Source organism: Hyperoodon ampullatus, assembly GCF_949752795.1.
Source record: "Hyperoodon ampullatus genome assembly, chromosome: 15".
NCBI lineage: Eukaryota > Metazoa > Chordata > Mammalia > Artiodactyla > Ziphiidae > Hyperoodon > Hyperoodon ampullatus.
The window spans coordinates 20476670-20542080 of record NC_136928.1 but is presented as its reverse complement, the minus strand read 5'-3'; the positions used below and the strand labels follow the sequence as shown (position 1 = coordinate 20542080).

The 65411-nt window shown below is 40.9% G+C and overlaps 2 protein-coding genes across 2 annotated transcripts in view; both read right to left on the bottom strand.

The window, feature by feature from the left end:
• Positions 1 to 6941: 6941 nt before the first annotated feature.
• Positions 6942 to 39056, bottom strand: IL18R1 (interleukin 18 receptor 1; the record flags this gene model as incomplete). The annotated part of the gene is made up of 10 exons (XM_079720779.1): positions 6942 to 7297; positions 9312 to 9470; positions 12252 to 12413; positions 14455 to 14594; positions 17743 to 17863; positions 22072 to 22134; positions 28619 to 28769; positions 31490 to 31655; positions 34807 to 35050; positions 38999 to 39056. The coding sequence occupies 10 exons, from the start codon at positions 39054 to 39056 to the stop codon at positions 6942 to 6944; spliced, it is 1620 nt and encodes a 539-aa protein (XP_079576905.1).
• Positions 39057 to 52875: 13819 nt separating this feature from the next.
• IL1RL1 (interleukin 1 receptor like 1) overlaps positions 52876 to 65411 on the bottom strand; it is a gene marked incomplete at both ends in the record, with an annotated part of 13753 nt that continues 1217 nt past the window's right edge. The window contains 9 exon segments of the mRNA XM_079720604.1: positions 52876 to 52919; positions 52922 to 53260; positions 56138 to 56305; positions 57308 to 57454; positions 60850 to 60995; positions 61089 to 61230; positions 63008 to 63079; positions 64425 to 64587; positions 64684 to 64858. Of these exon segments, the coding sequence (XP_079576730.1) occupies positions 52876 to 52919; positions 52922 to 53260; positions 56138 to 56305; positions 57308 to 57454; positions 60850 to 60995; positions 61089 to 61230; positions 63008 to 63079; positions 64425 to 64587; positions 64684 to 64858 (1396 nt within the window).

Here is a 65411-nt window from a genome sequence, read left to right as displayed (position 1 = left end):
GCTTCAGAAGAAAACTGGGATGACTAGTGTTGACTACAACAAAGAAGTCAAGTGAGGTTTAAGAGTTTCCATTAGAGCTGGGGATCCAGAGCCTGCAGATGTCCTGGACTGCAGAGTATGGGAGATATTGCAGCAAATGGACCAGGGATTAATGAGAAAGCAAAGCATAGCCTGCCTTTCTAAGAACCTTGACTTTGAACAAAGTTTTAGATATAATCTGTTGACTTCCTAACAATGAAAGGTGTGATTTACCCCCCAACACCACCACTACCATAAACACATGTTCCCTCCTATCCTGTCTCCAAATATAGTTATACCATAATTTTAGTTAAATAAATGTTGAATATTTACACCATTGTTACAGGTAAATACTATTTATGGCTGAGCCATATAATGCTATTTGACTACATCTCTTTTCATATACCAACTTTTGTTTCACTAGAAGCTAATAATTATTTTTCTTCATTTGATTAAATTTCTCTATATTTATCATAACTCATTCCTCAACTTTCCACTAGAAATGTAAATGACCTCTCAATGCATTAACCACACTGGGAAATCTGTCTTCTTCCTGAAAACGGTCTATCTGGAACTTGCTCTCAATTGCCATCCTGGGATTTCCATTTACCGTCAGCCTGGAGACACTTTTTACCACTCTCCTAAGTTGGATCCCTTATTTCTGAGCCTTCTTAGAGGATGTTCTCTTTTTTGGAGAAGCACCTCTTCCAGTAGACCTCAGACACAAGGTACATGGGAAGTAAATATCTTGAGGGCTTATATGTCTGAAAATCTCTATTTTGTCCTCATATTGGAGAATAATTGTTTGAGTATAAGACTGCAGGGAGCACATCACTTTTCCTTCCAAGTTTGGTAGTGATTCTCTATTTGTTGTGCTGGGAAATTGGTAGCCCTTTCAATCTAGAAACTCATGTCCTTCAATTTTGAGATATTTCAACTGCCTTAGTGTATATATATATAAAAACAAATTAGAAGATCACCAAAGAGAAGACACCATTTTAATAGCAAAATAGCCCAAACTGAACATGAAATATCCAAAATCTCAATGAGTAAAACTATAAAACAATCCTGAATGAACCAAATGCATATTTGAACAAGTGGAGAGACATCCTATGTTCTTGGCTAGGAAGACACAATCTCAAAAATAAGTTGATCCTCCCTATATTAATTTAAAAATTTAATGTGAACTCAATAAAATGTCATCAGTTTTTTTTCCTGTAGTTAAGCATCCTAATTATAAAGTTCATTTGGAAAAAAAAAAAACATGCATGAAAAGTCAGGAAATCACTGAAAAATAGGAGCTTTGGGGTGAGGTTAGGGACACGGCCCCTACAAGATATTAAAATATGTTTTAAAATCTCTGCAACTGAAACAGTGCAGTATTACCACATGAATAGCAAATTGACCAATAGAATAGACTAGATAGTCCAGAAATAGATCTAATAGGAAATAGAAATTGAGGATAAGTTAGAAGGGGCATCCCAAATCAGTGGGTAAAAGTAAAAAAGTAGTATTGTGGTAAATGGACTGTCATCTGAAAAATGATTCAATGGATTCATTCCTTGCACTGCACACCAGTACAAATTCCAAATGGATTGAAGATTTAAATTTTAAAAATTAATCTATATGAGTATTGGAAGTATGGGTGAATTCCTCTATAATCAGGGAATGGGTAAATATAATAAGCAAAGTTAAAAACACAAGAGACAAAGTGGGAAAGAAAACTATTTGCAACTTACATCACAATGTCTTAGTTCTAATATGTAAAGACCTTTCAACAACAGGGATAAAAAAGATCAACATCGCTACAGTAAAATAGACAAAAGTTAAGGGGCTAGTGCTCCTTACATTGCAGATGGGAATGGAAAATGATATTACCCCTACGAAAAGGAATATGGCAATATCCAGCAAACTTACATATACATTGCCCTCTGACCCATGTATTCTACATTTGGAATCTATCCCAAAAATAATCTTGAAAAATGTGAAAAGATGCATGCATAAGGGGACTTACCTGGTGCTCCAGCGGTTAAGACTCTGTACTTCCATTGCAGGGAGCACAGGTTTGATCACTGGTCAGGGAAATAAGATCCCACATGCCCGCGGTGTGGCCAAAAAAAAAAAGAAAGAAAGAAGAAAAAGATGCATGCATAAGACAATTCTTTACAACATAATTTGTAATAGCAAAAGACTGGAAACATCTGAGATTGGCTGAATAAACTATAGTATAACCAGGCCACACAATGGTGTACCATGTAACTGTAAGAATGAGAAATAGCTCCATATACAGTTAGGGAGTGATCTCTGGAATAGATTGAGTGGGAAAAGCAAGGTGGAAAAATTGTAGTTAATACACTACGATTTATCTGTAAGACGTGGGGGCATTAAATATGTATGCCTATTTAATTATATTACAAAACAGAAGGGTAAATCAACATCACTTTTAGAAAGGATTACCTGTGGGGAAGGGGAGAACAAGAAGGTGGAAGGTGGCCTTCTCTGCATATGCCTTGTTTTGCAGATTTGCTCTTAGAAGGATGTAAATATTTTGCATTATTATAAAACAGAATACAATTTAAGCAGCAATTCCTAAAAAGTCACAATAAAAGAAAGAAATCTGTCTACTGAGTCAGCAAAACTACATCAAGAGGAATCATTTCACATGACTAGAACACACCGACTTGACTTTACATTCTAATGGGAGGTTCTCAAGGGATAAAACAGTCCCCCCAAAATCTTGAACTGTTTTTAGTCAACAAAATATTGATGGCGTTGTTAGTATTATCATCCTTCTGAGGCTACTGTGTGTACTGTGGGATAAAGCAAATTAATAACTAAGTTGTTCCTGGTGGACTCAGTTGGGTGAACAGAAGCAGCTGGTTTTTGTAGCTCTCAGCAGCTCCACAGCTAGCCTGCAGGATGGTCTGAGCTGACATCTGCAGCAGAATCTTCATGATTCCAGAGATTTCTTCCTGTCTGTGTCAGGATCAGCAGCTCTTGGCAGCCCAGTGTTTCTGTGGGTGACTTTGGACTATATCCTTGGAAGAATAGCCTAGAGTCTATTTCTTCCCCTTTTGAAACAATTCTATAACCATTTCTGTTTAAACTAGCCAGGGAGGATTACATTCATTACATCTAAACCATGGCCTATTCAGAGGTGTTTGATTTTGCCAAATAAAATTGTTATGTGGAATCTCAACATAAAAATGGGTAAAAGCAGCGCTACTCCTGTTGAAGTACTGATACTTGGAAGGAATGGGGGGTGGGGAGAGGGCTGGGACCAGGCACACATGCGCCCACTGCCCAGGATGGTTGGTTGCTAAGGCACCTCTGAAGAGACCTGGGACTCCTGAAACCCAATTTGAAAGTCAATTTTAACATGCCCACCCTGAATTATTAAACTTGCACATCAGGTTGTAGCCATCATTTAAATGGGGTAGCACGTTCCCTGGATGGTATGTGCAACCACAAGGTAGGCTGTAAAGAGATGAAAGCTGGTTTTCACAAGTCTCTCACAGAAAAGTAGGTGTTGGTCTCAGCACTCCCAGGCTGGACTGCGATCGCTATCAGCGCGGCCCGCAGGTGGGGCTGAAGCACTCAGTGTCCTGCCCACAGCGCACACGGCCCGTTTCCTGTTAGAGTTGTGGCCTGGCCACAACTTCTTGGCTGCTGATCCCATTTCTCAGAGTAGCTTCTGCTCAGAAAGATGGCTTCCCCCAAACCCCGGCTCTCCTCCCTCAGAGGTGCGCTCGTGCCAGGTTGATGAGCTATTTCCTCTGAGTATTTAAAGCTATGATTCAACTCGGTTTTGCCAGTGTCCCCGGTTCAGACAAGCATGTTGATGGCTGCAAGGAGGTGCACCCACTCTGAGCCTTGCTGACAGTCCTCCGCAGCCAGCTGGTCAACCACTCAGCATCAACTCAGGATGAGCTCCTAGTACGTCTCAGGGGTCTTAACTCCCCTTACCTCAGCAGATGCCACAGCCACGTGTACACTTCCATCCTGTGGAGGATTTGAGTGCTATTCCCCCTCCATCCTTACCCTAGGAGCCTAGAAGAGCCCTCGTACTCTTTTAACCTCCTCCGAGCCAGTCCTAAGCAGTCCTGCTTCCTCTCTGCAAGATTGTTCTAGACCCTCCTAGTATAAGGTGCCTCCCCAGGAAAGTGCCTACAGCCCCCCAAAACTTACCTCGTTTCCCTGCAACAGGCAATTCCAGAGAGGAGACAGTACCCCTCTCTGCCCCAGCCTGGTCACACTAGCTAATTGCATACCCAGCTCAAGCCCCTGGACTGACCGTGTCTCAGGTTCCTGGGTTTAGAATATGTGGGTAATAAGGTCTCTCTCTGCTTTACGAGAGTATAACTCGAATTTAATAAATGTTTCCAGCATATAATAGACATACATGGGTTGTTTCTTTATACATCTTAGACAGCTGGTTGTTCACTGATTCTCTGAAATGGACTCCACAGTGTAAGGACATTTGAGTCATAGAAGAGAATGACATTACTCTATCAATAAAAGTTAGGTACTGGTCCTGATTGGAAATGCTTGGCACTTAAACTTTAAAATATGCACGAGTTAACGGGCACGTGAAGACCTAATATTTGTGCTGGACATTGGGTGGCCTTGTGAGAGGGAATGGAATTCTTCTTTTGCTCCTGGATGGATTTTAAAGAAGGTAGGTAGAAAGAAATTTGACATAAAAAAAGATAGATCTAAGCATTCATTTGGAATGACCCATACCTTATTTAAAAAAGGTGGGAATCTATGTTGAGACTGAGGGATTGAAATTTTAAACTAAGTGAAAAAGATGTCGAGATTTTTCAAAAATAAAGGCACGAGACCATTGGTTCATTAATGTATTTTAAAACATATATTTACTGTATACATTTAACACATTTAATACAAAATACATTTAATGTATTTAAAGCATACATAATAAAAAAGAAAAGCAAATCATTCTATGTATTAGAGACTATGATGATAGCCATAAAATTTCTCACGACCATATATTTTCACATATAAATCTTCTTAGTAATTAAATTCCTTTACTTTTTTTAGCCATCCAACTAGCAGGCAAAATTTTAAGTGCTACAAAAATTAGACCACTTTCTTATACTGAAAATATGAGGAAAATCTCATTTTTCTTTGATTTTCAGTAGTATCTACCACAGCTGTTTTATTATTTAAGTTGCCTGATTTTATTTTTTTATTTTTTATTTTATATTGGCGTATAGTTGATTTACAATGTTGTGTTAGTTTCAGGTGTACAGCAAAGTGATTCACCTGATCCATTCTTTTTTTAGACTCTTTTCCCATATAGGTTATTACAGAACATTCAGTAGAGTTCCCTGTGCTATACGGTAGGTCCTTGTTGATTATCTACTTTATATATAGTAGTACCACAGCTGTTTTAAACAGTCTCTGCCTTAAATTTTTCTGGAACATTCATGTCGCACCCATATCTTCTAACCTGCCTTCCAAACTTACCCAGCTCTTTCCTTTCTCTGTAAGGCTGCTATTTATCACTCACTCAGTGATTTTCATGAACAGACTTCTGAGGCCGTCAAGAAGGCCCAGTACTAAGGAGACAGATATATGTCTTCCAATGTGAAAAGTTGCAGACGTCCAATGCAGATATGCTGATGTGCTGCTCCTCTATGCTTCTCTGTAAGAATGAATCGCCTCAAGTCAAAACTGCCTTCCTTTCCAGATCTTGTTCTCTTTCCACCACTAAATAACTGACCTAGGTGATAATTAATCACAATAACAAACGTAGCAATACCAACACTTATTGAGTGTTAAGTTTGTGTCAAGAACTGTTGTAAGAGCTTCATTTGTATTTATTCACTTAGTCCCCCTGTACAGTTATTATAAATTCTAACGTTACAGATGAGGAGACTGCATCACAGATGATTTAGAAGAGTTTCCGGAGATCACAGAGGAAGCGGTAAACCCGGGATTTGAGCTCAAGTGTCTTGGCTGCCATGCTGCCTCCACCCAAAGGGCATTTAAAATCTGTCATCTTTTAAAAATCAAGCAAGTAACCATCCTTTTTTGGCTGTTGAATAACTCATCTGATCTGGCACCCATCCTGTGTCTAAACATTTATGCAAAATCAACAAATGTTTTAGAAGATTTTTTGGAAAGACCCAGAAAATTATTTGAATTAAAATTTGTGTCTGGCATGAAAGATTAAAAAGTTGTTTTGAGTTCCTTTTAAGAAGTTCCCACAAAGAGGTCCAATTAAGCAAGCCCTCTGCAGCATCTTAGTGGGGTTTCAAGAACTGTAGGCCTGCAGCTGTAGACAGGATACATTAATGCACGTGCTCTGAGGCTGAGGCCCTGTTACAGCAGCTCACACCTCACTCCCTGCTCTGCTCGCAGCCCTGTCGGTTCTCCCAGACCCCTGCCCTGCACCCTGCATCCCAGGCACTGTCAGAGGTGTTTAGAGGTAGGGGGCTATTGTGAGGTCGTGAAAGCACCATTCCAGTTCCTGTGTCACCTACTGGCTCATAGAGAAATGTCACTTTGTGAACTTAAAATTCTTCAGTTCAATTGTTAGCATTAAAAATCTCTTAAAGACATGTCCTTATTTTAAGGCATAAGTTATTCTGCACCGTGTGCAGTCTCACAGTTGCTGAATATGGGGTTGAGCAGAGTGCCTGCATCCAGTTATGGAAGAGGGAGAAACAGGAGACCCATTTCTGTTGAATTCCAGGGTCTTCTGAGAGCCCACGACTATAGCTCAATGTTTGGTCTTATCCCCGGCAACCTAATGAAAAGTTTCATTTTCAGACTGTGACTAGGACATTCACAGAGTAGAGTTAAATATTTGAATAATGCTCTTCATTATCAACAGGCTCATACACTCAGTCCCCAGAGTGTCAAGAGTTCTTTCTTCTGCTCAGCTTTTCTGAAGATCAGGGCTGTGGAAAAACAGGCAAGACTTCTGCTTCGTCTCTATATGGTTTGACTGCTTTTGCGGGCATCAGATAAAGAAGATTCTTCCAGAACCTTGAGTTATAAGCCAGAGATTTATCGGCCTGCCACTTCAGAACTCTGTGGGATTTCAAAAGCTTCAGTGATTGAGGCAAGAATGTGAAGTCACCGACTGGTGTAAATTCAATTAAGATGATTTTAATTTTCCTTTCCACTAGTGCTTCATGGAGTCCACTTTCAAGTTCATACCTGACTTCATTAGACATATAACTTTTACTCAGGACAATGATCAGTCTTCGGCTTTTCTCTATCAGTGAATGGATTTCATCTACAACAGCTGAATATACAAGAGGTGGCAGATTAAGAAAACTGAAAGGGTGGGCATGAGATTAAAATCATTTTGCACAGTCCTATTTTGTATTAACTCAAATTCACTAGTAAGGTTTTCTTTGAGATAAACCATTAATTCTCAACTTTATATGCCTATTAAAAAAGCAATCATCTACACAATGATATAATGAATACCTACTTGGCACTTTCTCTGTGCCATGCCTTCTTCTAAATATTTTATGTATATTAACTCATTTAATCATCATAATGACCCTATGAAGAAAGTATTGTGATCACCCCCATTTTACAGATGAAGAAGCCAAAGCAGAGTGGTTAAGTAACTTGCCCAGAGTCATGTGGCTAGTAAATGGCAGAACCAGAATCTGAACCCAAGTGGTCTGGTTCTGGAGTATATGTTCCTAACCATTCCACTATCTTGCCTCTTTACATGGATGGTGGAACATGGTAAAATTTGAACTAAAAGATTTTTTTAAAAATCCTGCCATTATTCTAGACCACAGAAGGGGCCAGGTGGTAAATATTTTAGCCTTTGCGGGTCATACAGTCTTTGTCACAGCTACTCAACTCTGCTGTTGTAACTCAAAAGCAGCCACAGACCACACATGAACACATGTGTAGAGCTGTTTCAATAAGGGTGGCAGGCAGGACCTGACCTGTGGGTGGAAGACTGCCAACCTCTGTTCTAGACCTCTAGCCCTCCTCAGATGGAGTTCTTAGCCAAAACTAATCATAATCGAATATACAAACATTCTTTATTTTTATTTAACAACTAAGAAGAAATCTGTTTTTAAAATGACTCCTAGAAAAATAATGGAAATATTGGGTTGGCCCAAAAGTTCTTTTGGCTTTTTCTGTAACATCTTATGGAAAATCCCAAACGAACTTTTGGGCCAATCCCAATATAAAAAAAATTGATGTAACTGATGTAAAGTCAAGCAGAAATACTTTGTACGTGACAGAATGTCTTCTTAGATACAAAGAGTGACTCACAAAAATATCACAGTGTTGAATGCACCTGACAATTTGGCATATTATTCCTTTTGAGAAGTTATCTATTACTAAAAAGTATTCTCTATTTCTGATTTGTAATATTTTCCCTTCTTAATCTGTAACCCAGGATTAAAAAAAAAAAACACAACTGTTTCTTATTTCCTACTCTGTCCTAAATGCCCAGCTTAGAATTTGGACAAGGGTGGTGCTCAGTAAATGTTGGATGAATGAATGAGTGATGGTAACTATGAAGACATTTGTATCGCATAATTTGTGATGCGTCAGCATCCAAAATAATTTGACACCAGATTCCAAATCTCTGGAAGACTTCAAAGCTCTGGAGGACTTTCAGAGAAAACATGGAAATGTTACTAAATTTCTTTGATTTTAACTGTAATATACTTCAATATATGTATTATAGCCATTTGTATTTACATATTAATTAAAAAATAAAATTTCACAACTAAATTATTCTAGGAACCACCAATCTCCTTTTATTTATCCTTTGCCATCAGTCCTAATTTCTACTTCAATTTTCTCACCAATGTTAACACGATAAAGAAGAAACATTTTCTGGTAAGAATTAACCTGTTTTATAGTCCAAAGGATCACATATTAAATTAAGAACTGGTTCTGCTGTACAAAATATCATCAAAAGAGGTATTCTTACTGTGGGGTATTTCTAGGTAAATGCCTCATGATAATGATTCTGGACCTGCTTCTGAGAATGGAATGCCCACTTCCTTTCTCCAAAGACTCAGAGAACTGTGAAGCCAAGTGAAGAGACCAGGTCCCTAAGAGGCCATTTTTGGAAACAGTGCAATTTTCTCATCTTTTCACTACTGCTTGTATTGATTTAGCTGGTTATTTCTGGTTTAGAGGACTACTTCATTTGTTTGTTTTTAAGCAAGCAGAATAGCAGAATAGTAAGGCTAAGCTCTTCATCTTCTAAAAGTAAAGAAGAAGTTAAAGATGAAAACTCCACTAGTTTTCTATATTTCCTTTCTTACCTCTTCCAGGCACCACATCCCGTTCAAATATGCATAACTTATACCCAAAATGTTTCTCCAACACCCTGGGCAAAATCTCCACGGCAAAGGTGTGCTCCTCTCCGTTCTCGGGCTGACATTCTTTTAGGTAAGACACAAAAGCATCGTACGTTTTCCCATCTAGGAGATAAGGTTGACTCTTTTAATTAGTGTGAAAATAAGGGTTTATTTAAGTACAAATTTGAGTGAAAGTTCTGAAAAATGGGAACAGAATCATTGAAAAAGAAAAGTTAAATACAGCATCCTCACCTCTAAATGCATCGAACAGTGCACATTAAATATGTGCAGTTCTTTGTATATTGATCATACCTCAATGAAGCTCTTAAATAAAAGAATAAAATATTTTTCATAGAAAACAAATAATTCTATAACTTAATGACAAATTTAGCTCAAAGCAAAGTGAATTAACTTCGTTATTTTTATATTAGTAAATTAGAAGTTGTAAATGTGAATAATGAATCTATAAAAACTCAAAGGAAAAATATGAAAATTATTTTATGACTTTGAGGGGTTCAAGACTTCATGGGAGAAGTAACTGCAGCTATGATGGAAACAGCAAGAGAACTAGAATTAGAAGTGGAGCCTGAAGATGTGACTTAATTGCACAATGAAACTTTCAACGGATGAGCAAAGAAAATGTTGTCCTGAGATGGAATCTACTCCTGGTGAAGATACGGTGAAGATACTGTGAATATTGTTGACATGACAACAAAGGACTCAGAATATTACATAAAGTTAGTTGATAAAGCAGCAGCAGGGTTTGAGAGGATTGACTCCAGTTTTGGAAGAAGGTCTACCATGGGAAAAATGCTATCAAACATCATCCCATGTTACAGAGAAATCATTTGTGAAAGGACGAGTCAATCAATGCAGCAAACTTCACTGTTGTCTTAGTGTTAAAAATTCCCACAGCCACTCCAACCTTCAGAGGCCACCACCCTGATCAGTCAGCAGCCATCAACATCGAGGCCAGACCCTCGAAAAAAGACCCAACAAAAAGATTATGACTTCCTGAAGGTTCAAATAATGTCTAGTATTTTTTAGCAACAAAGTATTTTTAAGTTATGGTATATACATTGTTTTTTAGGCATAATTCTATCTTATACTTGACACACTATCCTATGGTGTAAACATATTTTTTATATGCACTGGGGAACCAAAAATTTCGTGTTACTAACTTTATTGTGATATTAGCTTTATGCAGTGGTCTGGAACTGAACCCGCAGTATCTACAAGGTATGCCTGCACATTAAAAAGTCTTCCATGTAGCACACCACTATCAAGAAAGTCAAAAGCACACCACTATCAACAACCTGGGAATAATATTTGCATTTTATGTTATAGAAAATAGGCTAACCTCCCTAAAATGTAAATAGCTGCTGAAAATGAGCAAGTAAAAAAAAAAGTCAACAACCCAGTAGAAGCATGGGCAAAGAATATGAATGGGTACTTTGAGAAAGGAAATACAAATGAGTCTTAAACACATGAGAAGTTGCTCATACTTTTGCACAGTAAGCAAAATGCAAGTGAAAACTACACTTCGATACCCCTCAGGTTTTATCTATCAGATTGACAAATATCCAAAAGGTTGTGGGTAAGGAAAAAAATGTACTCCTGTCCTTTGAAGGTGGTAGGCAGTAGGGAAATATGGAGTGCAAATTGGTAAAATATCAATCAAACTAACAACTGTGTCCACCTCTGCACTTCTAGTAATTCCACTTTAGGGAATTTTTCCTTCTGTTACGCTGCAGACATATGAAACAATAACTGTACAAAAGTTATCCACCACATCATTTCTGTAATAACAAAAGGTCTTAAGCAACCCAAATGTCCATCACACGGTGACTAAATAAATAATAATACATCCACAGAAATGAAACACTGTGCAACCCTAAAAAATGAGAGATTTTATAAACTAATATGGAAGGGTATCCAAGGTATAGTACAGCAAAGTTCAGAATAGGGCGCATAGCATGCCAAGATTTGTCTTTTAAAGAGGAGTGAAATAAGATTCTCTATTCATATTCGTTTGGATATACTATCAATGTGGGATGGGGTGGGAAACAGGCATGGGACAAGTATACATGTATAATTGCTAAGACTTTTGGTGTTTGAACTACATATGTCCTACACACACACACACACACACACACACACACACACACACACGGAAACAAAAGCAAGTGCAATGGATTAGATTGATTGTTTTAAAATTTGATAGCTATTTTGAATCTTGAGGACTTCTAGTCACCTGCAAAAATAGAGAAGCTGAGACAGCCACCAGATAGAAGTTGGAGTAGATGAAAAGTGGCAGATCTAGGGGACTGGAACTCAGGTCATTTGGTGTGCACTTCAAGGTTCTTACAAGTACATCATGCAGCGTCCTTTGCCAGGTTAAAATAATGAACCATAATACAATTCTCTTTTTTTTGGCCTTGCCGCGTGGCACATGGGATCTTTGTTCCCTGACCAGGGATTGAACCCGTGCCCCTGCACTGGAAGCACAAGAGTCTTAACCACTGGACAGCCAGGGCATTCCCAATTCAATTTAAATGACCTTTACTGAGTGCGAACTTTGTAAAGGCACCAGATGTTGTGTGAGCAATGACATTCAGACACACAGTCCCTGGGCCTAACCATCTCACAGGGCATTTAGAAGGACACAACACACATGCATGAAACAATTAGAAAACAATTTTTGGCAACAGATAAGTAAGCACAAGAAAAAGTGGCCCAGACAACATTCATAACGGACGATTCGTTCAGATCAATTTTTCTTATGGAAAACTTCTACCACCAATATGTCTACAGTATAATCAAAATGAGGTGAAGATTAATGTTTATTTATATAGCCTCTTAATAAAACTATAAAATAAGAAATCCCAGCATGACATTCATTACCTGTTAAGGTTTCATCTCTTCCCAAGAAATGTCTATAAAATAGAACCAAGTCAACTCTATAAATGGCACCCACGGTCACTAGGCACACAATGACCACTGAGATCAAAACAGCTACAATCATTCCTCTAGTGAAGATGTGGCCGGAGATGTCAACTGGGTCTTCTAGAAAGAAAAAGAAAACGGGAAAAATTAGAGAAATTTCACCAGCATCTTTTGCCATCACTCTGTGGTGGTCAGCTTTTACCTTTAACACAAATCTACTTGTCTACCCAACACATTCCAATTGAGTTACTCTGCAGTCCTGCTTTTAGTCTCCAGTGGGGACCTCTCTGCTCCATAAAAAGGTGTACAATGGTTTCAGAGACGTGAACTGAAAGCATTACAATGTAGTCTGTCCACAGTTTTGGAAGTTGGATCTCTAGGATGATAAGACACTAGGATGAAATTCAGAGAGACCCACGCCTAAACCCCAGCTAGCGGCTTGGGAACATATATGGAGGCACAGAACCTTGAGAGAGCAAGCACTGAGCTGAGTCTGTGTGGGCTCCAGCCTGGCTCCATCACCTGCTTTGTATCCTAGGGAAAGTCACTGACGCCCTAACTCTTAGTATTTCATCTGTACACATAATACAGCTATCAAGCTAGTAATATTTTCTCCTTCACTTATAGGGTTGCTCTTTTGGAGGAGGGTTAAATATTACACATAAGTAGTTGACACAGTGCCTGGCACTCAGCTCTGAGAATTTTTGTATATTTTTATATGAAAGTGTCCTTTGAGAAAAAAATTACGTTTCCTAGATTGATTCAGTTTATGCTCATTATGGACAACATGAGATAGCACAGAGGAGTATAAAGGATAGAATAATTATTTAATAACCATCCCACAGTGTGGCAATGGCCACCGCCAACATGCTAGTACATTTCCTTCCAGGTTTTGTTTTTTCCCTGAAAACATTTACTTAGTTGGAACCATCTGGTGATCACTCTTTATTTCTTAACATTATATTATGAGCATTTCTCTAGGTCTTTAAAATTATAATTCATACTATCTCAGTATTTAGATCGACTGCAATTTTTCATAAATATACATAATGCTGCAATGAACATAGGCATAAACCCTTATCTATGTTTCTGATTATTTTCCTAGAGTAGATTCTAATGGAGGTGGGATTTCTAGGTCAAAAAGAGTAAGCATACATAAAACTCTTGTCATCTTGACACAATTTTAGGGATTATCTTTCCGGTAAAATTAATTATTAGGATGTAAGTAAGCAATCATCGTTGCTTAGTAAGTGAACTCTGAATAAAGCCAGCCCCTGGGGTTCCTGCATCTCTGAAAGGCTTACATATCTATGACTGTGCCGCAGAAATACACACACTCTCACGTTGGCCCACACACTCCTCCAGAGATAATGGTGGAGTCAAAGACCCTATTCCCCACACATTTGTGAGCCCAGCAGAAGGAAAAAATGATCAGGGTAGAAACATCTATGGCAGAGATAGCACAGCCATGCACTGATCTAGGACAGTTTACAGAACTACTTCTGAGCAGCTCCTGAGTCTGTGGCCCTCGGTTGGACTGTTTTGGTGGAGGATGCACTCCATCAGGTAGGCACTGAAAAACTCTGAGTCCAGTGATCAGAGCCATCAACTAACTGTCCACTTGCCAAGTCCAGGGACTATCCCAAGAGAGGGAAGCCTAAGTTAGTCTTTGTTGAACGAAAGACCACACCCAAGGGCCCCTGTGCCCAGGGCCCAGCTAAGGTACAGTGGAGGTGGCAATTACTCCTGGACCACTGGCCTCATCCTACACCAAGCAGCAAACTTTCCTCCTGTTGTTCAGAGTGTGCCAGAGCTGCCCGGACCACCTCCCCTGTGACTCTCACCCACCAGCATCTCCAACCCTGAGCTCTACCTACCTCCCCGCTCTGGGCCCCTGGTTGCTACACAGGACTGGAATATGATGGAGAGCAAAAGAATACACTTGAGGTTTTCATTCTCTGCTTGGAATCAGGGCACAGGGGATTGCAGCAAGGGCTGAGCACCAGCTCTGCCACTGAATGCCTGTGACACAGGGCAAACCCTTCACCTCTCAGGAGCTTGGTTCCTGGTGTGTAAGATGAGGAAGTGATGAGCTACGACAGGTCTCTCAGCTGCAACATTCCAGGTTTCCACAAACTGCCAAAGATAAAATTTCTCACACCTTTTTTCAATAAGATGAAGCTTTTGGTGTCTATGCCTCCCTCGCTGGCTGCAGTGCAGTTATATGAAAAGTTTAGATTGTTTTCATTAACATTCTCAATTCTCAGTATTTTTGAAGCAAGCCATTTGCCTTCTGAAGTCCTGTAAGAGAAGAAAATAGTTTAGCAATAGGCTTTGTGTCATTGCCAGCAACGTTACCCATGAAAGAGGAATTTGTATGTGCAAATACATCTGCACAAAGACACAGCTCTGTGGACTCCAGGGAATAGTCCCCTTCTGGTGGGCTCTCTTCAAGTGTGAGCCCCCTGCTCTTTGGGGGTCTCAGCCCTCCTGAGACCATCTGGGGACGGCGCTGTAAACTGCCTAAAATTAAAATGCCTGGGAGGTAATGATGCTCAGTTGAAAACACAAGAAAATATTCTCTCTCTCGATTACAGGCGCACTTCATTTTACTGAGTTTTGCTTTATTATGCTTTGCAGATACTGCACTTTTTACAAATTGAATGTTTGTGGCAACAGGGTATCAAGCAAGTCTTTTGGTGCCATTTTCCCAACAGCATTTGCTCACTTTATGTTTCTGTGTCACATTTTGGTAATTCTCAAACTTTCACATTTTTTCATTATCATTATATTTGTTAAGGGGATCTGTGATGAGTGATCTTTGATGTTACTATCATAATGGTTTGGGCATTTATTTTAGCAATAAAGTATTTTTAATTAAGGTATGTACTTTTTTTTTTTTTCTGTACGTGGGCCTCTCACTGTTGTGGCCTCTCCCGTTGCAGAGCACAGGCTCTGGAAGCGCAGGCTCAGCGGCCATGGCTCACGGGCCCAGCCGCTCCGTGGCATGTGGGATCTTCCCGGACCGGGGCACAAACCCGTGTCCCCTGCATCAGCAGGTGGACTCTCAACCACTGCGCCACCAGGGAAGCCCCATCATTTTTTAAGATGCAATGCTATTGCACACTTAATAGACTACAGTATAGTGTAAACATAACTTTTATATGCATTGGGAAATCAAAGCATTCATGTGACTTGCTTTATTGTGATATTTGCTTTACTGTGGTGGTCTGGAACTGAACCCTCAGTATCTCCCAGGTGTGTCAGCGTTTTCCCCTGTTCCTCCTGTCCTGACTACTCAGCATTCCTCCCACTGTGAAGTCTCCACCAGCTGTGACAATGCTGTGGATCGTTAATACAGACGCAGATTCATATCAAGTTTGTCCTTGCAGTCCTAATGATCACTCTTCTTTTGTTCAGTATTTAAAATAAATTAAAACCTCTATTCTCAGACACCTCCAAGCACATGAGAAGTGCCAATTAAGCTGCTCAGTGAGTGTCAGAAAATGACCGGAGGCCACCAGGAGCAGCCAGCTCTCTTTCTCTACTAAAAGGACTCAAGCCACCCTGTCCCTGATGCAGGGCACATGCTTTTGGCATCTGCTTCCTGCTAGTGGCAGGCTCTGAAGGTGTGCGGTCAGCCAGCACTCCCAGGTGTAGTCGCTCACCCGCCATGCCCCCCGCAGCTGGGATGTGGTACCCACTGTAGCCTCTAACTGCCTCAAATGCATTTTAGAAGAGAAGTCATAATTCTGTACAGAAGTCACCCACCCAGAAATATCAACCATCTAACATCAACGTAAAATCCACAAAGAAAGCACCAAAAAAAACCCCACTGAGAAGCCAAAATAGATGACATAAGTTCATGCACCCAGTATAAAGATTTAGCCTCGCTTAAGCCCTTAGTTTAACTGAAGCTCCGTTTCTAATAAGTTTGGTGAATTGGTCTTCTATGCCTTCAGAGATTAACAATGGGTCATGAGAAGGAGGAAATGCAGGAATCTGGTGGGGGCCAGACGCTGAGAACAAGATAAAGTGGCAGGACAGCCACGCAATCCAGCTGAGCCAACACTCCATGAGCGCTGATTATGCACCCGGTTCTGGGCGAGGGTATAAAAAAACCCTCACAAGTGCAGCTAAGGTGACAGACACCTTAGGACCACTACTCACCAGAATCTGAGTGTACAGTTACCTTAATAATGACAGTAATGACCCAAAGCCATTCAGAAACATTGTAATGGCCACAGGCTTATCATGTTTTGTTTGAATAAGTATAACCATTCCTTAATATAGGCTATTTACACTAGATGGCATTTGGAAATTTTTGCCAACTCTGCCTCCTAGGTATTTATATCTAACCATTGCCCTGTTTGCTTTCTCTAGCTGTTCTTAGTGTGTTTCTAATTTCCATTAATGGACTCTGACAGGAAAGTGCTGCCATAATTATGATCAGTGTCAATGGACCAACAAGGATGTCACAGGGCAGGAGACTGGTCATTTAAATTAGTATTTTCTTGGGTCATCACTTACACCTGACAATCTTTGGGGACCCTTCTGGACTTGAGAAAATTCCTCACTTCTCACCTTTAAGAAAGATAATCCCTGTAAGGAATGTTCTAAAAAGAAGCTCTGAACTATCTCTAAAGAGCAGGAAGCAGTGTCTGTGTCAGCATATCTCACACCCAGCAAAGAAATCCACCCACCCCACTCCCCCTGCCACACATACAAAGCTGTCTTCAGAGGGCTATTTCTCTCTCTGTGATTTTTGGTCATTCTCAAGTATCTTATAATGAATTATTTTCAACAATCAGAACAAAGAAAGCTGTGTGTGTAAGCCAAGTACAGGGCATAGATCTGGACAGGTAGCCATAGATGGATGGCCTGGCTGTGTCCAGGGCTGCCCCCAGGGTCCTCAGGGAAAGGTACTGATGATGTGCTTTGTCACCTATGGATACCCAGCGGGCCCCACGGTGACACGTGGGCAACACAACTAGGCATGCCTACTGCACACAAGGGGCCCGGAATAACTTGTACACGTCCCAGGCTCCTGACTTGGTCTTTTCTCTGGTACACTAGTAAAAACAAAGCATTTAACACAATTTTCAAAATTCAGATGACAGTGGCCTAGGTAATCACTCTTTTATAAGATGCTTAGGTAAAGTCCCCATCCCCATCAGATCCTGACTGACCAAAAGCTACTTCTGTAAGGCGATGCTAAAAAGCTTCATTGACCTTCTTTTTCTAATTTAGGTCTCAGCAGTAAATTTCTGCATAATGCGTCAGCCTAGAGTATGCGAATTATAAAATATGTAAGTTATAATTATAAGTTAAATTCATCTCAAGCATCCTATCAGCCATTCAGGAGTCTGGTGTTTTTATCTCATATATATATGATACTATATGATTTTTGTATATCATGATATATATTATATATATCACATATTCATACCTAATTCTTATCCCTTCCTCTTCATGTACATTAGGATCGTTTCCATTTTTTTTCCAGATGTTCCAGTAAATCACATCCTTTTCATTCAGCAAAGCAGAGCAGTTGAGCTGTACATCTTTTCCTAGGTAAAAGTTGACAACCGATGTTCAGATTTTAGAAACTTAGGTTTCTCAAAGGTTGAAATTAATACAGCCAATGTATATTAACCTAATATACAATGATAATATAGAGCTGCATCTAAGAAAAAAAATGCCTTGTTTCGCAATTTAAAAAAATTATAAATCAGAGAAATTAGGTTGCAATTACAAGTCATCACCAAACTATGAACTGGCTTCTCTTCAAATGTTTATGTCTAAATCAATTATTAAAACTTAGGATGGCCAGGGCTTCCCTGGTGGCGCAGTGGTTGAGAGTCCGCCTGCCGATGCAGGGGACACGAGTTCGTGCCCTGGTCCGGGAAGATCCCACATGCCGCGGAGCAGCTGGGCCCGTGAGCCATGGCCACTGAGCCTGCGCGTCCAGAGCCTGTGCTCTGCAACGGGAGAGGCCACAACAGTGAGAGGCCCGCGTACAGCAAAAAAAAGAAAAAAAAAAAAAACAACTTAGGATGGCCAGTGGACTTTCTTTTCAACCTATAGGTAGTGTCAGGCCTATATACCCACTGTAACTTCTGGAAAAACAAAATGGATACAAAACAAAAAAAAATTAGCTAAAAATTAAAGACATCAAAGTGCAGGGAAAACAAAGAGAAACAGATGAACTACAGTCAGGAATAAAGTCCTTCCACGGTGAGCTGAGATAGCCATCATTTTATTCCTGGAAGGAATTTGCTTTGGTTTGTACAAAATAGAGGGAATCTCATGGAGAAAATAGACTCCAGTGGAGATGCTGACAGCCACATGGGCTCACAGGATTATTGCTAAGGGCTTGGGCAGCATAGGAGGCTGGAAAGGCCTAATGATTTCTCGTGTTGTCTCATGGTACTTAGCAGAGTAAGTCCCACTGGAGGACAACACACACGTGACTGGAGTCTCCCCCCAGCCATAAGAGATGAAAAGCAGGTTAAATCCAACAAACCTGCATCCTAGCTACTGCTCAGCTCAATTCCTGACTGGATTGAGATGATCAAACCCTCACATTATCTGCCTAACAAAGAAAAGGCAAACACTCTTAGGGAAAAGTAATACAAACTTCATTCACCTTGGTTGTTTTAGATACAGAAAGATCAACAACAACAACAAAGAGAGACATACAAAAGGGCAAACAATCAATAGAAAAAAGAGGTAATAGAAGTTGACCCAAAGATGATCCAAATGCCTGACGTGGCAGATAAAGAGTACGAAATAACTAATATACATAGGTTAAAGAAAACAGAGGAAAAGAGGGACAGGTAGATGAAAAGATGGATGTTTTCAACAAAGAAGAGTAACCTATTTTAAAAGAATCCAATGAGCAATTGATAACTGAAAAAAACATGAATTTAAGAACTCAATGGTTTTAACAGAGACTGAGCATAAAAGAAGTCAGGATTCGGCTAAGGCTGAATACAGGCCAAGATCAAAACTAAAGTACAGAAGGGAAAAAAATAAAAATAACAGAACAAGAGCATAATACGTGTAATTGGAGGAGAGGAGAGAAGGAGAGGAAGAGAAGAAAGGGGAAGAAGAAATATTCAGACATAATGGCAGAGGATGTCTCCCAAATTAATTAAATACATCCCTTGCAGACTCAAGAAGCTCAGAGGAACCCAAAGCAGGAAAAATGCAAAGAACACCACACCTGGATGCATCAAAATCAAAGAGAAAGAGAAAATTTTGAAAGCAGCCAGAAGAAGAAGACACATCAAAGTACCAACAATAAGACCAGTCTTTCAGCAGAAACTATGGAAACCAGTGAACAACAGAAGGGCATCTTTAAAGTGCAGGAAAAAACTGCCAACCTAGAATTATTGAAATTATTGAAAAAAATCTTCAAAATTGGAGGTAAATAGAGATATTTTCAAGTAAATAATAGCCCAAAGAATGTATTGCCAGCATAACCACACTATAAGAAATACCAAAGGAAATGTTTCACTCTCAAAGAAAAATTATCCCAGATGAAAGCAAGGACATACATTAAGAAATGAACAGTGCAATAAAGGACAAACATTTGGGTAAATACAAAATAATTTTTGTGTTTAAAGCAATAATAATGCCAAATTCTTGTGGGTTTTATAGCATATGCAGGAGAGAAATACATAAAATAGTAGCTTAAAGTGAGATAAGAGGATGAATGAAATTAACTGCTGTGAGTTTCTCACATGTCTGCGAAATTGTCAACGTACTAATATGTGCATTTGTCTTATTGTAGTAAGAGGATATATATTGTAATCTCTAGGAGAACTACTAATGAAGAATACAAAATGGTATAACTAAGAGGAAAACAAAACAGATTAAATTAAAAAAATATTAATCTGAAAGGTAAGGAGAATAAAAGGAAGAAATAAGACATAGGACAACTGGAAAACAGCAAGATGAGAGGTCTCAAACCAACTGTATTAGTAAGTCATTAAATGTAAATGTACTAAACACCATACAGACTGGATTTCAACAAAGATCCAAATATATGCAGTTTATGTGAGACATATTTTGTGTATAAAGACAATGAAATGTTAAAAGTAAAAGGATGTGAAAAAAGATAAAACATGCCAGTCCCAAACAAAAGAAAACTGGCGTGTCTATCTAACATGAGAGAGAGTAGGGATTGGGAAAAGATGTAGTATGACAGATAAAAAGAGAAATTTCATAATGTTAAAGTGTCAGTTCAAGAGGCATCAATTTGTATGTGCCCATAAGATAACCTCAACATGCATAAAGCAAAAATAGACAGAACTAAAGGATATATAGACAACTTGAGCATCATAGCTGGAGATATTAACATCTCTCTTGGCAACAGATAGAGAAAGCACACAAACAATTAGTAAGGATATTGATGATTTGAAGAGTACCATTAACCAACTTCACCTAATTGATATTTATAGAAGGACTAAGCCAAAATCTGCAGAATACACATTTGTTTCAAATGCACTTAGAACATTCTGGTCCAAGTAAGTTACTACAAATTTTAAGATTTAAATGATACAATGTATACTCTTGGACCATAATGGAACTAAACTGGACATCAATAACAGAAAAATAACTAGAAAATCCTCCAAATATTTGGAAATTAAGAAACATAAGTAATCCATAGATGAAAGAAATATCACAAGGAAAAATTTTAAAAATAGTTAAAACTTTGAACTGAATAGTTATGAAAATATGGCATATCAAAATTGTTGGAAACAGCTAAACAGTGATTAGAGGGAAATTTAGAACTTAAAATACACAAGCTACAGGAGAGGAGAATTTAAATTAATTCTCTAACTCTCCATGTGTACAAAGGAAAAATGAGGTGCAAATTAAACCTAAAATGAGAAGAAAAAATAATAAAGTTCAGAAATCAATAAAACTAGAAAGCAGGCAAGCCACAAACGCAAATGGCAAAGTATCCAAGCTACATTGGGCATATGTGGTCATATACATGACTGTGGCCATCTGTAGTCAAAAGGTGTGTGCTTTGCAAACAATGAACAGGATCAAATGACAATCAACAACAAACAAACAATGTAAGAAGCTTGAATCCCAGCTCTGCCCCTTTCCTGGGGTTTAACTTCAGACAAATTACTTAACCTTTCTGAGCTTTGGTCATTTAATCCGAAGCTTAAATGGGAACAATACCCCTCAGGCCTGCTCTGAGGATTTAACACAATAACATATTTCAGTTACCTAATACAGTACTCAGTTTAGCATATGTGAATTTATTCTTTTCCTTCCTTCCTTCCTCTTTTGAAAGAAATTACTCAACTGGACATATCAATTCATCAAGACCTGTCTAAACAAACCCTAAATGTAGAGTCGAGTCCATTGATTCAAAGTGAACCCATTAATCAAATATTCAAACCACACAATAAGTATGAATCATTTCTCCAGAGTATTCTCATTGAGTTTTCATATTTAAAAATGATCATAGATACTATTAGAGAAAAGCCGCATACAAAGAAAGTGACTAAAACCACAGGTCTGCAAACCACAGGCACTTCCATAATCTTTTGAACAGACTGTTAACTGTAATTATTACTAAAAAGGGCAACATTCAAAAAATGACAAGGTTTTCCTGCTTTTTCAATATTCTTCAGTAAACATGGTATGTGTTATGAACACAGTGTTGATCAATTAGGAACCAGGTTTAGCCTTGGAAGACTATTATGACCCCCCGTTCACAAATCCAAAATATATGTATGTCAAAATATACCTAATTCCACTTTAACATGCGTAAGCTTTGGTCCAAAAAGCGCTGGAATTATATTACTGTTGTCTGAAAGTGAAAAAGGAAAAGAAAGATGAATTAGTGTTACAAGGAGTTTTGCTAAGACAGACATTTGTTGTAATACACTTATTATTCCAGGTAACCAAGATTCTAACAGTCATCGCTTTACATTTATTATTTAATGTATTTTCATTAAATAAGGGTTGCTGGGAATACTGGTCGTTGTTTCACTTTCCATCAACTCAAAGCTCACCTCGCTGGAGAAAGCACACTGAATTTGGTCTCCCCTCAATTCCAGCCTCTGCCTTCTGCCACCGCAGGTAAAAGCCAGAAGATGCTCATCCAGGGAGACAATGAAACTTGTAGGTCTTAGAAGATGCAAAGTCACTGGGATATCTCTTTCTGCTCTGCCTTTCTTCCTTCCATCTGCTCTCAACTCCTCAAGGTAGATTTATTGGGTGCAAGGTCAAGACTCAGGTAGGGTAGGCTAGGAACTTACTCTCAGAAGCCTCCTGAGACCCTCCCCTGGCAGGACAGTGAGAGGAGTGCCCCTGGATGCCTCACTTGCCTCACCTTAGTCCCAGCCCTGCTGGGGTGTCCACCCCTGTAAACTCAGTTCTACTTCTGTTCCTTAGTGACCTCTGACCCAGACTGGAGGTACATAGATATTCTCTACCTCAGCCCCACTGAGTAACACTTAAGAAGGAAGCAATCCCCCAGCAACCGCCCACTGAGGACTATCCCACAACCTAGGATGCTAATAACTGCAGAACACGGACAGCCCTGGGGTCCCTCATTCACACGGCTATGTAGTCCTTGCCTTGCTGCTCCTATTATCAGCACTGGCAACTTTCTTCATGACCTGGACTCCCCCTTCTAAGTACTTCCAGTGCTTCCGGGGCATTTACAAGTAATGTCCAGTGCATCCCTCATGGGGGCTCCCAGGCGCCCAGCAGATGTGCTGGCTCATGAGGACTAAAGGGGACTCAGGTGCTCTCTTGCAGCACCCACGCCCTCCTAGGCTCTCCCAGGAAGCACACGCTACAGAGTGAAGAGCAAAGAAGGGGAAGGAGGAGTGATGTGGAAAGGATACAGAAAGAAACTAGTGTAGCAAAACCCCAGGGTAAAGGACTTCCCTGGAGGTCCAGTGGTTAAGACTCCGTGCTTCCATTGCAGGGGGCACGGGTTCGATCCCTGGTCGGAGAAGTAAGATCTCGCAAGCTGTGCAGTGCGGCCAAAAATAAATAGATAAATAAAAATTTAAAATAAAATAGTTAAAATACGGAGATCTTCAACTACCTTCGTAATGAGCTGAGAGGTAGATCATAGATAATTAAAAAAAAAAAAACAAGAAACCCAGGGTAAGAATCGCTTCTGGGATTCAGACTCTGGGCAAGACTAGAATTCACGTCGGCAGGAAGAGCTGGAGGAACTGCTGCCAGACGAGGAGCTGACCCTCAGGTTTGAGCACCCTCAGGTTTGAGAGGTTGCTTGAAGCACACAGGGGCAGGAGGTGTTTTTGAGTATTGGAGAAAATTGCTACTGATTATTTTTCTCTTCAGTGATCTCCTTTTCTCAGGAATTTGGTGGGAGTCCTGGGAAGAGGAGGTGTAAAGGACATCTTTATGGAAGGACATCTTTGAGAAAGGATGCCATCTACTAGAACTCGATGTAGATCCTGGAGAACCCAGAGCAGCACTGGGTATGTAAAACTGGTGTAAAGTAAAGGGTACAATCCTACTGAAGGTAACAGAAGGAAGGAAACACTTCAGTGTGTGCCCCTGGCATGTCTAGTCTACCTCTGAAGTTACTATCCCCAGATCACAATGGCACAGAGATTGTCAGTTGCAGGGGGGAGAGACATCAGCAGACCAGCCAGAGTGTGAGATGAAGACAAATGGCAGAGGCCAGGTGGGTTGAGTGGACTGTGATCCAGAGCAGTGATGTTCCCCACGTGACAGCTCAGAGATCTACATCCGTGACCACAGGCAAGGTAGGCGCTCAGTCCCGCTGTCCTCAGCAGAGGCCATGATACCTCCTGATCATCAACTTCATCTAAGCTCCACATTTTAAAAGCATGGTGGCAAACTTCACCAAATCCAAAGGAAAATGGCCAGGATGGTGAGGAGTCCTGACTTCCTGTTGAATGAGGCACGCCTGAAGAAACTGTTCCTATCTCAGTACAGAACAACCTTGGAGGTATTGCGGGTTCTGTCCAGATCACCACAATAAAATGAATGTGACAATAAAGCGAGTCACACAACTCTTTAGGTTTCCCAGCACATATAAAAGTTATGTTTACACTATACTATAGTCTATTAAGTGTGCAATAGCATTATGTCTAAAAAACAATGTACATATTTTAATTTTAAAATAATGCTGTTGGAAAAATGGCGCTGATACACTTGCTCAATGCTGGGTTTCCACAAACCTTCAATTTGCAAAAAAAAAAAAAAAAAAAAAAAAGCAGTATCTGCAAAATGCAATAAAATGAGGTATGCCTGTAATTCACTCAACATACATGTAATGAGCACATGTACAAAGGGCCAGCCGTAAGTATAGGAGAGACCAACATGAGGAATAGAACACAGGTTAATCCCTTCTTTCCAGGAGCTTCTCATTCTAGTGACAGAAACAGACATGTCATCCGATTCTGACAGCAACCAGAAATAAGAACAAGAGGCCATGGGAGCACAGAGGAGGACGGACATTTAGCTGAGTCCTGAAAGACATAGGTGGCATTCTCCAAGAAGACGAGGAAAACAAAATGGGTGGTTAAGACAGAAGAATAGCACGTGGGGCAGTGTGGGGATATGGGGGTGAGGAGACAGGAGACGGTAATACTAAGATGGTAATAACAGAGCTTTCCATGTCCCTGGCACCATTATCAAGGCTCTATACCCTCACTCACTCGGTCCTCAAGGCAACCCTATGAGGGATGACTCAACTCATTACTGTCCCATGTCACTAGTGAGGAATGAGGCAGAGAAAAACACAGTCATTTAACTCACCCAAGGTCACAAGCTCACAGGGTTCAATGAAAGTATCTGGCACAATTCCTAGTCTTGTGCATGCTCTTTTGATAATGGATATTCTTCTTTTTTTTTTTTTTTTTTTTTTTTTGTGGTACGCAGGGAGCCCGATAATGGATATTCTTACTGCTCCTTCCAAGAAGGAAGGAAAGAGGAGCTGATGGGCCGAAAGCAGAGATGGATGAAGGGAGGGAGTTGGCGGTGGAAGTGTCAAGGGACCAGAGATATAGGATTTATATGATATTAAATAAAGTCAAACTGCAGAATTTAAGGTAGATAAATAGAACTTATTGAGTTTAAGAATTTAGTTATGGGATACCCAGGTTATGGGGTGTGACAAGCAGGATAATGCCCCCCACCAAAGGTGTTCACATCCTAACTCCCAGATGCTGAATATTATACCTTACACAGCAAAAGGGACTTGGCAATATGATTTAATTTAGGATTTTCGGATACAAAGGGTGTTCTGGATTAGCCAGGTGGGCCCAGTGTAATCTCAAGCATCCTCATAAGCAGGAAGCAGATGGTCAGAGTCAGAAAAGGAGGAGATGAGATGAAGGAAGAGGTGAAAGAGATCTGAAGGTGCTGCACTGTGGGCTCTGAGGATGGAGGACGTGGCATGCACCAAGGTTGCAAGGCGCCTCTAGAAGCTGCAAAAGGCAAGGAACCGATTCTCCTCCAGAACCTCCAGAAGGAATGCAATCCTACCAAAACCTTGATTTTAGCCCAGTGAACCCGTTTCAGATTTCTGACCTCCAGAACTGTAAGGTAATACGTTTGTGCAGTTTGAAGACAGGAAGTTTGTGGTACTTTGTCTATTCGCAATGCGTGGAGTACAGCTATATAAGTGGATGGCTGGAGAGAAGAGGGAAAACTCTGCTAAAGTCAACGAGCTCTAGTAACTGTGAACCCACAACGTTGTTGAATGAGTCATCCCAGAAGTTTACAGCTTCCTGGATGATGGGAAAGAACGTGAAGGGTGGATAAGCCACCTGTCTTCAGACACTCGAAGGAGCTGTCATTTTCAGAAGGGACCAGACAATCTGTGGGATTACTCAAGGCAAACACAAACAGTGAGTGGAAGCTACAAGAAGAAGTAATTGGACTCAATGAGAAAAAAAGACTTCTCTACAATCAATCATTAAAATCTGGACCCAGGGCTTCCCTGGTGGCGCAGTGGTTAAGAATCGTCTGACATGGGTTCAAGCCCTGGTCCGGGAAGATCCCACATGCTGCAGAGCAATTAAGCCCGTGCACCACAACTACTGAACCTGTGCTCTAGAGCCCAAGAGCCACAACTACTGAGCCTGCATGCTGCAACTACTGAAGTCTGTGTGCCTAGAGCCCATGCTCCGCAACAAGAGAAGCCACCACAATGAGAAGCCCGCGCACCACGATGAAGAGTAGCCCCTGCTCGCCGCAACTAGAGAAAGTCCGCACACAGCAACGAAGACTCAATGCGGCCAAAAGTGAATTAATTAATTAAAAAAAATCTGGACCCAGCTGCTGTGTGATTTGGTAATTTCCATGGTAGTTCCTGAATGATCTATTATTGGCTGAGTCATATGAAGGATATCTTCACTGGATAGGGTTTAATTAAATTACTTCTAGGGTCTCTATCACTCTAAAATTCCAGGCTTCAGTTTTTCCATTATATATGGTCTGGGTTCATGATAAACCAGACCAGTAGCCATCATCCCAAAATATACAGCCCTTTTCTACAGCCATGCCTGTGCTCCTTACACGTTCTTGTCCCAGCCCATCCCCAGCACGTCCTTCTGCTCGTCCATCACACGTAGCCTCTGAGAACCAGCTCAAACAGAGCCTCCGGCATCTATTCTACCTCTGGACTCTCTCTGCACCCTTAACACCTCACAGATGACTCCAATTTCATATTCTACGGTGCTTCTTTGTGGCTTATCACCTCGATACTGAGCAGGGCCCTGTGGGGCTCCTGGGCATGAAAACCTTTCTGTGTCCCCCATCCATTTCTGGATTACAGGAAATAGGCTTCATTCAGCCTCCAGGACCTTCCCTGAGTTCCAACAAGCAGGTTCAAACGGTTACTAATCAGGGAAGGGAGAGGATGCAGAGACAAGGGAGGAACAGTCAAGAAACAACAGTGCAGCCTTGGGGCAGGGTCCTGGTCCCCCTCAAGGGATACACACAACAATATCTTTGAGCTGTTTTGCAGGTACTGAAACCCCCTCCAGGCGGGAGAAGTTAATGGTGATAAATGGAATATTGCCTGCCATATCAGTAAACAAAGGATGTCACAGTCATCAGCAATTGCAGCCCTCCAAGAGAGCTGGTGAGCCCTGAGGAAACTCAGGAAGGAAAGAATACCTACCATCTAGCAGCCATCAGACTGCCCACACTCCTTAGGGAGCCCTGAAGAAACTCAGGGTGTGAAAACACAGGATACTGGCCCCAGAGAGCTGAGGTGCACATCAGAGGAAGGATGCCAGAGAGCTCAGACTCTTGCATCTTCCCATACATAGAAAAGCGATAAATTCCTTCACTTGGGATATCTGGTTTTCTTTAATTAACAATAATCTTTTGATGTTCAGACTACCTGTCCTTTGTTGCAAAACTTCTATATAACCTGGGTCCCCCCTTCGCTTCCTTGGAGCAGTTCTCTCAGGGTTACTTGAGATGCTGCCTCCCAGGTTTGAAGTCCTAAAAATTCCCGCCCAATAAAACATAACTCTCAGCTTTTAGTTTGTGAATATTTTTATATCTCTCAGCTTTTAGGTTGTGCATAGTTTTTAGATCTACTACAGTAAGCACATAGATCCCAGACCGGTTGGAACCCAAGGTTGATGATGCCGACTCCCAATGACCTCACCACCAGCCAATCAGAGGAGTGTCCACGAGCTGACCACGCCCTGCTCCTTGAACGCTATAAGACTCCTCACGACCCGTTCCAGGGCAGGACACACAGTCTTGAGGGCATGAGCCCGCTGTGGTCCCCTTTGCCTGGCAAAGCAATAAAGCTATTTCTTTCTACTTCACCCACAACTCTGTCTCAGAGATTTAATTTGGTGTCGGGGTACAGAGGCCGGGTTTGGCTTCAACCTTTCCTGACTATAATCAAATTCCTGAGAATCATACATTATTCACTTCATTTTGTATTTCCATGATTCCCTTACCTCCCAATACTCAGTACAGTTTATTGAATATAGACACCCATCAATAAGTATCTACTGAGTGCAAGCAGATGCTTAATAACAAAAGATTCCACAATTTAGTCAAATACCAAATAAGAGAACTGACACATCAGAGGTTCACCTATATAAACTTTCATTACTATCCCCCCCAAAATTTTTCAGCATGGCAGCTGATGCCAAAATGATTTTCACCCATATATTTGAACTAGTGATGTGGTCACAACTCCAACTAAGTTTGCCTCTGGCTTCCCGTACGGCTTTAGAAAAAAAGAAAATATTCCATTTTACTAAGATACATTTGTTTTTTCCCGATTCTAAGATATCTCTTACCTCCAACTATTGTTATATTGAAGGTTTTGGTGACGTTAAATAGTTTGCCATTATGAAGAAGGAAAAACATGCAGGTATAATATCCCTGATCTTTAAACTCTGCATTCTTCTTTAAAAATGGGGTTTGATTGTTCTCTATCTTTTCACAGTTCTGTTATTAAAAAAAGCAAGTTAAAATATATTTAAGAGTGGTATCACATGACAAGAATTCAAAATTTTAAAGTTAAAGATATTTAGAGAAAGAGGGAAATAGAATAAAAACTAGCAATTTCTGAGCAAATGTCTCAGTGATCTGGCACTGCCTCTACTGGAACAATGAAATAGAGTCCCATTCCTGGTATTATCATTATTATTAAATGCTGGGAAATAGAGCATAGGGGGCACTGTAGCTGCTTTCCTCATTTTCCTTTAATCTCTCTCTTTACACACAAAGAGAGGGAAGAGGAGGAAGAGGAGAAAGGAAAAAAAACCCACTACAACAACAAAAAATCCCTGCTTGGGTCAAAACTTTCCATGCAATTCTATTTCTTAATGCTTTTAGCTGAATTCCATGTATTCAGGACTACCCATCCTGGGGATGGATAGTGGAGGTGGGAACAGAATTACTCAGAGAACCAGGTACCTAGCAGACTACCCACACCCATTGATGTCCTCCACCAGAAGACAGTGGACTGATTAGAAATGCATGAAAAATATTCCAATGTATAGGCACACACAAACATGTCTCTCTATCACAAATTTCTGTATGTTGTAGGAATTAATTACAAAAAAGCCACCTCTTTCAATCCAGCCATCAGATACCAATAAATAGGTTCTGAAGCAATCTAAGAATGAGATGGGGAAAATGGAAACTAAATTGCTAACCTTCACTATGTGACACTGTTCCTGTAAATACCAACCAAGGAGCAACTACTGCCCACAGACTCCTCTCAAAGCTGCCAAAGCTGGGCTTCCCTGGTGGCGCAGTGGTTAAGCGTCCGCCTGCTGATGCAGGGGAGACGGGTTCGTGCCCCGGTCTGGGAAGATCCCACATGCTGCGGGGTGACTGGGCCTGTGAGCCATGGCCGCTGGGCCTGCGCGTCCGGAGCCTGTGCTCCGCAATGGGAGAGGCCACAGCAGTGAGAGGCCCGCGTACCGGAAAAAAAAAAAAAAAAAAAAAAAAAAAAGCTGCCAAAGCTGGTAGCAAGTGGAGCTAGACCCAGAGGGTGCTTAGAATGGGCTTGTGAAGCACCCATGTGTGTATCTCACATCAGTGAATTGTTTCTGCATACACCAAATTTTTATAAACCAAACTTATTTTTTCTAAGGCATATTAAAATATCAATTCCAAGGCATATAAAAATGTCTTTATTCTTTTTCCAATCATTTACTGATTGAGCTTCCTTGTTCCCCTCCCCTCAATTTTCTAGCTAAAAACATTCTCAATACGTCTATTTTCTAAATTCAAATAACTGCATAGAGGGATTTCTTAAAACCCAGTACACTGATCCCCACAAATTTATATATACTGTAAAAACATTTGTACATGTGACAGGAAATAGAGTCAAGTCAACTCAGGGCTGATACAGATATTTGGAAAACATTTTGGATAAGAGCTTCCCTTGAAAAATCACAAGTAAACAGTGTTCAAGCAAAAGGTACAAGCAAACATTTCTAAGGAATCATCATCAGTAGCTTGAACTTTCTCAAGGTCGTCTCTTCAGACCACCCTCTCTCACAGCTCTTCAAAGTTTCCATGACAGAGTTACACTTTTCAGGTTTGTTCCTCTATAGAAATAATATAATTTGTGTTGTGTGTGTGCATGCATGTGTATGCATATTATGTATGTACATGTGACTGCATATATACTTGTGTATATACAATTTCCATAGTATTGTCTAAAGGAGCTCTTACAACTCAACAAGTAAAAGGTACATCAACTGAAGAAAACAGTTCACAAGAGAAGTAATATTAAGATGCAATAAATACATAAAAATGTTTAACTTGTTATTAAGGAAAGAAATGGGGGAAAGGTACTAAGAGTTACAGAAGTTTTGCACGTCAGATTTTTAAATGTTCTTAAATTATTCATTCCCATGTGGTAGTGGCATGAGAAAAAGAGGGTTTTAAACTGGTGTAGCTCCCTGGAGAACAGCTTGATCATTTAAATCAAAAGCCATAAACATGCTCATAGCCTTTGATCCAGTTATTCTACTTTTAGGGGTTTAGTTAAAGAATAAAATCAAAATACACCTTCTGAGTTATGGGAATGATATTTATTTTAGCCTTATAAATAATAGTGAAAAGTAGGAAATTAACAAATGTCCAATAACGGGGGCTTAGAAACAAGTGTGTATACACAATGGAATCCATGTTTGGGAAAATGTTTAAAGATGTGGGGAAATCATCACAATATAATTTTTAGTGGATAAAGGAAAATACCACTTTTTAAAAGTAGATGTTTACATGGAGAAAAACCCCATTCTCTGGCTGGTGGGATTATGAATGATCTCTGCTATCTTCATCATTCATTTTTTCCATCTTCCAATTTTGTAAATGCATATATTCAGAACAAACATATACAACAGAATTTAAAAATTTAAGTATATGCAGCAGAAGAAAATGAGCTAGCATTCCTAAAAATTAAATTTTTTGAAAGAAAAGGAAAATTAAGGAAGGGAGAGGAAGCTGTTATCGTTTATTGAATGCCTAACATGGGGCAGGAACCTTGACACTTGCGTTACATGTAGGAGCTCAGACAGGCCACCTGAGCTGTGTGGACTCACAGTTTGTATGTTACAAGACCAAAATGCTTCACAGCCATCAGACCCTCACTTTGGAATTTTGTCTTTTCTGTCAAATTTTAAGTTAAAATATTTTAAAAGCGTTACCTTATACAATAACGTTCTGTTGACCAGTTTTTGATGGTAACTATGTTCACAGGCTATCTGCAAAGATTTTTTAACTTCCACAGATTTACTCACTACTTGTTTCTCAGTAAAACAGCTGTGTTTAGGTCTTCTGATGACATTTAATTTCCAGTCATGAGTATCATTTCTAGGAAATAAAGGGTTAGACATATTTTATCATTAGTACAGAGATTTTGCAAATACCACCTTTTAGTAACCAATCCAGTGAAATTTTTCCCTATTTGTGTATAAAGAGACTCATTCACTGATGCCCAAATCCTGCTCTGTCTATATTTGGTTCAGTGCAGCAAGAAATTTAATAACTGCCATGGGAGGGGGGGAGGGGGTAGTAAAGGAGAAAAACCCGAGATGTCCTAAACACACACACACACACACACACACACACACACACACACACACACCGACATCAGACCATATGTATTATGGATGTCAGGACAGAAATGTTTAAAACGTCAATGATCTTTAGAGACGGACAGGTTCAAAGATTCTTAACCCAGGGTGGGAGAGTGGAGGTGGTTTCGTGAGGACTGTAATGCTTTCTGAAGGTCTGTATATATGCACTGCGTTTTATATTTCTCAGGGCACTTTGTTCCTATCCTCTTCTCTCACTGTTGAGTAAACCATGTCTGGAGTGGCTGCTCTCCACATAGTTATATTAGCACTTTAAGTACCTTACTCAGCAAAAAGTAGTTTGAATAGATGTCATTGTTGTTCCTTCTGGTTAGAAGTTAGGAATATAGAGGAGGAAAAAATTTTAACAGCATTTTTGGAAACGATCTTTTTTTTAACTTTTTATTTTATATTGGAGCACAGTTGATTAACAATGTTGTGTTAGTTTCAGGTGTGCAGCAAAGTGATTCAGTTCTACATGTATCTATTTTTTTCAAATTCTTTTTGAATTTTTTTGAGTTTAGGTTGTTACATAATATTGAGCAGAGTTCCCTGTGCTATACAGTCGGTGACTGTTGGTTATCCATTTTAAATATAGTAGTGGAAATGATCTTTTAAAAAAGAAGGTGTTTGCAATCTCATGTTTGCTTGAACTGTAGGATATAGAGATCCACATACTAAATACTACACGAGGTTACGTTGTCCTGTGTGCCTGACACATGTACTCACCCCCCAGAGGCTCTTCCAGCTCTCTACAATCAGATGGACAGAAAACTGGCACGCACAGAGTTCCAGGTATTGTACCACGTGTGTGCACTGAGATGACTCTTTTCCTTACTTAAGATGAGAAACCTAACCTTCAGGCAAGGTTAAATAACTTGCCCAAGGTCACACACCTGGTACACAATAGGGCCAAGATGCAAATGCACATCAGTTTGGCCCTCAAGGCCAGGAGTGCTTGGTACAATACTATACTCTCACAAAACTTTGATCAGACAATGCGATTTTCTTTCTCTGTAGGATTAAAGTATCAGTCTCCAGAGACATTTGATTATTAGTAGAGGACTCCTGAAAAAATTAAAGGAGGATTCCAGGAGTAGCGTCTGGTCATTGATGACTCCCACACAAAACTACAAAGACTCACTCACCCAAATGATGTACACACACATACATGCACACATACACACATGCATACACACACACACACACACACACCTCTGTGCAAAAACAGAATACTCTTCACCAGTTGCACTATATTTGAAAAAGTTTCTATCTTCAACACTCCCAGGTGTTCAAAACCACCTTCTCCTGGGTAGGGTCCAATTTATTTTCAAAACCACTGTCAAGGCTGCTGCCCCCACCATCGCTTTAGTCTCGTGTTATTCATCAGCCTCCAACCCCTTCAAAGCTTATCACGCAGCGCTCTGAGCCCGCCACACTCCCTGTCCTCTTCCTGGCCCCTCCATGCCTCTCTGACATCCTGCCTCCACCTGATGAGTCCACTTTCTCGTCCTACCCCAGGCTGTGCTCTCCACCCTTCACATCAGAAAGACAGTTAATGCCCCCATTCCTCCCTGTCTCCAAGTGACATTCGTAGATGACTGACTCTCCCCATCAGTTTGTCCTTTCTGCCTTGTCCAGAATAGTTTGTGCATTTAAATCACGTCTTTCTTCAATCAGGATTCGGGAGATGTTCTTCCTCCTCTACCCCTATTGTGAGTATACATTCTACCTTAGTTTGAAAAGACCCAGTTGTGACCTTGTGATACTTCTGGAATAGTCCCTCTTAAAAGGTCACATAAAATTCACTGGTTAAAAAGAGTGTCTGAACTTCTAACTCCGGGGAGTTCCTATATATAAAAACAAACCAAAATGACCCCTTTTTGTGCAAAACCACAGGAGTGCTATCAAGATTTCACTGTGATATCTCACTCTGCTCTCAAAGGCACGGTTGATAATGATGAGGACTCACTCCAGAGGCACTCGTGAAAAAATCTGCTACATCTGGCAGTGCACCATCACCCCTAAGCTACTTTCTACAGGTCAGTCTCAAATCTCTATAAAAATACACACATACATAAGTACAGACACAACATCACAAATGTACTGGATAAACACTATGCCATCAATGTTCTCACTAACGGTTCATCACATAGAAGTTTTCTTGTCCCAGTTACTCCTTCCCCATCTCACAAAATAAAGTATAAAGAGAACCAACTTCAGTAATAATCATGGACACATTCAGTGGGTTGCCGTCATTTCACAGAATTTAGGATCCTTGACTACGAATATCCTGGAAGACTCTAGGGTTAGCCTGAGAGGGCTGTGCAAAGCCCTTTCAGTGTTCCCCTCTCTCAGCCCCTGGCTATAAATTTGTGATTGGCTGACACACACGTCTTTCACCAGCACTGCCACCTGGCTCTCAACAAACCCCTGAAAACTGGACTAGGATGTGTCTACACCAATACCAACCCATCTCCCCAGCTTGAGGTTACCACCCAGGAAGCTGACACTGCCCTCCTTCACTACCTGCTCATAACATTACGAAGCCCTCGCCATTTATTTCCTTTGACCGGCAGCTCTAGGCAACAGAAGCAGCTGAATTTAAAAATGAATTTCATTCAATCCTCACTTATCTTTGGCAAGGATCAGCTAAAAGTAAATCATACTAAGGTCATCTCCTTTCATTATGATTACTAAGAAAATAAACACAGGGCAGTATTTAATTTAATTTTTCAAGAATGAAGTATTTATTTCATGTTGTAGGAAGAGTAGGGAGAAGAAAATGGATGGATTATCTGACCTTCCCAATTACTGTATATTTGATTTGCTGAACAAAGTCCAAGAGTGCTATGAAACACGCCAACGCAAAGAGAAGGTATACTCACCCCATTCGGATAGAGTAAGATCCACTGTCATTCAAATGAACTGGCCAAAACTCCAAAACATAATCGAGCAAAATAATTCTGGGTGAACTACTCGAGCTCAGCTCAAGGGGTCCATGCGATTCATTTTTGTACCATTTTATGGTGGTTGTTTTATTCTCATGCTCAGATGAAGATGAGCAATACTTCAGATAGAAAGGTTCCCCTTCAACTGCAGTAATGTGAAGACGTGAGGTACACGTTTCTTCTAAAGATTAGCAAAGTAAAAGAAAAATATAAAAACAGAATGACAAAGGTAAATTTTTTCCCCTAATGCATTAGGTGAAGAAGTTGGGTTAGTTAACATCCTGAAAAATCTCAAAGTCTCATTTCTGTGGATTCTTTTATTTTAGGGTCAATCTTTCCAACACTAAAAAACCGGAGGTCAATCTTTCTAACACTAAGGCACTTTCACTATATAAATGAAGAAAGAAAAACCTTCCAACAGCTTCTCCCAAACAGGAAGATACCGGAACTTAACCTACCAAAGCTAGAAGACATAAATGCACTGTAATCTTTTAAAAGAAATGTTACACATTACAACTTCCTCTTAAGGAAAGCCACCAAAGTCACAGTGTTGCCACACCTACCCCAAAACATCCCTAGCTGAGGAATCTCCAAGGAAAATAAAAAGAGAAACCTAGAGACCTCAGAGTTTTCCACTTGTATCGTCAGAAGTCTCACAGGTCTTGTTCTCAACCACTCTACCTAACCATTCCCCGGGCAGGCGTGGGGATGGTTAAACGTGTGCCTATCTGTGTATAAATCCATTCATTACCTCTCTAGGTTACCATGTGGATACTCAATACATGATGCATACAATTCATACTGATAATTAATTCATATTGACTCACTCCAAATCTGGGTATCTGTCACTTCCTCTTTCTGAGATCTGTCTCTCTCTCTCTTCTTCCCTCTTTCCCAACTAACCCAGATACTCTGGCTTTAGAAATTTATCTGATCCTTTGTGCTGTATAGGGTCATCATTCCCTTCCTTCTTCACTTCCAACAGTTCAAAGTCAGTGTGAATGGACCTTCCCTGTATCCTGTCTTCTGGCAGCAACCTTTGACTGTATTTTGAGAATGAGAACTCTTAAACTGAACAGAGCAATTCTCTGAGGCCACAGAGAACATGCTTTCTCTACAGTCAGGGTTTATTTCTCAAACCCTGGTTTTAACCACAAGGTTGTTAACCACAAGGTAGAGAGGAAGTGGCTCTAATGGCAAAAACACTCTTTGAAAACATGGCTGTCAAACCTACCTGGAAGCACAACATTTAATGAACATCAACCTTGCATCTTGTGGTTGTTATTAAATCTTTATCTTACAATTCAGGACTTCAGCTTAGAAGGTGTGATGCATGTGTAAATGTGGGTGTTAGTTTTAACTGACACCTAAAAGGATGTTAGGTCATTAACAGCTTGATTTATTTTCTAGTTTTAGAGATATAATCTACATATAACAAAGTGCAAAAATCATACATTATGTGCTCTATTGTGTCTGGACTTTTTGTACACCATTATGTCTATGATGGGCAATCATATTGCTGCATGTAGTGGTGATTTGTTTTTTTTTCATAGTTATGTAGTATCTAATTGTGTTAGTAATTGACAATTTATCCATTGTATTGGTGTTGAACATTTGGGTGATTTCGAGGTTTTGGTCAATCATGAAAAAGCTTTTATGAGAGCTACCATATGATCCAGCAATCCCACTCCTGGGCATATATCCGGAGAAAACCATAAGTCGAAAAGGTACACGTACCCCAATGTTCACTGCAGCACTATTTACAATAGCCAGGACATGGAAGCAACCTAAATGTCCATCGATGGAGGAATGGATAAAGAAGATGTGGTACATATATACAGTGGAATATTACTCAGCCATAAAAAAGAACAAAATAATGCCATCCGCAGCAACATGGATGGGCCTAGAAATTGTCATACTGAGTGAAGTAAGTCAGAAACAGAAAGAAAAGTATCAGATGATATAGCTTATATGTAGAATCTAAAAATATGGTACAAATGAACCTATTTAAAAAAATAGAGGGGCTTCCCTGGTGGCGCAGTGGTTGAGAGTCCACCTGCCGATGCAGGGGACACGGGTTTGTGCCCCCGTCCGGGAAGATCCCACATGCCGCGGAGTGACTGGGCCCGTGAGCCATGGCCGCTGAGCCTGCACGTCTGGAGCCTGTGCTCCGCAGTGGGAGAGGCCACAACAGTGAGAGGCCCGCATACCGGAAAAAAAAAAAAAAAAGAAATAGAGTCACAGGTGTAGAAAACAAACATGATTACCAAAGGGGAAAGGTCGGGGGGAGGGATAAATTGGGAGACTGGGTTTGACATACAAACACTACTATATATAAAATAGATAACTAATAAGGACCTACTGTATAGCACAGTGAACTCTACTCAGTACTCTAATGACCTATATGGGAATAGAATCTAAAAATGAGTGGATATATGTATATGTATAACTGATTCACTTTGCTGTACAGCAGAAACTAACACAACATTGTAAATCAACTATACTCCAATAAAAATCAATGAAAAAAAAAGCTTCTATGAACCCCTGTGCCTGTGTTTGTACAGACATAGGCACTTATTCCTCTTTGGGGACAGTCATCATTTAAAGAAACCTAGCCTGGAATTCATACTCTCCAGGGTGCATGGTTGGCAGTTGAAAGTTCATATTCCCCAGCCAGCTAATGGCTTCAGACATCTAATCTTACATTTAGCATTGCAGGCTTTGTTGATTTGAAATGGCTTTTGATTGGAGAAATGAGTGGAGTTCAAGGTGTATGGATGGCCCAGAACACCCTCCCCATCTTACATGAATGGAGCACCAGGATCCAGCAGGGTCAAGAGACTATAGCCTCTGCAGCGATGTCTGGGTTTGGAATTGTCTTGAGTTTGGGCAATAATAAGATGTCATCTAACTTCAGCTAAATGAATCTGACATGAAAAATATTGTCATGTCTGCCTAGAGAGGCCCCTTCACAAAAGGTGCTCTTCAAATACCTCAAAGGACAGAGAGTGGGGACCTTAGCATCCTTACAGCAAAGGCTGCATGGCTGTTTGGAGCCTGCAGCATGTTTTCATTATAACCTGGGAGCAAGGTTATCAGCCTATGTCTATGGGGCCTTTAGAGCAAGGGGCCTTTTCATATGATGTACACTTTCCTACACCTTGGTCTCTCTCACCTGTTCTGACAGGTCCTTCCATATCAACAAGAAGAGGTCTGTCTCCTTCCTTTAACACCTGGGTAGTGTTGCATTGTATGGATCTCAACGATACATAGATCCTCTTAAGTAAATATACCCAGATATTGGACCTGAATTATTTGAAAGTATCAATAACCAAACTGTAATCTCTTCATTAGTAATTCTCAAAGTAGGGGACATGCGCTCACGTCTTCCCTCCTCCAGATACTGGATCAAGGCAAATCAATAATTGTGCCCCTTCCTTCTTCTCCAAAGCCTTTGGAGAACCTTGTTAATCAATCACAGAACTCTTCTTCAGAGAACCCTGCTGAGGTTTCAGAACCTTCTCAGCGAGAGTCTCTGAGCAGCGACTGCTAATAAATTAAAATCGGTACCTGACACTGGACACAAAGCCCACCTGTCTTCCTGGTCCGAGCAGACTCTTTCTTATGTAGTCCTTCTAACTCTAATATTTTCTTTAAGATCTGTAAGCTATTCCCACTCACTTTCCTCACTACCTAGATAATGAGATGAATTTTTGCCTTCCTTTCGGGGAGGAAACAATGTGTTAAAACTTTGTAAAAATCAGTAACAAGGATGGCTGTGATCACTTCAGTTTCAAATAACGTGAAGCTAAGCAAATTTTCATCTCAGACAAATGTATTGCAGGATAAAAGTTTTCCATTCCTGCTCTCTCTACATAAACTCACAGGGCTGAATCCTTTCTTTATTGGTAACTCCACATGAGTCTTTACTTGATCCCAGTCCTATGAATCTTTTCTTCTCTATTCCAGGCATACCAAATGGTTGGCAACTTTCTAAAGTAAAATTTTAAACCACACATTTTAATAAATTCAACATGTTCAGTAACCACCTCCACATAAATAAGCCAAACTTTGATATTCCCTCTAGACAACCAATGAAGTATGTTTGTGATTGATTATAATTACTTACCTGAGGTGCTTATAAACATAAGCACCAAAAGTGTCAGGGGTATTTCTCTACGATGCATGTTTATGATTCTGCTTCAAATGGTTTCTCTGGAAAACAGAATAAGGCAGGTTCAGCCAAGACTTTCAAACAAAAGCATACCTGTCTCATGCAGGAGGTTTTAAAAAGTCTTCTGGCATACAGACTTTAAAAAAATCAGCCCAGCAAATTTTCATATCCCTTCGTAGAATCACCAGCTTTCCTCAGAACTTCCAGCCATGTAGAATTAATAAAGTTTCAAAGCATACATTTGGGCACCCAGGGGAAATCCCTAATAATGCAAATTTCTAAGACAAGAGATCCTGCTGTATTTTAGGTAGGGTCTACTAAATCTTACCTCCAAAGTCAAAGTTGAGGACAACAGTATTTCCAGAAAATCTACCATCCTATGAATGGACAGTCTGCCCATGTAGGCGTGTGTGTGTGTGTGTGTGTGTTTCTGTGTGTGCGTGTGTGTGTGTGTTCCAGCCGCTTTTTTTCCCTCTCACCCCACCAAAATGTTCATCATAATCTTCACTTATGGGCTGAATTTTTAAATATTGATCTTTCTTCAGAAGTAAGTTAGGAACTAAGTCTGTCTTGTTCATCACTGTATCACTAAAACCAACGCCTCCCGCAAAGTAAGCACTGATTAATTCTTGTTAAGAGGAAAAGGTGTGTGCATGTGTGTGCATGTGTCTACACTCACATGCCCCTAGTGTTTATTTTAGGAAATGAAGACACAAATATGGGAGTTTCCTACAATCCAGATGCCTCATCCACACCCACTCAATGAATGCAAATCTGTGTTGAATTTTGATCCTACTGCAATCTATCTTTGGTTCTACTAATTACAAGTTGAGAGAGTAGAGGAAGGCTGCATTGGGACTCATACACCAAGTCTATTTTTTTTTTTTTTTTTTTTTGCGGTACGCGGGCCTCTCACTGTTGTGGCCTCTCCCGTTGCGGAGCACAGGCTCCGGATGCGCAGGCTCAGCAGCCATGGCTCACGGGCCCAGCCGCTCCGCGGCATGTGGGATCTTCCCGGACCAGGGGCACGAACCCGTGTCCCCTGCATCAGCAGGCGGACTCTCAACCACTGCGTCACCAGGGAAGCCCCACCAAGTCTATTTCATAAACAAACATATGCTCCTTGTATACCACACACCTAGCCCCATTGGGCGGAGGAAGCACAGCACGATGGAAAGGGCTTGGATTTTGGGCACACACGACTGGACTGGCATTATTCCTGCTTGAGTCTTGACAAGCTGTGCAACGTTGGGCAAGTTACTTAGAAGTCACAGAGCCTGTTTGCTCATTACCAAAATGGGGTTGATAAGAAGGCCTATCTGCCAAAAGTACTGAAGTAAGTATTTATGAAGCCTTCCTGGGTGCATGGTAACCTCTCAACCCCAAATAATTCTTTCACCAACTGTCACTCACCGCCCCTGCCATACTAAAAAAGTACTGTTAATGCCCAAATCCTTGGTGACATTTAATGGCTAAACTGCCAAACCATTCACATCAAGCCTTATGAATAACATCGCCAAGCCTTTGATGTAATTTCCGAGAGGTAATAATCAATAATGTAAAGACAGAGGGATAGTATGTATGGAAAGTGCCAACTATTCATAACCAAATTAGAATATGGCTATGGTTTGAGATCAGTCCTCCAGCCCACACACACCACTTTATTATTAACTCTCTTCATCCTCTTATCTCAGGTAGAATGAAAAGTGTTGTTTCCTCTGGTTTAGGTCGACACAGCCTTGCAAAGGGCACTGCTGGGTTTTTTTGTTTGATTTTTTTAAATTATCAAGGTTTACTAAGAGATAAAGTTATTATGAGATTATTCAGCATTCTGATGAGTTAACTCTGAGTTTCAATATGAAACATGTTAAGATCCCAGCATGCAAATTAGCTGATATTTGCCCTGCTCTCTGTATGTGTATATATAAAATTTTTAATGTACTTATCATGGATTTAAAAGATTAAGATATTAAATAATGGGACTCATTTCCAAAAGAAAAATCTGTCATAGATACCCTAGAAGTATTAATGAAATATATGTAGGAGGATATAAATATTACATTTCTTGTGTATGGGAATTTTTGGGGTTTTTTTAGTGTTATATTTGATGATGGTCCCATTTTTTGGCCTTTTCATAATGTTGAAATTTCTTCTTCTCTTTCTTTTGTTCTTCCTTTCTCTTAAAAATTTTTCTGATTTCTAAAGTAACATATTCCCATTATAGGACATTTATAACATGAAAATAGAAAAGAAGAAAATAATCTCAACATGCATAATACTTTAGCATTGTCTTATACTTTTTCTATATATTTTCAAATAATTAAGATTTTAAATAATCTCATATCCTGCTGTTCCTACTTAATAAAACAGCATTTTCCTGTGTCAAAAAATACTCTGTTATCATTTTAATTGCCACACAATATTCCTTCTTGAGGATATATTATAATTTACAAGATGTATTTTACTATAAAATAACCCCTTGACCATCTTCTCATGTAAGGCAGTACAGATCAGTTTTTGGAGCATGATCTCTGGCACCAGACTGGCTGGTTGAATCCTCATTCTACTCTTTACCAGCTGAATAACACTGGGCTGGTCACTTACCATCTCTGCTCCTCAATCACTTTATCCGTAAAAGGGAATAACAATACTATCTCCCAGAGCTGATGTGAAGGTTACATGAGTTACTATGGCACATAGTAACGGGTGAATAATAAATATCACTAAGCTATTATTACTTATCTACATTTCTTACTGTTTTCTTGGGTCTACTTCATGGCAGTATAGTCTATGAGTCAAAGAGTACATTTTAAACGTGATGAATGCATACCACCAAACCGCACCCAGAAATGTAATCATTCATCCCCCTCAACAGTGAAAGACAATATCCCTCCCCCATACCCACAGAAGCATTTGAGCACTCTCATTCTTTAAATCTAAGTAGGTATTTAAATTGGTAAAATGGTATCTCATGGCTTATTAATCTGCATTTCTATTGGTATAAATGAGGCAAAATATTAATCATGTATTTTTTAGCTATTTTATTTCCATTTTTTTATGCTTTTTTGTCCAGTTCTTAAATTTTTAGTGTTTTTTTTCAACTTGTTGCATAGTTTTCCTTTCCAATTCCCCTTTTGATGTCTTAACATATGGACACTTTTATATTTATGCAGTCAAACCTATCATTCTTTTGTGACTTTTCCATAACTTTTACATTTAGAACATTCCTTTGCCCTCAGTAGTCAGATAGACACCTACCTGTATTTTCTTCATCTTTATGGCTTAATGGGGTTTTTTTGCATTTAATTTTTTACCCTTTAACAATTAACTTTGTTGTTTGGTACAAAGATAGGGTCTAACTTAATTTATTTTTCCCAAATGGCTACTAATTACTACTCTATGATTAGTTAAAAATCCTGTCTTTCCTTTAGAGTTGGTTGATACTGTAGTTATATTGTACAGGGCCTCCCTGAGCAATCTATGGAAAATCTAACATAGAAAATCTAACATCTGCTTGAGAGCGAATACACACAAGCATGTGACCGAGTGCACACGCGCAAGCACGTGCATGCGCACACACACACACCTCTCTCTTTGCTCTCCCACTTTGTTTTGTTCTTTTATTCCTAGCACTTACCACCAACTGACATACTATCATCTTTTTTTTTTTTTTTTTTTTTTTTTTGCGGTACGCGGGCCTCTCACTGTTGTGGCCTCTCCCGTTGCGGAGAACAGGCTCCGGACGTGCAGGCTCAGCGGCCATGGCTCACGGGCTCAGCCACTCCGTGGCATGTGGGATCCTCCCGGACCGGGGCACGAACCCGCGTCCCCTGCATCGGCAGGCGGATTCTCAACCACTGCGCCACCAGGGAAGCCCCTATCATCTTATGTTTGTTTGCTTATTTGTTATTTGCTGAATTAATGAATGCATCAAATTCATAAAATATGTACAGTTTGGAGTCTTACGTGATTATCTGATCCATTGTTAAAAGATTAAGATAATCTTCTACCTGTGACATGCTTCTTAAATCATAACATCTTGCGAAGTATGTTTTAACGACTGATGTTAATTTAAGTCTAGGGCAATCATCCTTGCTTGGTGCTTGAAAAAAAAAAAAACTGATGCCTGGGCTCCACCTAGATGTCTGGAATACAGTCTGGGCATACCGATTTGTAAAAATCCTCCAGATGATTCTAATATGTAGCCAAGGTAGGCAGACACTGATCCAGGGGACTTACTTCTATACTTAAAAGTACATTTAAATATCCTAAACATATATTTAATAAGAATACCTAATAATTAAGATATAAATATATGTGCATGTATATGTACGAATACGTGTATGTGTGCACATGTAGGTACGTATGTGCATGCACACACACACACACCAAGAAAACTCACAAATGTTCCCTAAATCACCCGATGGCATGAAGTTTTCTCTAAATGAAAAAGGTGCTCTTCCAAAAATTGTGTGACCCTGGGTGAGGGTCAGATACAAGCTGACCACTCCCTCTGCCCCGAAGGCTACACAGTCAAAGGCGCCTCCAGAGCATCCTAATGGTCATCTCCTGAGCCCCTCATTCTGCACAACTGCCCTGTTTATAGACCCCATTCTGAGCAAAGGGATGGTTCTCTAGAAAACATAATGCACAGAAATTCAGAGTTGTTAGGCCACTTCAGAGCTCTTTCTCTCAAGAAATCTGAGACTAGACCAGGTGAAATGATCAAAGAGTGTTTGTTCATTCATCTTTTGAGATGACAAAACAATCAAATGCCAAGTGGAGAAAATGATCTTGGACATCACGCACACGTACAAGCGTGTATAGGCGTGCACACACTTCCACTCTAAGGGAGAATTTATGTCAAAATAGGTTTCTCTTGGGGAGGCCAGGAGAATCATTCCCGTCCCGCAGTCCTGGTCACACAATGTCTGCTGTTGCTACCCTTACGCTTCCCCAGCCTCCATCCATGGCTGTGCTGGTCCTGCCGCTGGGGTCACCCTCCACACTTCCAGCTGCACACTCCCTGAGGTCCTAGCAGTTTGGCCCAGTGGCTGCCTGCTCACGGAGGCTCTCCAACTAGCCCAGAACCTGCACAAACCCAGTTTCCTCCAAATGTACCCCCTCCTGGCCCATCCAAGGCCCTCAGATTGGAAAGTGGGCCCCAGAGCCCAGCACTGCACAGCACCAAATGGGTGTTATGTAATACAGCGAGCTCAGGTGCCTCTACCTGAAGGGGCTGCCCAGTCATCTGTTGGTCTGCTAACCGCAGAACAGCTGCCGGGCTTCTAACTCCTGGAGGCACCTCGGATGGAGACGAAGGTTTTGAAATCAGGAAAATCTGGGTGTGAACCTGGCATCTGTTACTTAGTAGTTGGATGCCCTTGGGTAAACTACTGAACCTCTCTGGGCTCGGTTCCCCTCCTCTTAAGAAGCATACTGCATTTGGCCTGTAGGAGGCTTAAGCGAAAATCATGCATCTAAAAGTGTCAGACACAAGTAACTGCTTAATAAATGAAAACTATCGCTTCTTTTAGCTGTTCTCACCTTTCTAGAAAAAAACTGGGACTGGTTTAACCACTAAAACTACACTATTAGGGAAAGTTGATGATGCTGAATCACCAGTTATTCGTGTGGATACACACATATGTATGCATATATGCTAATTATTTAAAATAATATATAGGATCTTTCAGAACCCCTGCCCCTGAGGCTGGGTCGCCCCTTGTCCCCAGTCGGCAGCAGAGGGCAGTGGGAGGGGCCGCAGGTGGCAGAGGCAGGTGTGTCCTTACCTTCAGAAGGCGTCCCGAGGCTGGGGAGGGGGCGGCTGTCTCCCTTGACACCCGATGGCAAGGCAGGTGAGAAAGAGCAACAGCTGCCTTCCTACCACCGTGAAACCGGAAAGGAGAGGAGCCGCAACCGTAATGCAACAGATACGGCAACCAGAGAAAGCTGAAAAAGAAAAAAGAGGAACAGAAAGTCTGAAGAAAGAAAAAGCGTCTGGCAAAACTCGGCTGGCCGAGGCCTCGGGTGCGGCGCTGCTCCCGGCCCCGCGGCCTGGGCTGTGTCCTGGGTCTGGGACGCTCCTTGACTGGGTTTGTTCTCGGTCGGAGTCCTCCCACTCCCGCTCCTCCGCGGGGGCGCTCTGGGTCCGGAGTCTTCCGGTCTGGGGGTGCCGCGGAGCCGCGGAGCCGCGCCGCTCCCAGTCTAAGGATGCTCCTCCGCGGGGGCGTTCCTGGTCTTGGGTGTTTCGGGTCCAGGGCGCGCCGGGGCGGGCTCCCCCCAGTCCGGGGATGCTCCTCAGTGGGGGCGCTCCGGGTCGGCGTGCGCGCTCCTCGCGGCGCTCGGGGTACTGGCTTCTCTGGCTGGGCGCGCCGCCCGTGGGTTCCGGGAGCGGCTCGCTCGCGGGGGCGAGGGCGCGCAGCTGGAAAATCCTGCACCTTGCCGGGGCCGAGGAGGCTGCGGCCGGGGGCGGCGCGCCTGGGTCCCGGGAGCTGGCGGGCCGTGGGCGGTGGCCGGGCAACCCGCGGGGCCAGGAGGGGGCGCGCCTGGGCGGCTCCTACGCACCCTCCGGGCGGCGGGGCAGCCAGGACCAGAGCCAGGTGAGGAGGTTGTCAGCCCCGGCCTGGCGGAGGGACAGCATCTGCGCTTAGGGAAGGGGCTGGGGCCGGCTGGGGACACGACGGAGGCCGAGGAGTCGTCCGAACGCCACCGGGCGGCCCCCCGAGGCCAACCAAAAGTGCGGAGGACTTGTGGTTCCAGCCTGGGGTCCTGGCTCCGTCCTAATGCCTTCTACTTAGCCTGAGGGGTGGGTGGTTCGCCCTTGGGAAGTAGAAGAGGGGCGCAGAGGTGTTAAATTGAGATTTTAAATTGGTTAGAAGAAAAGGAGGCCAGTGGAGAAAGCGTGTTTCTAAGTTTTTATGGTGTGGTGGAACTCAGGATACATTTTTAGACTGGTCTGTGATTGGACGTTTCAAACAAAAATGAAAAATGAAACCCACAGCAGACAGCGAAAAGGTTTAATGAGAGTGAATTTCATTCTTTTTATCCAATCAAAGTCATTCATATAATAAAAGAGAAAAATCGTGTAAGTATCTCAGTAAATGCAATTAAAAAGCATCTTGCACTCGTCAACACCCTTTCTTGATTAATAACACCTGAGAAACTGAGACTAGAAGGGAACATTCTTTTTTTTAACATCTTTATTAGAGTATAATTGCTTTACAATTGTGTGTTAGTTTCTGCTGTATAACAAAGTGAATCAGCTATACATATACATATATCCCCATATCTCTTCCCTCTCGGGTCTCCCTCCCACCCTCCCTATGCCACCCCGCTAGATGGTCACAAAGCACCGAGCTGATCTCCCTGTGCTATGCGGCTGCTTCCCACTAGCTATCTATTTTACATTTGGTAGTGTATATATGTCCATGCCACTCTCTCACTTCTTCCCAGCTTACCCTTCCCCCTCCCCATATCCTCAAGTCCATTCTCTACGTCTGCGTCTTTATCCCTGTCCTGCCCCTAGGTTCTTCATGACCTTTTTTTTTTTTAGATTCCATATATATGTGATAATACACGATATTTGTTTTTCTCTTTCTGACTTACTTCACTCTGTATGACAGACTCTAGGTCCATCCACCCCACTACAAATAACTCAATTTTGTTTCTTTTTATGGCTGAGTAATATTCCATTGTATATATGTGCCACATCTTCTTTATCCATTCATCTGTCGATGGACACTTAGGTTGCTTACATGTCCTGGCTATTGTAAATAGAACTGCAATGAACATTGTGGTACATGACTCTTTTTTTTGCGGTACTTGGGCCTCTCACTGTTGTGGCCTCTCCCGTTGCGGAGCACAGCCTCCGGAAGCACAGGCCCAGCGGCCATGGCTCACGGGCCCAGCCGCTCGGCAGCATGTGGGATCCTCCCGGACCGGGGCACAAACCCATGTCCCCTGCATCGGCAGGTGGACTCTCAACCACTGCGCCACCAGGGAAGCCCCGATGACTCTTTTTGAATTATGGTTTTCTCAGGGTATATGCCCAGTATGGGATTGCTGGGTCATATGATAGTTCTACTTTTAGTTTTTTAAGGAACCTCCATACTGTTCTCCATAGTGGCTGTATCAATTTACATTCCCACCAACAGTGCAAGAGGGTTCCCTTTTCTCCACACCCTCTCCAGCATTTATTGTTTGTAGATTTTTTGATGATGGCCATTCTGACTGGTGTGAGGTGATACCTCACTGTATTTTTGACTTGCATTTCTCTAATGATTAGTGATGTTGAGCATCATTTCATGTGTTTGTTGGCAGTCTGTATACCTCCTGTGGAGAAATGTCTATTTAGGTCTTCTGCCCATTTTTGGATTGGGTTGTTTGTTTTCTTGCTATTGAGCTGCATGAGTTGCTTGTATATTTTGGAGACTAATCTTTTGTCAATTGCTTCATTTGCAAATATTTTCTACCATTCTGAGGGTTGTCTTTTTGTCTTGTTTATGGTTTCCTTTGCTGTGCAAAAGCTTTGAAGTTTCATTAGGTCCCATCTGTTTATTTTTGTTTTTATTTCCATTTCTCTAGGAGGTGGGTCAAAAAGGATCTTGCTGTGATTTATGTCATAGAGTGTTCTGCCTATGTTTTCCTCTAAGAGTTTGATAGTGTCCAGTCTTACATTTAGGTCTATAATCCATTTTGAGTTTATTTTTGTGTATGGTGTTAGGGAGTGATCTAATCTCATACTTTTACATGTACCTGTCCAGTTTTCCCAGCACCACTTATTGAAGAGACTGTCCTTTCTCCACTGTACATTCCTGCCTCCTTTATCAAAGATAAGGTGACCATATGTGTCTGGGTTTATTTCTGGGCTTTCTATCCTCTTCCATTGATCTATATTTCTGTTTTTCTGCCAGTACCATACTGTCTTGATTACTGTAGCTTTGTAGTATAGTCTGAAGCCAGGGAGCCTGATTCCTCCAGCTCCGTTTTTCTTTCTCAATATTGCTTTGGCTATTCGGGGTCTTTTGTGTTTAGAAGGGACCATTCTTAATCTGATGAAGAGCACCTATAAGAAAGCTACAAGTAACTTCTTAATAAATAGTGAAACACTTGGCGTTTTCCTAGGATGGGGAACAAGGTGAGGATGTTTGTAATTGAAATCATTTTGAAATAAAAATACAAGGCATAAATATTGGAAAGGAAGAAATAAAACTACTGGTTTTGACAGAGGGCATCATTTTATGTAGATCACCCTTTGAAATCTACAAATAAAGCCTGTTGGAAACAATAACTGAGTTTAGCAGGACCATGGAATACAAGGTAAATATATAAAAATCAGTTGTAATTCCATATACTAGTAATAGAAATATGAAAAAATGAACTTTATTAAAAAACACTTACAATAGCATAAAAAAATCAAATACCAAAGGAGAAATTTTTTGAAAGATGTACAAGGTATCTACTATGAAATCTACAAGATATTACTGGGAGAGATGAAAGACCTCAGTGAATAGAGGGCTATACCTTGTTCATGAATTGGGAAACTCATTGTTAAGATATCTATTCTCTACAAACTGGAGAGTTTATAGAGTCTATACAGTTTCAGACTCTGTATGTTATAAAGTCTATATATTCATACAGTCTCAATCCAAATCACAGGAGGAATTTTCAAAGAAATTGAGAAACAGTTTCCAAAATTTCTATGGAATTGCAAACGATCTACAATAGAGCAATCTTGAAATACAAAGAACAAAGTTAGAGGAGTTACACTGACTTGGTTTATAATAAGGCAATAGTAATCTTGGCAGTGTGATATTTGCATGAGCATATAAGTGGAAAATAAAAGAGAGAAGAAGAATAGACCCATATATATATATAGTTTATAGATATTTGACCAAGGCACCATGTCAGTTCAATAGGGAATGAAAAGCCTTTCACAAATGCTGAAATAACTGGGTATCTCAATGGGGAAAAAAGAAAAGAGCCTTGACCTTTACCTCATTCTATATACAAATATTAATTCACAATGGACCATAGACTTAAGCATAAAAGCTGGAACCATAAGCAATTTATAAAAATACATAGGTGAATATCTCCATGACCATGGAACAAGCAAAAAAAATTTTTAGGACACAGAAAGCACTGACCTTGTAAGAAAATTTGATAAATTGGATGTCATCAAAATTTTAAATGTCTGCCAATCAGTAATACCATTGAAAAATGAATAAGTAAACGCCTAGGAAATTCTCACCTTACATCTCTCTGAAAAGGAACTTGTATCCAGAATATAGAAATAATTTCCACACATCAACAATGAAGAGAAACAACACCAATTTAAAAATGTACAAAAGATTTTACTTTCCCTGAATGATACATGAATGCTATGCTGTGTGGAAGTAATGCTGGCTGACTTTATTGATATGAATTCCAAGATCAGACAAAACCAATCCACGGAGATAGAAATCAGAACATCGTTTGCCTTTGAGGAAGGAGAGGGATTGACTGAGAAATGGCAGGAGGAATCTTTCTGGGGTGAAGGAAATATTTCTATCTTGTTTGGGGTGATAACTACACAGGTAGGTATGACTGTCACAACTCATCAAACTTAGGAGCTGCATTTTATCGTACTCAAGTTTGACTGAATTAAAAATAATTCCTTGTGATTTTTATAATTCACGGGAATTTTCACCATGATCATATGGTAGACACTCAACAAGTTTGACTGAATTCATTTTATTCACAGGATCTTGTGTGGAAGGTGAAGCATCTATTACTCTCACTGTACAGATGAAGCACAGACTTAGAAAACAAATGTATTTGTTTGCAGGGGATAAATTGGGAGTTTGGGATTGACATATACATAGCACTATATTTAAAATAGACAACCAACAGGGACCTACAATATAGCACAGGGAACTCTGCTAAATATTCTGTAATAACCTAAATGGGAAAAGAATTTGAAGAAGAATAGATACGTGTATATATATAACTGAATCACTTTGCTGTACACCTGAAATTAACACAACGTTGTTAATCAACTGTTCTCCAATATAAAATAAAAAATTTTTTAAGATTTAAAAATAAAAAAATAAAATAGGTCAACAATTGTTTAAAAAGAAAGAAGAAGAAGAAACTAAGAGAGGTTAGTGGCACTGCTGGTATGAGAAGCCAGGTCTTCTGGCAGTTTCCCCACCTCTCTGTGAGTGTAGGGCTTGCAACCCTGGGCTATCAGAGCTGAGAAAGCCCTCACAGCTCTTCTTCTCCATCCTCCCACTTTTCAGTTGCAGAAACTGAGGCCCAGGGAGCTCAACTGGCTTGGGAGGTGGAGTGTAAGTTTAGGACGAGGAGTGAGGGGGAAATGAGCTGAGCAATGTCAGAGTTCTTCCGGAGGCCAGCCCTGTGTGCATTTTCTGAAGGGCTTCCTCTTCCTTCCGAGTTCACACAGTGTACTCCAAACCTCGTAGGTAAATAAGGAGGTGCCTTGCTCACCTGTGTAGCTCCCTTCCCAGTCCTTCCTCTCCCCACCCCTCCCAAAGAGATACTCAGCACACATCCAGAAAATGTAGGTATTTGTTGAATACTTGCAAAGGAGCTAATACTATTGACAATTAAAATATATTTTAAAAAGAAATATGGGGCAAGTTGAAAACAAAGTTTTGGAGGCAGGGAAAAGATTATTATAAATTCCCTGTTATAATATCCCATATACTAGCTGTAGAAAGAGCCAGATTTGCCTCTATGCTTTCAAGTAGCTAATGTAAGGAAGGAAATAAAATCAGTTCCAAAATGTCCCGTGTTCATAAATCAAAAGCATCTCTGTCATTCTAAGTGGTAGTGAATCTGGAGAGAATTTATTTCTTAGAGGCCCAGACTGAGAGAGAACATGGAATATAATACACATTACAAGAAAGTGTCTTAACAACTGTAGCCATTTATTAAATTTTATTTCCCATTTGATTAACACAGAAATAAAGGATTTTGATATGATTATTCTCATTTTACCTAAGGTGACTAAGTTTTTGAGAAGTTAAGTAACTTGCTCATGGTCATGTAGCTAGCAGAGAATGACTGTTGATTCCGAATTCTATGATGTTAATCAATCAACTCTACAGCCTCTTTTTCATTGGCTACATTTTTAGTAATTTGACAAAATCAGATATCACCACATAAAAGCACAATAATACTACCAGGGTAGGGTAACCAGACTTAGCATATAAAAATACAAGACCCCCAGCTAAATTTGGATTTCAGATCCTTTTCAGATGAAATTTTATTCTCTGAATTCACCTTTAACTGATGTCTTATATTTTATCTGGCAAACCTAATCCAGGCTGTAGAGATTTAGATTATAGGGTACCTAGAGGGACGGGTAACTACAGACCCCTTAGACAACCTTACAGAAATATGATTTCTTCTCAGGCAAGATTCTATAAAGTATTAAATAACAGGGAGTTCACGATTACACTCCCTGTCAAAGGTCTGGAGTTCAGTTTTCTTGTTCAGTTAAATATAAAATCATACACTTTACTAAGCAGCTCAGTTGAGAATAGGACCTCCATCCACTTGCAAAATCTGAGCTCTGACAGGACTCCCAGTCTGAGGGTCCCTCAGCCTTAGCTCTGGTGGACTCTGAGGCCCCTGATGGTGTGCGAACTCCAAGGAACTGATGGGAGTGGCCCTGACTGTGCAAATTAACTTCAGTTTTACTAAAACACTTCTGCCAAAATGCCCTACTTATTTCATGGAAATGTGACAACAAATTTAATTTGTTTCTCAAATTAAAAAAAAAAATTAAATTTAAAAACGTTTCTCAAATTAAAAAAAATTGTTTTAATTGGAAGATATAAAGTATAATGATATGGCCACTGCAGAATTACTTATAATGATGACTATTTAAATTGAACGCAACTTAAATATCCAACAATAAGTAATTAGGCATGTCACCTGTAGCACAACCATGAGCTGGAACACTATGAATATTTTAAAACGTTAAAATTTGAATGACTTGTCAAATGGTTTTATTATGATTTTAAGTAGATAAAAATGTAAAAACTACATGCTGTGTAATCTCAGCTATATAAATGGTATATTTAAGTATAAATTAAAATTCCCTGAAATGCAAATTTACCAAAATGTTTAAAAGTCATAGTCTTAGGATGATGGATTTATGAATAATTTCTGTTATTTTTTCTTTTATACCTTCTGTTCTTTTATAACTTGTACAGTGAGAAAGATATTTCTAAAGAGAATAAAAATATATGAAAGAAATTTTAGAATTAAAAAATACTTAAATATAATGATAATTTGGTAAGGTACTCCAACCAAATGGACAGTATTGATATGATAAAACTTAAGCATCTGATCAAAAAAAATCTAACACATTCTGGCATTGGGAACAAGATTTAGTACTAGGGTTCTGCTTGAGGGGATCTGAGTGTTCAAGATCACATGAAAATTTAACCCTAAAACTTTCAGTTTGATGTTCAAAATGTAGAATATCGACAAAGAATAAGGAGAGAGAGAACGAGAGAGAGAGAGGGGAAGAGTAGTGAGAAGATGCTGGGCCACGATGGAGAAGGACCAGCCATGGGAGACGAGGGAAGGGATGTGAGGTGGAGACAGGGAGCCCGAGGATGAAAATCTCGGGTTATTTTGCATCCAGCCAGAACCAGGGAAATGGAAGTAAAGTCAGTGCATGAAACCTGAGGTCTGAATACCCTCAATACTCCCATTTCTGGAGCCTCCTCCCCCAGTGACTGGTACAGCAGCATGACCCAGCTGGGAGGGATTTGGATCCCCCAAACGCAGTGCGTTAGCCATCAAAGCAAGCACTACTGCCCCTGGGCACTCGAAGATGCCGAGCGGGGGGTCTTCTTGGAAGTTTGCTTGGCACTGGCATATGGTACCTTATGTGCTTCCAGAACTTGGAATTCAGGGACTGTTTGTTGGCCACGAGGTCCTCCCTCCACTTGATGGTCCCCTGCACTTTGATGAGATGCTTGAGGGAGTCCTGAAGCTCCCCAGACTGCAGTCCGCTGGGCGGGCACAGAGCCTCCATTTCAATAAGGATGGCCTTGGAGTCGTTCCGGATGAGAGTGTTGTGCAAGGCGATCTCCCACTCGTAGGCAAACTTCTTGCTGTGCATGACCTCAGGAGTCAGGATGAAGATGTGCCGCCTGCTCTTCTGGATGCTGGTCTCCACTGTGGTTGCTACATCTAGTGATAAAAGACATAATGGAAGGGGTAAGAACACACTCAACCCTTTCACGGTGAGAATATCAGCCCCAAGCCTTCTTCTCTCCCAGGCAGAACAGTCCAGAGTCCTTCAGTTCAATGGGAACGTAGAGATATGTAGCAGGAGACTTCGAATTCAGGTTCACTAGCTATCGATACATATTATCTTCTTAGAATATTAGCTTACATGTTGTAAAGGGACTTAGATTTTTAACTCTCTTAGTACAGAACATTCCATGCAAATGCAGCAGAACACACGTTCTTCTCAACACACATGGTATATTCTCAAGGCTAGATTATGTGTTGGGACACCAGACAAGTCTCAATAAATTTAAGATGGAAATACTAGCAAGCATCTTTTCCAATCACAATAGTATGAAATTAGAAATCAACTACCAGAAGAAAGCGGGAAAAATCACAAGTGTATGGTGAAGAGCATGCTGTGAACACCCACCGGGTCAATGAGCAGAGCAGTGGTTACGAGAGGGGGAGGTACAGGGAGGGCAAAATGAGTAAAGGGGGCCACGTGTATGGTGATGGATGGAAACTAAATTTTTGGTGGTGAGCACGCTGTAGGTTGTACAGAAGTAGACATACGTTGTACATATGAAACTTCCATTAGATGAATGTTACCTCAAGAAAAATAAATCTTAAATAAATAAAATAAAAAGGGACGGTGGGGAAAAAAAATAGAGTGCAAACTCAGGAACCCTTGCTTCTCTGAACTGACTAAAGTCTCTAGGGAGTCCCGGATCCACTTCATCCCCTACTAGTCTCTGTTTTAGAAGCTGATTTGATCCAGACTAGGGAAATCTTAAGGAAGATCAGATCCCCTTATCAAGTCAGCGTTTATGGATCATCAACTCCATGGTGATTTCACTTAACTTCTGGGTGGACTTAGAACATGTAAAACACCCAGCTCTCAAGGCAAGGAGGGGGCAGCATGATTAAGGAAGCACAGCCATGAACAAAACAACTCAAGACATTCTTAGGCCGTGGAGGCTAAAGACTGCCGGTCCACATGGTCTGAAACAGGAAATGAATGTCGAATAGCGCCCGACGGAGACCTTGGGTCAGTCGGGATCCTAACAAAAAGCTCGGCACTCCCAAAAACACTGACTAAAGAGAGTCTGATGGAAGGACAGTTTATAAAAGACGTGGGCAGAGCCAAAGGAAATCAACAAGAGGTGGTGCAGAGCCCCACAGCAGGTGATGTCAGGGAGCCACGACTGCCCTCCAGGTGTGAAGGGAGGGGAGCGGTTATGGAGCCCAAAGCAGGTACGTGTCTGAGGATGGCCAGCCGACAGGAGCCAGTGTTCCAGCAGAGGGGGGCACAGCTGCCCAGGGGACCCCATCCAGAGGGAACAGGGATGCACCCTGCCCTCTGAGCACCTGCCAGTGCCTCCCATTGGCCAAGCCCAGTGTGGAGCAGAGAGCAAGGGGGTGATGGCTTCCATAAGGATCAGCCACCAGGCCACTGGATGGAGGAGGGTGCAGAATGAATTTGAAGGAGCAAATGGAGAGTAATTGTCATGGGAAGAAATACACTGCATGGGCCAGTCATGAACTTTTTCTAAGGGAAGAGTGAAGTTTGGTGTTGTTTTGTTGGATTTTGTTTTACTTTGGTTGAGGTGAGGTCAGAGGACATACTTGAGAGAGGGGGAGGTGGGAAACTTTTCCAAATGAAAAACAGCACGATAAAGGCCACACAAGCTTGAGCACCAGTGAGCTGGCACTCACGTTTGGCTGGGGAGAGGTGTAACTAGAAATGAGGTTGGCGGACCTAAGAAAGAAGAGATGGAGAGCATGTAGCACCTGGTGTGACATCACAAACAACTGGAGTCCCTGCAGCCTCATAAGCAGATGTGTAACAGGCAATGAGCATCTGAATACCATGACATTACTCTCGACTTGCAGGGGTAGCCAGTGGGGAGAGCTGAAGGAAGAAGAGAGCCTCGGGAGAGAGGTGGGTTACGTTTTCCTGAATTGCGCTCTATACGTGTCTCCCAAGCTGGTACTAGGCCATTAACATTATCCAAATATTGCAGGATAAACCAGATTCACCTGTCGTGTATACATTTAATTCCATAGACACTTGAATCCCTCTTTGCGGTAGGAATGCCAGTTTAAACTCACAGTCTATTAAACATTGACTTTAGAGGACTTACACTCATGATGTCCCTGCCTTATTCATATTCCACACACTTCCTGGTCCCTGAGGAATTTGAGAGGGGCTAGAAGGAGGGTTCCTAGATACCTGACATAAATATGGAAGGAAAGGAGAACGACTACTGAAATGCCGGAATTGTGACCCAACTGTCAAAATCACATGAAATCAACTAGGAATATTAAGAAACAGAAGACACAATTCTATCTGTTCTTTTGAGGGTATAAATTTGCAAATGTTTCACCAATATAAGGAAAATCATAAAGACTTTCTGAGTCCTTTCAAATATTTTAGCCAATGCCTCTGGATAGTAGAACAAAATTCCTTGGATTTCAAGTCCTCCTTCAAATCTTTTAGAGGGACTTCAGAGATGTCAGTTATCCTAGTGGTGGACATGGGGAGTGAAGTAGGGGCTGGACCCTACTAAATCCACAAGCAAGGATGCCTTATCCTGTCTTCACATCACTGACACGACTGTGAAGACCTCAGGATCAGGGTGGTGACATGGGGGCAGGAGAAGCAAAGAGTAAGTACCTCCTTCTTCTGGAGAAATATTTAAAAGCTCTAGTCTTATGGCCTGGAATAATAAGTGCAGCTCCTGATGAAGGCAGGGATAAGACCACCTATTACTTACTTATCCTTCTGAGTGATGAATGTGAATTTCTGTCCCTGATGGTTGTTGACAGTTTTACCTTCTCCAGGGAGCAGATCTCTCCCGTAAATGTATAAGCTGTAGCCACATTTATTTTCAAGAACGTCAGGCAGAATCTGGTGAACAAAGTACTCCACAGAGCTGGCCCCCTCTGGACTGTTTTTACAGTTCCGTGGATAGATCACGTAAGCATCATAGGTCTTCCCATCTGAAGATGAGAACAAGGAACACAATATTATTACTTGGTCCTCAAAAATTCTCATTTGATTCTTAGTAGACATTCTTCAGGGAGTTTTATGGCTGTTGGTGAATGTATCTCATGCCCCCAAATAATCTAGAATCCAGAGACGATGACAACAATCTACTGCCACAAAATGTCATCAGGGAACCAATCTTAGTCCCAAAGTTCTCCTTTTTACTGTCTCAGACTGAATGATAGAAAACAGGCAAGAGCCTGACTAGTTGAAACCATATTGTCAAGTTTGATTAATAATCTATTAATAAGTATTTATACTCATGGCTAAGGGGCTTTCTGCTGTGCTGAGCAGATCTCAATTTTAGCTTTTGTTTTTCCCACGGTGAAGTGAACATGCTAAAGAGTAATTAACGGTGGCAAAAGAGTAGAAGTTTTTAAGGGATCTGAATTTCCCAAAAATCAAATAATTAGCTCTAGTTGAGTGACCCATATGGAAAATCTAAATTTTATCTGCCTCCAAATGAAAGAACGGTGTTCGTATTTAGCAGGCAGTACTGTCTTCTTTCATGGGTATACATCTGTAGGTAGGTAAGACTCTTTATGGAACAGGGTTTCTGGTAAAATACACTGCATTCTGATGGACCTTTCTAACCTGTTCACATCTGGAAAACGGGAACAATTTTGTTAATGTTTTGACTTCCATAAAGTTTTCCCATTTTCCAAAATGCCCTTTCTGGGCTTGGAGCTGATTCTGCTACTGGGGATTTAGTAAGAACAGCAATTCTACGGGGGAGAAAGTTGGAGCTGTTGAGATGAATCTCAGAACCACAAGGAGTGACAAGGCAGGATGGAGAATGTCCTCTGAGTGGACTCAAAAATGTTTATTGATAACGTGCTAGCAAGCCAAAGGGAATCTGTGTTAAGTAGCATACCTATTAAGAGATTATTTGATAAACAACCAACAGCCCTTATAGAACCTTTTCTTTTGAAGAAAACTTGAAACTTGCCACTTACCGTTCCTAGTTTTGTGAGGTCTAGCTATGTCTCTCCAGAGCAGAATAATCTCAATCCAGAATGCTTTTAGAATTATCACAAAGACATTGATTAGCAAGAATAATATGCTAAATCCTGCAAGCATGTAGTAGGTGATTTGTTGATCCGCTATTCAAAAGATAGGGGGAGGAGAAAAATGATCATTATTATTCCTAAAACAGGAGAAAATAAACAAATACATGGATGCTGGCTTCCACTGGGAGTATGAGAGATTTATACAAGGGATGCCTACATGGCATTTTCATGGCTGTTTTAAGAATCAGTAAATTAATGTTTAGTGAGCCCCTACTCTCTGCAAGGCACCAGGCTAGGCATTGTAGGGGATTTTCAAAGCATAAGAGAAAGACAGACACATGTAAACTTAGCTAAGATTGGAAGTGAAAGCATTAGTTTTAGCTAGCAGAGGTTTTAGGAAGGTGTGCTCACGCCATGCTGGATTGGGCAGTGAAGGCTTCTTGCAGAATAAGGTCCCTGGAGGATGAGTAAGATTTAGATAGCTGCCAAAAAAAAAAATGTATTCCTGGCAAGAGAGGATGCTGTGAGCCCAAGGGCAGAGATGGGAGTGTGTTTTCTGAGGAAGGGGGATGATCCAGTTTGGGGAATTACTGGAACATATGATTGGAATGGTGGGTCTAGGGCTAGGCTCTGATCAGATTTGAGGCTCCAGCTAAAGCATTTTGTCTCTATTCTGGTCATGAGAGCCATTGAATAGTGCTGAGTGGTTTGTTAACAGTGGAAGTGGTTTTCAAGCAAGATTAATCTGATGGTAGTGGAAGTTTTGTTTCTATGACCCACAGGTCCTCGGAGTAGAATGGGATGAGAGGTTTCTGCAGTATGGGGGGTGAGAAATGAGGAGGGGCCAGATTCATGTAATAATGAGAAAGGAATGGACAAACCTGGCGTTGGCGGCGTTAAGGAGAAAGAATCAACAGGTCTTGGGGACTTATTGCATCTGGGGTTGGTGGCATAGGAAAGCAGGGAAGAAACAAGAGCTATCTAAGTCTCTAATGAGTATTTGATGAAGTCAAATGACTGGGTTTTAGGTCCTAAATACGCCCTGTATTTCCCTTCTGATGAACGTTATTTAGCCATCACTGAACTTTTATCCTTACTCATTGCTTCATAATATATATATATGCAAGATGGTCCCCGTATTTATTGAATCAGATATATACAAATTGAATGTAAGAACTGTGCTCATCAATAGTATTTTTGGCTGTTTTAAGTTTACTTCCCTCCTTAGAATCGTTAACTATCCCATCTTACAAATAGTCCCACTTAAAGACAAATGTGAAAAGACTCTCAAATGAGACTTGGCTAGATAGCTCCCTTTTCATTTTCATCTGATCTCAAAACACAGGCTCCCAGTTTTGTCATAGAAAATCCCTGGTCTGTATTTGCAAATTCCTTCATTAGTTCATCAGCTCCCTGAGTATCCACACTATGAAATCAAGAATGACCAAGGTGGGGACTTTCCTGGCAGTCCAGAGGTTAGGACTCAGAGCTTCCACTGCAGGGGGTGTGGGTTCGATTTCTGGTCGGGGAACTAAGATCCCACGTGCTGCATGGCATGGTCAAAAATTTTTTTTTAATTAAAAAAAATAAAATAAAAAAAGAATGACCAAGGTGAACCGATCCAAAACTGAAAATTGTGAGTGAGCCTAGCATCTGCACTGTCATCAGTTTAAACGATAAATACTCCCTAAATGGATTATTTCAACAGGATTCCTTTCCAGGTCACTCTTTCTAAAAATCCTATCTGGATGCATGCCGGGAATCCCTATTTCTTGTGAAGTAGTTATGCACGTGACTGGCTAACTAGAAGAAAGAAGTTAATCCAAGACATTAAGGCAAGTTGAAGTACAGTATCTTCCTAAATGTTAGTTTTTTTATAAATGTATAAGTAATCCTTGTATGTGTTGACTAAACACTGAATACTTTCTGTAAGAGCTTATAAACAGGAAACATTGCTTGCCTTTGAATCCTGGCTCTGTAACTGTAGCCTGGCCAATTATTCAACCTCTCTTTGCCTCAGTTTCCTCATCTATAAAACTAGATGATGGTAATAGTCTCTTCATCGTGGATTTTTGATAAAATAAATGAAAAATTATATGGGAAATAATGACAGGTCCTGGTACCTAGGGAACAATGAGTAAAATGTGTACTATTATTATTAATAGTATCAAATGTTTAATAATATTTAATAATATGGGGACACAGGCTTTTTAGTTTTTGTTGTTAAAATTCAGGACAATGTGTAATTTCTTTTATTGTATGATTAGAAATAAAGGAATTCATTGTGACCATTGAGAGCAGTTGTAACAATTTTTGTTTAATTGACATAGTTGTTGAGACAGAGTATAATTGTGTTGCTTTGAAGAAACACAGGTGAAAGGTAGCATATACAGATGAATTAGAAGGAACAAAATCACCAAGTACATGTAACATGAAAACAATTCCAATACACAGGTACCCGGAGAACGGTCATATAATGACAACGTGAGAAAAGCATGGGGATAAGGACACCATGGCAGTGCTAGGGGCGGAGGTGGCTTCCTCTTTCCTGTGGGATCTTCCGTGCCCACCAGAACCACAAATGTCACCCTAAAATGACATCTCAACGGGGTCCACATGTCCTGGGGTAACACAGTTATAACTGGCAGAATCCTGATGACCCATGGAACATGACAGCATTTAAAATCATCTACAGTAGTCATGATTCCGTTTGTTTTATAAAAGCTTGCAAATCGGTGGTTAAAGTTGAATTCAAACAAGAAAAATCCCAAGCACCCCCTCGGACAAAGACTAAAAGACCTTATCTGACTGGTGGTCTGTTTTCTCATCTCTCCCAATCATGTTGTGCCTTTGTGGGTTTATCCAAATTAATCTGGACTATACCCCACTTAGGGGTATAAACTGGGAGTTTACCTCTCCCTATGACTATGTGACAAACACATTAAATAATTTCTACATAGTGGTACATGGAGTGACAAGTAAAAGTATCAAAATTTTCTCCCCACCCTTTATTACACTGGATTAAATGCTACATCTAACCAATGGGGTGTCTTTATCTGGACATGCAAACAAGTGAGGAAATTGACAGGTGGTCAGGAAGGCAATGTTTGTAAAACTACTTTTCTGCCTTCATTGTGCATGCAGTGATATATGGAGAGAGTGGAAGCAAGTTGCCTTTGCACCCGAGAGGAGGGGCACATCCTCACGGACTTGTTTAACGCTGTCTGGACGTGCTGAGGATGGAAAACACAGTGAATGGGGCGTGGCTTCGTTTTTGTCTTGAATTCTCTACACACAATGTGTCCTGCTGTTGCCTACACCCAAGACAGATCTTTTCTCCACCTGCCTCCAATTTATGAGATGGACCACTCTGTCTTGATGGATTCCCCTGGAGCCACACTCCAATACACTGTTCTCTAAGAATATGATTCAGCCTATAGTTGTTAACAGCAAACTCAGGTGACCCAAGTCTGAGAAACATGCCTTACTTGGATTTTTCCTCCTTAGTCTTACGGTGTGCGTGATCAGGCCACGGAAATTCATGGCCAGACAGTCGTACTTCAGTGACAAATCCTCTTCTTTTACATCCGCTATTCTTAACACGGCAGTTAGGCAAGTCAGCTCACTGCGAGAACTAGGAAGACAACCTGTTACTTTCAGTGCTTACTTTGCAGTTGCAAACCGTGTGGGAAGGGAAGGGGATGCTTTAACTGAGATTGCAAAATACCTTTGATTTTGCTCTTGCAACACTTGTATTCTTGCTTCACCGAAGTCCTCAACGTTGCTTCCGTTAACCTGCCACAGGATGTCAGCCATGGTCTGAGAGCCTTTCCCAAAGCAGGCAGAGCACCTTAGGTTTGCTGGTTTTCCTAGATGAGAAGGAAAGAGATTCACCAATAAAATTCAGTTCTGCAGAGAGGATTTAATTTAATTGCATGTGAAAAAAGAGTCATTGAACGTCTAGTGTGTGTCATGAATTGATTCCCATTTCCTTTCCTCATCTTCAGCACCTTCCTCCTTCTCTGCCCTCGCTTTGCCACCTTCTCTGTCTCCCGTCATTTTCATTCCACTCACAGTTCAGGCTGAAGCTCAGGCCCCTCTCTCCTCTCCCCTGCAGTGGAAACTATAGAGGCTTCACCAATGCCACGTTATAATCTAAGATTTCCCCTTACTACGCATTGCCATTTCTTTTCCTTTTTTTTTTTAATTGGAGTATAGTTGCTTTACAATGTTGTGTTACTTTCTGCTGTACAGCAAAGTGAATCAGCCACATGTATATATGTATATCCCCTCTTCCTTGGATTTCCTTCTCATTTAATGGCTGTCTTCCACTCCTTTCTTCTCCTATGGAATTCCCTTCATCTCTCAGTAAGTTACCTTTGTCGGTAAAACCGTTTCACCTGAATCAGCCACAATCCCACTGCTTAATCATCCAACAAGAGCCTCTCCACTCCCACTCCTGTTAATCTGAGACTTCCTCATTTCAGAACTAAAAGCTTAAGGGCTGATTCCTGCCTTGGGTTGGGTACTCAGCTGTCCTTTACTGAGTTCTTCATCCCTGTGTCAAGAATGAAGCATCTGGGGCTTCCCTGGTGGCGCAGTGGTTGAGAGTCTGCCTGCCAATGCAGGGGACACGGGTTCGTGCCCCGGTCTGGGAAGATCCCACATGCCGCGGAGTGGCTAGGCCCGTGAGCCATGGCCACTGAGCCTGCACGTCCGGAGCCTGTGCTCCGCAACGGGAGAGGCCACAACAGTGAGAGGCCCACGTAACATTAAAAAAAAAAAAAAAAAAAAAAAAAGAATGAAGCATCTGAAGAGGGATGAGGAGCTTAGAGTCTCCAAGGAGGTGACAACGGTATAAGCAAACGATCAGAACAAATGGTATTCTAGTGTTTTAATAGAAAGATAGACAAGTGGCATGGGAATATAGAGGGAGACATCAGGGCAGGGAGCAGGGCTGGTGCTGGTGGGCCTGGACTTGACCAGATGCTGGCTCTGATCGTGCTCCCTGGCAGGTAAGGAGGCGGGCAGGGGGATTTCACAGAGGAGGGGGTACTTGAGCTTCATGTCGAGGGATGGGAAGGAGGGCATGGGCGAAAGCAGGGAGGAACGTGGAAACCCTGCAAAGCAGTAGAGCAGCTCTTAGGCAGTCAGTGTGGTTTTGCTTTACGTGCTAAGAACTTTGATTATGACCCCATTCTCTCAGGGAACCAGGAAAAGCAGAGACGGACAGAGGCATACAATCTGGGTTCTCCTCCATCATCATTTATTCACGCCACACCCTTGGGTATGTCATTGAGCCTCTCTAAGCCTAAGCATCCACAAGCATAATGTGGGGACGATATCTACCTCCTTGGATAGTTGGATAGAAGTGAGAGGGAAATGAGGTAGCACACATGAAAGCACGAAAATAAATAAACAAAATAGAGCAAAGTGCAGTACAAATGTAAGTGCTGTACGTTGCTGTGACCACATATTCCTATTGTTAGCAAGGGCCCAAGGTGGGTGTTTCCAAATATGCATCTCATTTAATCCTCAAGATCCGCTATGGTAATAGCCTGACCCCTGCTTGGGGAATGCAGAACAAGGGTCATATGGAAAGACTTTCCAGATGAAACATTTACAGTACCCTTAAAGTTTTCTTACCAATTTCCACTTCCTTTGTTTCATTCTGTGGAGGGGCTATAATTACTGGAAGCAAAGAAAAGCTTCGCTTATCTGAAATCAAAGACAAAAACAGAATATAAATATTAGGCAAGCGTTGGGTGGTCATCAATATAAAGCTTGTATTTTCATATTTCTGTCCTTTTTCACAGTGAAGTTTCTCAGATTTTTCTCATTGTGATCCATGGCAACAAATACACATGCATACACACACACACACACACACACACGAAACAAAAACATTCAAGCAATACGTTCTCTTACTACCTATGATGTTTTTTGATATTTTCTATTCTCTTTTTATCATTAAAACAAATGCCATCCAAAGCATTAAATTAATTGCATGACACAGCAATTGTCAGAAAACCACGATTCTATAGGATAAGCATAACGAACGCTACAGGGAAGAGTTCAAAGGACTCCTGAAAGTGATAAACACATAAGTCCACACTTCTGCTCACAGCTTTCCACCAGTGTGTCCCCCCCATCAGGAAGTTCAGATTCCTGTGGCACTGACACCTAGACACGGTGAATGCACGGCTGCATTCCTGCACCCCTTGATTCTCATTTATTTCGGGATGGTGTGATTAAGGACCCCTGCAGGTTTTGATGTTGAACACTGAGAGATACTAACACAAATGTGGTCCAGCGATGCTTATTTTACAGCGGTGGGGCACTGGAAAACTACAAACAGAAGCTCTTCTCCACTACTGCTCTGCCCTGAGAAATCTGCCAGACATACAGGTCCTGCTGCATCTACACCCATAGATCAAGCTCTGCTAAGGAGACCCCAACTCTTTGTAGATTTAACAGGCTTGACTGTGAAGTCTCACCCCTGATGGACTTTTATAGAATTTAAAGTAATTTTGAAAAAAAAAGTAGAATTAAATGACCTACTTAAGGTCCTGGAGGATGATGAAAGCATTGCAAATCAAGATTGAAAATCAGCCAGCAATATCTATGTATCTCTTTATAAAGCTTCTCACTCAACTTCTAATCTGGCTAGGTATGTTAGAGATGAAATAGATTTTCCTCTATTTACAGAACCTCTGACAACAAATTGGGAGAAAAAGAGTTAATCTTGCTCTCCAAATAGTTGTATTGCCATTCAAAAAAATGTTAGGTTAGCATTCAGATCACATTATCTTTGAAAAATTAAGCCATAGAGGAGAGAACAGATGTGGCTTTGGATTAGCAGCGTAATTTCCCTCCAAAATGTCTTAAATCTTGATAGTGCATTTAGAAAATCTCTTTGCGTCACATTAGAGAATACACGTAAGATGAGTCAGGAGGAAGTTTGGGGAGGAGCATGAAGTACTGGCAAATCAACAAGAAGGACACAATTTCTGTCACATTATCTTTTTTCAAGTATTGCATTTTGTTAAATTCAGTAGCTTACCAATAACTGTGAATGACCTGGTTGCAGTCACAGTATAGTTGACTCCATTTTCATTGTGCATAAATTTACATGTATAATCACCAGTGTCCTTGCTGTTTGCATTGTCAATCAGCAAAAATGACTTGTGTGCTCGGTACCTGGATCCTTGAAGAACTTCACAATTCTGAAATGAAAAGTTCCAGTCCACTTTCAGTAATTCTTTACTTCCACCTATTTGGATGGTGTAATTTTCATCTATTTCCTGCACGTTTCCTTTTACCTTAAACCACTCCACAGGTGCTGTCCAATTGTAGAGGTCAATTGTAGGACAATATATTTTGGAATTTCTTTCTGATCCAGATGTTGTTGAATATAACAGAAAGTCTGGAATATCACAACCTGGTTGTTTTTTATAAATGGTGACATTCACATATCCAGTCTTATTGGAGGTAGGACTATTAAAATAAATCAAACAATTTTAAAAAAGTCACTTAGCATTATGAAATAACTTAACCCAGCTCTAACTTCTACTTAATATTGCTTTTCTTCCTAAAACAATGGACAGAGAGTGGTTCTTCTTCTAAAATAATCATTAAAATCTAGAGTTTTAAATGCTTTCTGTTACATTTTAGGTAAAACACAACCCCCACAGTAGCCTTTAAAATGATTCCCTCACCATTTCTGTATACACTGTATGTGCTGTAACACCGAGACCTGCTATAATAAAGATAATTAGTATTTATTAAGAGTTTACTGTGTATCATTCATTTTATTCTTGTAGCCACACTTTGAAGTGGGTTCTACCATCACATGTATTTTACAGATGAGGAAACAAGGATGGAGAAGTAACTTACCAGCAATGCACAGCTAACTAGACACTGTGACTTTGAAACTAATGCTGCCTGACCTCAGAAACTCGGCTCCTAACTGTACCCATCTTGCCTTTTGACTTAGTTCATCTGACATCTCGTACGTACCAAACAGGCACAAAATCACAAAAGTTGGCAA